Raw genomic sequence first — 72089 nt, 5'->3', positions numbered from 1 at the left:
ACGAATATAGATGCAAAAACCCTTACCAATACACTAGCAAATGGACTCCAACAGCACAATTTATTTATTTATTTTTCAAAAATATTTATTTATTTATTTATTTATCTCCCCTTCCCCCCAACCCTGGCTGTTTGTTCTCTGTGTCTATTTGTTGTATCTTCTTTGTCCGCTTCTGTTGTTGTCAGCGGCACGGGAATCTGCATTTCTTTTTGTTGTGTCATCTTGTTGTGTCGGTTCTCCATGTGTGCTCTGTGTGGGCAGCGCCATTCCTGGGCAGGCTGCACTTTCTTTCGCGCTGGGCAGCTCTCCTTATGGGGCTCACTCCTTGTGCATGGGCCTCCCCTACGTGGGGGACACCCCTGCGTGGCACGGCACTCCTTGCGTGCATCAGCACTGCGCATGGGCCAGCTCCACATGGGTCAAGGAGGCTGGGGTTTGAACCACAGACCTCCCATGTGGTAGACGGACACCCAAATCACTGGGCCAAGTCCACCGCCCCCAAAAGCACAATTTAAAGAACTATACACCATGGTCAAGTCAGATATATCCCAGGTATGCCAGGCTGGTTCAATATAACCTAAATAAATAAATATAACACTAAATTAACAGAATGAAGGGGAAAATACATGATAATTCAATGCAGAAAGGGTATTTGAAAAAATCCAGCATACTTTCTTGATAGGAACACATAGAAAAATATAAATAGGAGAAAACTTACTCAACATGATAAAGGGCATATATGCTAACATCGTACTCAATGGTGAAAGATTGAAAGCTTTCTCGTAAGATCTGGCACAAGATAAGCATACTTACTGACACAAGATAAGCATACTTAGAGTATACTATTATTCAACATTGTACTGAAAGTTCTAGTTAGAGCAATTAGGTAAGAAAAGAAATAAAAGGCATGAAAATTGGGAAGAAAAAGGTAAAACTTTCACTATTTGCAGATGACATGATCATATATACAGAAAGTCACAAAAATCTATACAAAGCTATCAGAGCTAATAAATTAATACCGCAAAGTGGCAGGGTACAAGATCAAAATGCTAAAGTCAGTTGTGTTTCTGTACAGAAATAATAAGCAATCTGAGGAAGAAATCAAGAGCAAAATTCCACTTACAATAGTAACTAAAAGAACCAAAAATCTAGGAATAAATTTAACCAAAAATGTAAAGGACTTTTACACAAAAAACTACAAAATTTGCTAAAATAAATCAAAGAATATCTTAAAAGTACAGGCATTTCATGGTTATGGATTGGAAGAATGAATATTAAGATGTCATTCTCCCCAAAACAATTTACAGATTTAATGCAATCTCAATCAAAATCCCAAAAGCCTTCTTTGCAAAACTGGAAAAGCCAGTCATCAACCGTATTTGGAATGGTAGGGGCCACAAATAGCCAAAATCAGTTTGAAAAAGAACCCAGTTGCATGGAATCTTGAATTTATGTGGAGGAAAGGACAATAGGAAAGCATGTACCTGTCTTGAATTAATTTGCTCATGGCTTTGAGGTTAAAAGAAATTCCAAATCAAGGTGATGCTTTCTTCCTGAAGGCATGGTCTGGGGCTGGCCCTTGGCCCTTGGTTCCTATGTCACAAGGCAATGCATATGGTAGTCTTTCCTGGGCTCTCAATTCTCTTTTGGGTTCCCTTGAATTTCAGCTTCTTGCTTCCAAGGCTTTCTCAGATTCTGAAATTTATTCTTCTTAAAAAAGACTCCATTAAGAGGATTAATACCCATCCTGATTGAGGTGGGCCACACTGTAAGTGAAATAACCTCATCAAAAAGTCCTTTTGATGGGTTCACACGCACATGAATGGGTTAGATATAAGAACATGTTTTTCTGGGGTACATACAGCTTCAAAACACCACACTTTCCCTCTAAATAATACATTTTCTATATATTTTTCCTGATTGAATAAGAATTTCCTTAACAGATGCTGAAAATACAATTGGAATTGAATAGATTTCCTTTCTTTCATCTATTAACATCGCCCCACTTTGCACCAATCCACAAACCTGAGTAATCACTTGTATTACAAGCTAATTCCCCATATAATCTAACCCTTCATATAAAATACAGCCCTCTCCCAAACACCTCCCTATTCCTCTCCCAAATTGGAGCTAGCTAGTCTACTTGTAACTCTGCTCCTGTTATTAATTATTTCATTTGCATGTAGCTTTTCTCATTACTTCACTAGCATGGAGAAAGTAAGCCATAAGCAGGAAGAATGCAGAATGTCTTTTGAACAGTCCAATCCTTACTTAAAATTTTCTGCCTCTTGTCTGGACTTCCACTATGTTCTGGAAAAATCTCATTTATTTGAAAAAAATATATTTGAAACAATTCAAAAGTAGAGGAAAGTTGAAAAAGTAGTACAAAAACAATACAGAGAACTCCAATATACCCCTTTTCCAGAGAAACAGAACCAGCAAGGTATATATGTAAATATTATGAAGTTATAGGAATTGGCTCATGCAACTGTGGGGTAGGCAAGTCTGAATTCTGTATGGAATGCCACAATTTGGAGATTCCAATGAATGTTTTAATGAATTACCCAATGAAAGCTGGTTGGCTGAAGTAGAAATAAAAATTCTTTCTGATTGTTCAAATCATCAGTTCTCCCTTTAAGGTCTTCAAATGATTATATAAGACTTCTCTCATTGCTGAAGGCACTCTCCTTTGTTGATTGTAGATGTAATCAGACATAGATGCAACCAAACAACTGAATATTTAAATCCAGGAAATAACCTCAGAGTAACAATCAGGCCTGTGTTTGCTTGAAGAGACCACTGGACACCATAACCTAGACAAGTTGACAAATAAACTTAACCATCACAATCCACCACTTGTCAGCTTGGAACACATACACGTCTCCTTCAACCATACTTAATCACTAAATTAAAATAATAGCAGTCAATTTCACTTTCCCATAACATAGTTCAACTGTCCTGCATACAACCAAAAATGCACTAACCCTTTACCCAGAAGAGGATGCAAGTACTTGGGTAATATTCACTTCTTAAACTTGATATCCTGTAAGTTAAATTCTATGAAATAAAGTTAATACAACTTAATTATGTGATAAGGGAATAAGATGGTGAAGTAAACAAGAATATTTACTTTATGTATTTATACAAGTATTCACAACAAACAAGGAATAAATACTTCATAACTATTATAGTATTCATTTCTGCAACTGGTCACATGGATGTAGCTCACATTTACAAATATCTTCTTCCACTGCCCATTCCATATCCCCTTTACCCTCAGCAAGTACCTCAACTGGTCATGGTTCTTTCCCTAATGGAGTGACCCAAATCTTCATTCCTGAAGGGTCTGGGCCATTAGTAGTCCTGCTTGGAAGGATTATTGCAATTTTCCATTTACTTTAATCACAGGGCATGGTAATACTAAAAGACACTCTAAAGGACCGCCTGCATTCCAGAAAAACATTTCTTTACTTCCACCTTGTAATATCAGTCCTGTTTCCTTTGATAATCTAGGCTCAATCACCCCAGCCAGTATAGTAATTCCCTTCTTTTTCTGTTAATTCAGAAGCATAATGAGTCCAAAGCAGCCAGGTAGCAGTCTTAACTTCCAGATGAATGGAATTATTGTTGAATCTCCTAGTGGAAGCACTTCTCCTTTGGAACTAAGACCTCTAGACCAGCAGAGATCAATATTGTGTGAACAGGAAGCAAATAATTTTCTAGGAGATTACTAGATATAATAGTAAGTGGAGCTATGCCCATTCCCAAGAAAAATGAACAACCAGGTGCACTGCTCAAAATTCTAACACTGAGAGAATTTCCTTTCACCACTGTCCTTCAATGTCCTGGAAAAGGGGCCATAGTACTGCAGTTATCCACCTTTGGTTGGTAGATGTATATCATACAGAAATATATGTAAACCAGGCCCAAGTTTTCTTTCCTCAGCCAAATGATTATAAGGAATTCCCCAAGAGGCCCTAGCTATGGGCTTGGAAAGAGAAGGTAATGTGGCAGGAGTGGAGGCCATGGGCATCTGGGCCACTTCCTCATATGACTTACTTATCGTTTCAGGTCCTACATAAGCCCAATATCATATATTCAACTTCCATTTGATGATGGAGTGCAGCTGTGCATGCCCAAATTTGTGGCTTGCTGGGTCAAGCAGTACCCAGTTCAGGATGGGAAACTCAGGTTTCATGGTAACATAGCAGCTCATGGTTAAGCGTTCAGAATCTACTAAGGCCCAGGAGCAGGCCAAAAGGAATTTCTCAGAAGAGAGGCATTATATGCAGAAGACGGCAGGGCTTTGCTCCTAAATCCCAAATGTCTGTAGTGTGATTCTCCTATAGGGCCCTGCCAAAGGCTCCAAACAGTATCTCTAATTGCCTCTGAAACTTCCTGAATATTTGCATCTGGCGGGTTATATGGTCTAATTGGCAGTACAGCTTGCACAGCAGCCTGGACCTGTTTAAGATGCTCTTTTTGTTCCAGTTACCAATCAATACGAGCAGCTTTTATTTTTTAAGATTTATTTTTTATTTATTTCTCTCCCCTTCCCCTCCCCTTCTCCACCCCCCCCGAGTTGTCTGCTATCTGTGTCCATTTGCTGTGTGTTCTTCTGTGTCCTAGCAGCACAAGTAGTCTGTATCTCTCTTTTTTTGTGTATTTTATATGTCTTATTTCCATTTATTTATTATTTATGCCCTGGAACAGCATAAAATGTATTTATTGTCTTTTTTCTTCTACTTTATTTTCTTTTAAATGTTACATTAAAAAAATATGAGGTCCCCATATAACCCCCACCCCACCCACCCCACCCGTCCCATATCAACAACCTCTTCCATCATCGTGGCACATTCACTGCACCTGGTGAATACATTCTGGAGCACCGCTGCACCACATGGACAGTGGTCCACATTGCAGTCCACTTGCTGTGTAAGCTTTCCATGTGTGCGGTGCAATTCCTGGGCAGGCTGCACTTTTTTCACACTGGGCGGCTTCCTTATGGGGCGCACTCCTTGCTCGTGAGGCTCCCCTATGCAGAGGACACCCCAGCGTGGCACGGCACTCCTTGCATGCATCAGCATTGTGCATGGGCCAGTTCATCACATGGGTGAGGAGGCCCTGGGGTTTGAACCTTGGACCTCCTATGTGGTAGGCGGCCACCCTATCGTTGGGCCAAATCCGCTTCCCTATGAGCAGTTTTTTGAGTCACTCTGTAAATGGGCCAGAGTAACATACCCAAATCCCAAATGAGGAATATATTGCCTCCAAAATCCAAAAGATGCCAACTAGGCATTATGCCTCTTTTCTGGTTGTAAGAGGAATTGTATGAAACAGCTTATCCTTCATCTTAGAAGTAATTTCTCAACATGCACCAAACTTCTCAAGGCCTAGAAATTTAACCAAGGTGGAAGACCCCTGCATTTTTGTTGGATTTATCTCCCACCCTCTTACATACACACATGCCTTAACAATAAGTCTAGAGAAGTTGCTCCTCCTTGATCATGGGGCCAAATCTCATAATGTCATCAATATAATAGGGAACTGTTACATCTTGTGGAAGGGAAAAGCAATCAAGTTCCCTGTGTAATACATTATGACATTGGGCTGGAGAGTTGATATATGCCTGAGGTAGGACAGTGAAAGTATATTACTGGACTTGCCAGCTGAAAACAAACAATTTCTGGTGGTCCTTACTAAGAGATACCAAAAAATACATTTACCAGATCAGTAGCTGCATCTCAGGTAACAGGGGATGTATTTTTTCCTTTTTCAAAAAATTTAAATTTTTTTTTTATTTTTAATTAAAGTTAATAAATCACAAGGAATGCTACACTATATAAAAAAAAACAAACAAGAAACATAAGAGGTTCCCATATACCCACTCCCCACCCCCACACCACATCATTTTTGTAAATTGTGTTTTTTTGAAAATATATACATCACACAAAAAATGTTACACTGAAAAATATAAGAGGTTCCTGTACACCCCTCAACCCCCACCCCACTCCTCCCACACCAACAACCTCCCTTATCATTGTGGCACACTCATCACACTTGGTGAATGCGTTTGGGGGCACTGCTGCACTACACAGACAATAGTTTACCCTATAGTTCGCACTCTCCCCCAGTCCATTCAGTGGGTCATGGCAGGATATATAAAGTTCAGGATCTGACCCTACAATATCATTAAGGACAAATCAAAATCCCAAAAATGCCCCCACATCACATCACTTCTTCCCTCTCCCTGCCCTCAACAACTACTGTGGCCACTTTCTCCACCTCAATGCTAAAATTTCTGCTATTACTCGTCATGATAGTTTTATAGTAGACTATCAGTAAGTCCACTCTAGTCCATATTTTATTCCTCCATTCTGTGGACCCTGGGGTGATGATGTCCCCTCCACCTCTAGATCAAGAGGGGGCTTAGATTCCACATAAATGATGGATACAATTCCTCTGCTGAAAGTTGTAGGCACTCTTGATTCCCTGGTGTGGTGGTTGACCACCGTCAACTCCCTGTTAGCTGACCTGGGTAAGACAAATGAACCAGAGAGTAGGAGTTGCCACTCTGCTGAGGCTCAGGGCCCAGCTGGCACATGGGCAGTCCAGAGATTCAAATCTCCTGAATATGGACCATCCATAGCACCAAACACAGGTTCAGTGAAAGTGACAGAAGAAGCATGTGTAGAAAAGTCACATCTGAGTCCAGTTCCATCATACTCAGGAGCTCAAATTTCAAAGTAGGGCCTTCTGACATGGCACAGAGCTCCAAATCCATTTGCCATGACTATATACCCTATAGATCTTAATAGCCTTCAGGAGAACCAGTACCTAGGGTTGTATCTTCTTTGGTTTTTTCTGGGGTCCTGCTGAGGTGTGCGTAAACACGACCTCTCTGATGACCGCCCAAATCTCTTTGGAAGATTCTTAGCCATATCAACTCATTTGTCTTTGCCATTTCCCCCTTTTATTCAAGGTCAATGAGCAGTTTTTAACACTTGATCCAACATGTAGGCTGAGATATTCTGCTGGTCTGAGTTGACCCTTTTATTCGAGGTCTCTTTCTAGTTGCTTTTCCAGGCAGTGATTAGTAGTAACCCCTCAGCAGTAGGGAGGCTCATCCCCAGGAGCCATGTCCCACATTGAGGGGAAGGTAGTGAATTTACATAATGAGTATGGCTTAGAGAGTGGCCACATATGAGCAACATGGAGGCTCTCAGGAAGTAACTCTACAGCTCTAGACCTAGTTCATATTTCAGGCACACAGTCTCCTAAGCATAATTATCAGTATCAAGGGCTCATTATTGCACCATCCTTTCTTGTTGATTGTTGCCTTTGCACTTGGGGGATTATTGTTGTTTCATTGGGGAATGTGACAGAGCTCCCCTGTGTGGTAACTTAGCATTCCCTCAGTTGACATTTGTAACTGTAACTACTATAAAAATATCCAACATATATCCTAACATATTTATGTTCCTTATATACATGTCCTGGAGAACTTCCCTCCACCCATGTGCCCCCCATCAATAACACCACACACCATAGTTCCTCCACTGCCATAGCTGAACCTCTCTGTCGTCCAAAACTTCTTCAACAATGAATCCTAATATATTGCCAAATTCAATTAAGAGGAAATTGAAATACAGTGATGGGTTTAAAGTTTAGAAATAGAATACACAGTAATTTAGGAATACTAAAAGTAAAAATAAATTGGTATATTAATAAAATGAAAAACATTATAAAGCTTTGTTTCTAATGTTTTGCCTTTCGTCACTGTAATAGGTGTTGCCCTGTATTACAGTGGCAAGGCATTTTCATTTCTTCCTCAGTGTCTACATCCCTTCTTTTTCTTTCTTCTAATTTTTAATTTTGTCTTCAAAAAAGTTTTGGATCACAGTAATTCACATCCACAATATAGGGGTCTCCCAGATATCCAACATAAAACCCTTTCCCCTTTCCCCAGCAATGATCTCTTTACATGCTCATGTTATATTTGCTGCAGCTGATGTACAAATTTTGAAACATAACTATCGAACATGGTTCCATTTTGGTTTACATTATTTATATTTTAGACTGTAAAAATTTCTAAATTTTTAGTTTCCTTATGTTTTATATTACAGTTTACATTATAGTTTATAGACTTTTATACACTTTAGATGTAAGTTGACATGTCCATCACTGCGTGATCTTGTGGAGCACTTCCATTGTCCCCCAGGTCCCGTCTTCCATCCATGCTATACCTCTCTCCCCCTCCCCTCAGGACACACCATGACACTCAATATTCACTACTTGAGGGACCAGATTTACGGATACTGAAAAAATGCTGAGGGTGTGGCATACTAGACTGCCCTAACTAATTGGGAGCCAGGGATCCTCTTGAGAGACACAATTCCCTCTCTTTGGGAACATCAGGTCTCCCCAGGATGTGGGTATACCTTCACACTCATTATATGGTTCTCCACCCAGTGATATAACAAACTATGACAAAATGACCACTCACATACTCCCTAGAAGCTTGCCCCTGTACCAGACATCCCCTTTAAGCACCTTAAACATGTGATCCTTCCTTATATTTTCTAAAGAGTTTTCTCAACACTGTAGTTTCAAACATACTTGATGTTCTCCCATATTCAATGGTTGCCCCCAGCCTTCCCCCCAATTTCTTGGGTTATCTGACACATCCACCCAACCCTAGATCCCCTCAAGCCCACAAAGTCCCACCTAAAGGTATCCCTATACACTCATCTTATCCCTTCCCTGTACAAATACTTACTTCCAGCTAGTCATAGACTTCACCCATGTAGGCATCAGCTTGCAAACTTCCTCACCCCCTGCCCAGATTCCTTTAAGCCTATCTTCCAGTCTTTAGCTCTCTGAGACAGCTTGGTTTGCTTGTTTCATATCAGAGAGGTCATGTATTATTTGTCCTTCAATGCCTGGCTTGCTTCACTCAACATAAGGACTTCAAGATTCATCCATGTTATAACATGTGTTTGTACTATATTCCTTCTTATAGCTGAGTAGTATTCCATTGTATGTATATATCACATTTTATTTATCCATCCATCTGTTGATGGGCATTTGGGTTGATTCCAACTTTTGGCAATAAGTGAACAATGCTGCTATGAACATTGCTGTCCTTATTTTCAGATCTTCTGGGTATATACCCAGCAGTGGAATTGCTGGGTCATATGTCAAATCTATAGCTAACTTTTTAAGAAACTGCCGAACGGTCCTCCAGAATGGCTGGATCCTTATGCATTCCCACCAGTAGTGGATGAGTGTTCCCTTTCCTCCAAATCCTCTACAACACTTGTAGTCTTCTGGTTTTTTTTTTTTTTTTTGATAGCTGCCAGTCTTATGGGAGTAAGATGGTATCTCACTGTAGTTTTGATTTGCATTTCTCTAATAGCTAGTGATTTTGAGCATTTTTTTCATGTGTTTTTTTTTTAGCCATTTGTATTTCTTCTTTGGAGAAGCGTCTGTTCAAATCTTTTCCCCATTTTTTAAATGGGTTGTTTGTCTTTTTATTTTCAAGATATAAGAGTTCTTTATATATGCAGGATACAAGTATCCTATCAGATACATGGTTAACAAATATTTTCTCCCATGTGTAGGCTCTCTTTTCACTTTCATGACAAACTCTTTTGAGGTGCAGAAGGCTTTAATTTTGAGGAAGTCCCATTTATCTATATGTTCTTTGGCTGCTCATGCTTTGGGTGTGAAGTTCATGAAGTCATTTCCTATTATAAAGTCCTGTAGATGCTTCCCTACATTGTTTCCCAAGGTCTTTATGGTCTTAGTTCTTATATCTTGGTCTTTGATCCATCTTGAGTTGATTTTTATATAAGATGTGAGTTGGTCATCCTCTTTCCTTCTTTGCACATTGATATCCAATTCTCTAGACACCATTTGTTGAAGAGGCCATTCTCTTCAAGATGAGTGGGCATGGTGGCCTTATTGAATATCAGATGACTGTATATATGAGAATCTATATGAGAACTATCAATTCACTTCCATTGGTCAGTGTGTCTATCTTTGTGCCAATACCATGCCATTTTCACTATTGTAGCTTTGTAATATATTTTGAAGTCTCGTAGTAGGATTCCTCCAGTTTAATTTTACTTTTTCAATATGTCTTTGGCTATTTAGGGCCTCTTTACTTTCCAAATAAATTTCATAGGTTTCCTAGTTCATTAAAGAGTGCTGTGTTGATTTTTATTGGGATTGCATTGAATCTGTAGATCAGTTTTTGTAGGATAGACATCTTAATAATATTTATTCTTCCTATCCATCAACAGGCAATATTCTTCCATTTGTTTGGGTCTTCTTTGATTTCCTTTAACAGTGTTGTGTAGTTTTCTGTGTATAAGTCTTTTACTCCTTTGGCTAATTTATTCCTAGGTATTTGATTTTTTAAGCTACTATTATAAATGGTATTTGTTTCTTGATTTCCTCCTCAGATTGTTCATCATTGGTGTACAGAAATGTTACTGATATTCTGCACTGATCTTATACCCTATAACTTTACTGAACTCGTTCATACATTCTAGAAGCTTTGTTGTAGACTTCTCAGGGCTTTCTATGTATAAGATCATGTCATCTGCAAATAGTGAAATTTTAACTTCTTCCTTTCCTATTCAGATTCATTTTATATCTCGGTCTTGCCTCAGTTCTCAAGCTAGTACTTCTAACACAATGTTAAATGGGAGGGGTGATAGTAGGCGTCCTTGTCTAGGAATATCTTAGAGGGAAAGATTATAGGATTTCAACATTGTAAATGATGTAAGCTGTGGGTTTTTCATATATACCCTTTATTATGTTCAGAAAATTTTCTTCTATCCCTATCTTTGGCAGTGTTTTTATCAAGAAAGGATGCTGTATTTTGTCAAATGCTTTTTCTGCATCTATAGGTATGATCATGTGATTTTTTTCCTTCAATTTGTTTATGTGGTGTATTACATTAATTGATTTTATTATGTTGAAACATCCTTGCATACCAGGAATGAAGTACATTGGTCATGGTGTATAATTTGTTTAATGTGTTGTTGAATACAATTAACAAGTATTTTGTTGAGGGTTTTAGCATCTAGGTTCATTAGAGACATTGGTCTGTAATTTTCCTTTCTTGTGGTGTCTTTGTTTGGCTTTGGTCTTAGGGTATCATAAAATAAATTAGACAATGTTCATTCTAATTTAATTTTTTGGAAGAGTTTAAGCAAAATTGATGTTATTTCTTTCTGGAATGTTTGGTAGCATTTACCTGTGAAGCCATCTGGCCCAGGGCTCTTCTTAGTTGAGAGATTTTTAATGACTGATTCTGTCTCTTTACTTGTGATTGGTTTGTTGAGATCATCAATTTCTTCTTTTGTCTATGTAGGCTGTTTATGTGTTTCTAGAATTTGTCCATTTCCTCCTTGTCTTTCTTGTTTGAATACAGTTTTCTAAATTATCATCTTATGATAGTCTTTATTTCAGTGGAGTCACTGGTGATATCATGCTTCTCATTTCTTACTTTGTGTATTTGCATTCTCTCTTTTTTTTTCTTTGTTAGTCTACCTAAGGGTTTGTGAATTTTATTGATCTTCTCAAAGAACCAGCTCTTTGTTTTGTTTATTTTTTCTAGTGTTTTCATGTTCTCTATTTCATTTATTTCTGCTCTGATCTTTGTTATTTCTTCTTCTTCCTTTGGGATTATTTTGTTGTTGTTTTACTAATTCCTCCAAGTGTGCCTTTAGTTTTTAAATTTTAGCTCTTTCGTCTTTTTTATGTATGAATTTATGGCTATAAATTTCCCTCTCATTACTGCTTTTACTACATCCCATAAGATTTGATATGTTGTGTTATCATTTTCATTCATTTCAAGGTAGTTATTGATTTTTTTTTGAGATTTCCTCCTTGACCCACTGTTTTTTTTAAGAGTGTGTTATTTAACTTCCATATCTTGTTGCCAAATATGGTTCTCTGGCCCTTGCAGATTTCCAGCTTTATTCCACTGTTGTCAGAGAAATTATTTCATATGATTTTTATCTCTCTGAATTCATTGAGTCTTCCTCTGTGGCCTGGCATGTGGTCTATCTTGGAGAATGTTCCATGTGCACTTGAAAAGAGTGTATACCCTGCAGTATTGGCATGTACTGTTCTGTGCGGCGGCTTGCTCGGTCGGTAGAGGTGGGGTCTGGCTGCGGACGAGGGGTCGGTCCAGCTCTGGACGAGGGGTCGGTCCTGCTTGGGACGAGGGGTCGGTCCCGCTTGGGATGAGGGGTCGGTCCGGCAGCAGACGAGGGATCGGTCTCACAAGGGGTTGCGCGGTTTGGCTGACGGGGTCGCCCGGCGAAGCCGGCGACGAAGGGGTCGCCCGGAGAAGCCGGCGATGAAGGGGTCGCCCGGAGAAGCAGGCGACGAACTGAGGACAAGGGAGGCCAGGCCCTTGTCGGGGGCTCTCAGGACTGGAGGGCGCACGGCAGAAGAACTACCGCGGAGACAAGGTAAACACGCAAGTCCACTTTATTGAGGGAGAGGCAACAGTTTTATAGGGGCTGGGGAAGGCTGATTGGTCGAAGCCACGCCCCGTTCTGATTGGTTGCCGGCGAAAGGTCAGTGGGCGGTACCGGACGGGGGAGGGGTGGTGGTTAGGGATTGGCTGTTGCTGTTGCTGGGGGAAGGGGCAGGGTTTAGGGATTGGTGGCTGCTGTTGCTGGGGTGGAGGGCAGACCCAAGCCTCCCGCTCACGCCCGGCCGCCGCTGCCGTCGGGGGGAAGGGAAAAGGGCGGGCTGGACTCCCCCGCCCACACCCAGCCGCCGCTGCTGTCGGGGGAGGGGAAAAGGGCAGACTGGATTTTTCCGCCTACGCCTGGCTGTTGCTGCTGTCGGGGGAGGGGAAAAGGGCAGACTGTTTTTTTCCGCCCTGTGCCTGCGCAGGGAGAAAGAAGGCATTGTGTGGCGCCATCCGGGAGGAGGGGCGGCCGCGGAAGCATGGCTGCCGAGAAGGGGAGACCCGAGGGCACTCTGCGCCCATGCCGAGCTTCCTTCAGGGGTGGCGGTGAGTTCGACCAGCCACCCTATTATGGGGGCAGCGGCTTGGCCTACCGCGGCCGCTCCCCTGCCAGGCCAGCAAACCACGCTTCAGCCCGAGGGGTGACCGCAGTTCTGTATATGTCTATTAGGTCCAGATCCTCTAATATATTGCTCAAAGTCTTTGTTTCTTTATCGATTCTTTTTTGAGATGTTCTGTCCAAAGGTAATAGTGATGTGTTAAAGGCCCCCACTGTAATTGTAGAGGCATCTATTCCTTCAATTAATATCTCCAGTATTTGCCTCACATATTTGGAGGCACCCTTGTTAGGGGAATAAATGTTTATGATTTTTATTTCTTTTTGAAAGATTATCCCTTTCACTAATATGTAGTGTCCAACTTTGTCTCTCACAACAGTTTTGCACTTAAAGTCTATTTTGTCTGATATTAATATCGGTACACCTGCCCTTTTTCAGTTATTGTTTTCCTGTAAGATTGTTTTCCATTCATTCACTTTCAATCTCCTTGAATCCCTGCATCTAAGATGAGTTTCTTGTAGACAGCATATACATGGGTCTTATTTCCTTATCCAATCTTCCAATCTGTGTGTCTTAACAGGTTAGTTTAATCCATTGACATTCACTGTTATTACTTTCAAGGAATTACTTATGTTAGCTATATTTTCTTTGGATTTGCATTTGTCTTGTGTTGTATGAAATTTTTTTCTCTTTTTGTAGTTTTAGTTGTGCTTACATTCTCCTCCAGCTCTGTCTCTCCTGTTTTTTTTTCTTTCCTTGTACAGAACTCCCTTTAGTATTTCTTGAAGGTCAGGTTTCTTGTTGGCATACTCTCTTAGTTTCTGTTTATCTGTGAATATTTTGAACTCTCCATCATTTTTGAATGCTAACTTTGCTAGATAGAGTATTCTTGTTTGGAAATTCTTTTCTTTTAGTACCTTGACTATGTCATACCACTGCCGTCTTGACTTCATGGTTTCAGATGAGAGTTCAGCACTTAATCTTATGGAGCCTGCCTTGTATGTGGTGCTTCTCTTTTTTCTTGCTGCCTTTAGTATTTTCTCTTTGTCTTGTGCATTGGATATTGTATATGTCTTGGGGTAGACCTGTTTGGATTTATGCTGTTCGGGATACATTGTGCTTCCTGGACATGTACATCCATCTCCCTCAGTAGGTTTGGGAATTTTCAGTCATTATTTCCCCCAACATCCCTTCTGTCCCTTTCCCTCCTCTTCTTCTTCTGGGATGTCTATAATGTGTATGTTTGTGCGTTTTGCATTGTCATTCATGACCCTAATTGCCTGCTGGACTTTTTTCTATCTTTTTATCTATTAATTCTACTATCTGTTTGATTTCAGATGTACTGTCTTTCACATCACTAATTCTTTCCTCTGCCTCTTCAACTCTGCTATTATTTGCTGAGAGTGTATTTTTGATTTCTTGGACTGTGCTATTGATCACCACCATTTCCGTGATCTTCTTGTACATGATCATAATTTCCTCTGTTTGTTGTCCAAGTGTTTTCTTAATATGCTTAATCTCTTCCTTCGCATCATTGAATTGGTTCATGATACATGTTTTGAGAGCTTTAATTACTTGTTCAATATTCCACTTCTCTTCCTGGTTTTTAATTTGCTCATTGTATTGGGCCATGTTTTCCTGATTATTGGTATGGTCTGTAGTTTTTTGTTGCTGTCTGGTCATCATTTTATCTTGATGGTTTTATTCTGTTGATTATCTTCTCATTCTAGTCTTAGGGTTTAATTACTTATTGTTTTTGCATGCATATTATGTCTTCTCTTTGTCACTTTTTCTCTTATTATTCTATTTCCTTGTTGTTGGCTAAGTTACCTTGAAGGAAAATATTACATCCAGAAAAAGCAAATGGGGTAAGAAAAGAAAAACATAATAGTAGTATTGATAGTGAATGTTAGCAGAAGAACCATGTGATATCTGGGAGAATGGATATAGAACTCATGGAAGCTGTGTATAGTTTTAACCATTAAAAAAGTGGAGTACCTATAATGAGATATTAAATTGAATATGGGGAGGAATATTCAATGAACTAAAAGGTCAGTGTGGTCAGAAGAGAGGGGAAAAGAAGAGAGGACAATAATACAAAGAGTTAATAAATGATAGAAAACAGGTTAGAAGTATTAGAGATAAAAAGTCAGAAATATTGGGGGCTAAACAGAGAGAGGTGGAATATAAGAGAAATAATAAATGATGGAGGAGAGAATGATGTAAAGGAAAGGGGATAGCATTGGTAACCAAAATCAGTACACACAGAAAAGGGAATATTGAGGATTAAGAAGCACAGCCAATAAGAAATTTTGCTTGCAGCACTAATATAAAAAAGGAAAAAAAAGTAGAAAGAAAGAGAGAAGAAATAATAACAGATCAAGAAAAAGAGAACGGAGAATAAAGAAAGAGAATAAAAGGGTGGAGGGGATAAAGAGGAAGAATAAAACAAGAAAACAAACAAACAAGAAAGACCAGACAAGGCCTCAGGCAAAGAATCCTCTTTGCAATTGAATAAACTGCTTAGGAGTCTGACCTTCCCCCTTTCTCCCTTCCTCACTTCCCTCTCTCCCAAGGCAGCAGAAAGGCTGCATGAGGGCTCCTGTAGGAAATTAAATGGGTCCCTGATGAACCAACTCACCTGAGAAAATAATGACTCTTAATTTGTTGAGAGAGCACCCACCTCTTGCCAGGAACCCTAAATATGCTCTTGGAAGCCTGTAAAGCACGTCCTACTGTCCCTCTCCCTTAGGTGTGCTACATGGCAGCTGGTTAATTTTCTGACTCCACCATTTCTCAGACCAAATTTCCTATCCCAGGGCATTTAGGTAAATTGTGTTCTTTCACCAGATTCACCTCTTCTCTCTTCCTAAGCTCTCTCCAATTCAGCTAATATGTTTCTCCATACTCAATAAAAGGGGGGAGCCAGAAAATTGAACCTGCACTTTTGACCCCTCTGCACCTCCCACCCAAACTTTCCACTCCCAGAGGATGTATTGATTTCTCCCTTTAAGGTTGCAGCAGTTTGATATGGTTCATGAATTCCAAATATAGGTATTGGATTATGTTTCTAACCTAGTCAGTACCTGGGAGTGATTAAATTATGATTAGAGCTTTGAAAGTGCCATGTCCATAGGGTGTTGAGTCCCCACTGCTTGGTGGGTGAGGACTCACAAATAAAAGGCATGGAAAAGGACAGAGTTGGAGTTTTTGATGCTGGAGTTTTGAGCTGGAGCCCGGGAAGTGAACACACAGGAGAAGAATACAGAGGAATAGAGACAGTTCCTTACACATGGCAGAAGCTCTGGGGAGAGAGACAGAGCTGCTCGTCTGATAGTCTATAACTGGCCTGTGGAATGAGCACAGCAGCTGAGCCTAAAAAGAAACATAGCCCTAGGAGAGAGGAAAACAGGAAGACTGATCTCTTGGCAGGCATCAACAGCCATCTTGAAATAGACTTGGGTGAAGTAAGTAACGTATATTTTATGGCCTGGTAACTGTAAGCTCCTACCCCAATTACCCCATGCAATTCAACAGATTTCTGGTATTTTGCATTAGCATCCCTTTGGCTGAGTAATACAAAGGTCTTCAAATGATTGAATGAGAACTCTTTCATTGCTGAAGGTAATCTTTGTTGTTTGTAGATGTAATCAGCCAGAGATGATATCAAATTACTGATGACTTAATCCATAAATACCCTCACAATAAAAAGCAGGCTTGTTCCTATTTGATCAACAACTAGAAGCCATAACTTTGCCAGGTTAACCTATGAAATTAACCATCACAACTCCCTACCCAGATACCCATATTTATCAACACTTAATTGCTTGCCACATCTGTTATATCATTCTGTCTATCTACCTACCTATCTATCTATCTATCTATTTATCTATCTATCTATCTATCTATCTATCTATCTATCTATCTATCTGTCTGTCTGTCTATCTATCTATCCATGATCTACCTTTATCTATCTATCTGTCCATCCATCCATTCATCTAATCTTTTTCTAAACATTTAAAAGTAAATTGCTCACATTACATTTCTTTAACAATTAATACTTTCATATGTATTTCTTAAGAATAAGGATAGACACTTATGTAACAGCATTAAGTACAGTTATCAAGGTAGAGATATTTAGCATTGATATAAAGCTTACAGTCTATATCAGGGGATCTTATCTTAACCTTTTTTGTTCCATGGTCCCCTTTGCCAGTCAAGCGAAAATCACAGACCCTTTACTAAGTCCACACTATACTGTGTATTATTTAATAAATATATCACACCCACACCAACATGTCCCCACAAGAATGTTTTCTTTTTAAAATTTCAATGAAGCTCATGGACCCCTTGTTAAGAATCCTTGGTCTATGTTATGATTTTTCCATTGTCCCAATAATATTCTTTTCAGCATTTTCTCCACTATTAAATCATGTGCAGGATCATTGATTGCATTTAATTGTCTTTGTCTCATTAGTCTTTCTATCTTTTATTAAATTGTGGTAATATATATATACAACTTTAATTTAACATCTCATCCACTGAAAAGCATACAATTCAGTGGAATTACTCATATACTCAGTATTTATTTGTCACCACCATACATTTCCAAAACTTCTTCAATACTACATACAGAAACCCTGCTCTGATTATGTCTTAACTCTCCATTCTCCCTCCTGCCCACCCCTGGTAACTTGTATTCTGCTTACTTTCTGTCTCTATAAATTTGCATATGATATTTATTTCCTATAGCTTCCATTTCTCAATGTTACTATTTGCCAGGAATATTTGTTCATCCTTTCACTTTCAACTTAATAGTGTGTTTGAATTTAACATGAGTATCTTGTAAACAACATATAGTTGGGCCATACTTTTTTTATTCATTCTGCCATTCTCTGCCTTTTGACTGGTGAATTAAACTCATTTACATTTAAAGTAGCCATTGATAATTCAGGACTTTCTTCTGCTATTTTGCTATTTGGTTTTCCTAAGTTTTATATCTTTTTTGCTCCTCAATTCTGTCATTACTGCCTACTTTTGTATTTCGTAACTCCATGACAGTTTGACTATGCAGTGATTCAATGTAGGTGTATTTTTAGTTTATCCTGTTTGTTGTTCATTGGGCTTCTTGCATGTGTATTCATGTCTTTTATTAAATTTAGAATGTTTTGTGCCATTATTTCTTTGAATAATCTTTCTGACCCTTCCTCCCTTCCTTCCTTCCTTCCTTCCTTCCTCCCTTCCTCCCTTCCTCTCTTCCTCTCTTTCTCTCTTTCCTTTCTTTTCCTTCTGGAACTCCCATAGTGTGTATACTGATTTGTTTCATACAGGTCTCTTAGGCAATCTTCATATTTCTTCATTCCTTTTACTTTCTGTTGCTCAGGGTGGATGAGCTCAATTTTCCCATCTTTAAATTAACAGAATATTCTGCCAGTTCAGCTCCAATCTGCAGTTGAACCCATATTGAGAATTTTTATTTCAGTTATTACAACCTTCAGTGCCAGTATTTCTATTTGGTTCCTTTTTGTTTTCTTATTTCTGTACACAAAATTATCTTTTTGTTCATTTATCATTTTTCTAATTTATTTAAGTTCATTGTCCATGGATTTCTTTAGCTTTTTGAGTGTATATATAAGATATTTTTTAAAAACATCTTTGTCTATTATATCCAAAGACTCAGCTTCTTTCTGATGGTCTCTGACACATTGTTTTGTTTCTTTGAATGAGCCATCATTTCTTGTTTCTTTTTATGCCTTGTAATGTTTTGTTTTACACTGGACATTTTTTTATTTTAATATGTCATCACTGGAATTTAGTCACTGAGATGTCTGTTCCTTAAGATTGTATCCAGCTAGTGTAATGTCAGAGATTTCCTTGAATGCTGGAAACTAAAAAAAAAAAAAAAAAAAACAAAGTGTGAAAAAAGAAAAAAACTTTCCCAGTCTTTGCAGATTGTCCTGTGGAGTTTGGCCTTTGGAGTTTGGCCAGCCTAACAATGAGTTTAAAGAACAGCCTGAAACTACTGTGTAGAGTCCACTTCAGTCTTTTCTGAGCATACTTCTTATCCTGAGCATGTGCTCATGGCCTTAGGAATTATCCTGTTTACATACATCTGAATGTCCTTTTCTCCTAGTAAATAGTCTTTTCCCCCCAGTTCTGTATGCTATATTGTATGTCTTTAAGATGGCTGTATATACCTCAGGTAGGTATGATTTAATTGTTTTCTTACAGCATTTTAGCTGCCCTGTAAGGCACTTCCACATGCAGGACAAGTTATGGAATGGCAAGTCACCAATAAGTTTCCTGGTTCAGTCCTTCATACTGCCACCCAACAGATGGGTACATACATATATGTACACTAGCATGTGCATAAGACTTAATCTGCTTGCTGTGGAACCATGGCTAAGGATGTACACAGGGAGTGATGCGTGTTGGCTATCTCCACATTGAGCTGGAAAGGGCAAAGGGGAAGGGGCAGCAAAAGTGTCTCAAGGTTTTTCTACCATTTTTTTTTCTTTTTTTCTTCCTACCATGTTTTAATTTGCCTTTTCCTTGATTTGGTGATTTCTCAGTTACTTCATCCTTTTAAACAAGTTTCTGGACTCCTGAAAAAGATGTTCTGCTGGTGGTTTATTGATTAAAACTTCTGTGGGTCACCTTCTCGGTGACTTCTTTTATCTTTTGATTGGAAGAATGTTTACATAATTTGGTTTTTGTAATTCAATAAGCCAAAGTTGGGGTTGACCTCTTATATTTTTCTAACTATGGTAAATCAGCATTGCATTAAATATTCTTACTTATCATCACATTATTGTTTTTATCTTTCATCAAGGTCTCACATAAAAGAAAATGTTTTTATAATCTTTATGAATATTTTCTACTTTATCAGATCTTATCACTATATATTAAAGATTCCATGATATAAATATGGAATTTTGCAAATTGCACTGTATTAATCTAGTATATTCAAATGCATATTTTTTAACAAATATGCTAAGCAGCACACTAAATGCTAGGGCAGATACAAGCAATAGGGCATGGTTCCTAAACTTCAGTAGCACACAATCTAGTGAGAAAGCAAGACATATAAACATATTTATGAAATAGTATAATAAGTCCTGCAGTAGTGACATGAAAAATGTAGTAGACAAGCACAGAGGAAGGAGTCCAGGATAACTTCATGGCGAAAGTTGTAACCCTGTGGTAAATTACTAAAATTTTAATAAAATCATAAAAATGTTATCTTCTGAATCGTAAAGGATCAAAGTGGTTGAATAGGTGAGTTTCAAAATACTTCTCCCAAGGATTCTCCCAGTCTCCCTTTGCTTCACCTCTAATTGTATGCTACCAAATGTTACTGTTCTGCTAAACATAGTTGAGGCCATGTAAAACATGTATGACTTTCTTTCCATCATTGATTTTTGACTGTCTCTTATCTTAGGAAACATGAGAGTAACAATGACAACATTAGACGAATTGCTGATATATCTTCTTTCAAGTAGGAAACCATGAACAATGGATTTAAAGATCCATTTGACATGCCAGAGCCACCTTTACGTCTAAGGATTAATCTCCAGTAGATTGACAGGCAATACAAATAACCCAAAATTTGCATTTGATATTTTATTCCACAAGCCTCTCCCCTTCCCTTTAAGAGTCATGAACATTCCATTCAGGGGAAGTCAGTTGCAGACTACTTTAAGAAGTTACCAAGCATATTTACAGGGGCCTATGAGATACCCCGACTTTTGACACTTGTCTCTGATGTGGCTATTGCCAAAAAATGTAGCAGAAAATCCCAGTGATCGGGCTTGGACAAAATATGTCACAACTTGTTTGTGGATAATAAGGATTTTTCTGGATAAAGGGAAGAAGACTTTTCTTATTAAATTCATTTGTAGTACCCAAATGCTTATCTTGGTACTTTTTATCTACAAAATTAGAAGCTTTTTTTAGGATAAAATTTTAAGATTATTCTATATAAATGCACCTGTCCCAGAATATCTCTTGTGCCTCAACCTGCTACCCCACATTTCTTGCTATATTCCCTCCAAATCAGAATACTGTAGTAAAAGACAGGGAAGGACCAATCTTCTATTACTGGAAACTTTCCAGCTTTGTGGATGAACCTGCTGGTAAGGGAAACAAAGCTTTAATTAATACTTTTGCAGTAATCCCCTCCCTCTTCTCTATATTGGTATTTATTTTGTTATCCCTCAATTTAGGGTAAGACAGCTCTGTGGCAACACTACTTTCTGTAAAATTCCCTTTCCTGTTTTCTCTCAGCCTTAGCCAACTTTAAGGCAGAAATTCTCCACTGCATTCTGGAAATCCACACCGACCCACTGTAGTATGGCCACAACCATCTCAAAGCCACTTAGGCACTTAGATGCTGTGAGAATCATTTATAATAAGGAAAAGTTTGATAAATAACATCATATTTCCTTCGTATTTTTGGCATGCCACCTTTTTTCTGGGACTAGATTAGTAATGGATGTTTATTTCTTCTCTAGCTTCAGTTGCTGCTATCCCAGCCAATCACAAAGGAGAAAGATTGTTCTAGTTTAAAAAGGCCTGAATGATACATTTTTTACAAAAGAGTCCCCAATGAATCGTACTACCCTGAATTCATAGATTTGTGCAGTCCTCTCTAAAACTGAGTGAGGGCTGGTCCAATAACTGCTTAGACCAATACAATATTATAACAGTGGTGCTGCATAAGCTCTGAACTAAGATCCTGTGAAATCTTACAACTTTTGGTTTCGATGTCTTGGAAACTAAGACAACAATGTTGTGAAGAAGTCTGGATAAAAGTTCATGTGGAGAGAGAGGTTCGGCCTCCCCAACTATTCTACTTCTCCTAATGAGTGCAGCTGAATGAGTGATTCCAGGTAAGACCAACAAAAGAATCACCTAACCAATTTATGGAATTGTGAGAAATAATAAATTGTTGTTTATTAAAAAAATAAGTACTGGGGTAATTTGTTATGCAGCAATAGATAACTGATATAACTAGTGTTTATAAAGGGTTCAGGTTCTGGGAGCTGCCTCCCTTACAAATTCATAGTCACAAAATTTCTTCATGGGCATACAGTTATAAGGAGAGGTGAAGCCAAATTTTTCATGTAAGCCTGCAAGGCAAGGTTTTACAATGATGAATGCTTTTTAGTTCCAGTTTATATTAGTATGTATGGTCTGAAAGTGCAGTAGAAGACATGGTCTGCTTTTTAAAAAGTAACTGGCAAAATGCCTAGGGAAGAAAGGAGAATATATAAAGCTTCTGAAATTTTAGGAAATTCTGTCCACATTTGATTATTTTATTTTCCAGTGGCAATGTCCCAACTGTGCTTCAGTGTCTCTGCATGTTACATCTGGGTTAAAATTGGAAGCCTTCCTAATTTCTCTCCTCTATCATTTTCTTATGAAATTTTGTGGGTTTTCCTGCCCAATTTATTACTGGCAAAGCTTCAGGTAAAATACTTCTGTGTTTACAGAGCTATTTGAACTATTTATCAACTGGAAATTAGTGAGAAGAGCCTCATTTTAGGAAAAAAACAACACTGAAATATGGACCTTACCATGAAGAGAGGCAAAATAGTGTAATGGCAAAGGACATAGTTTCTGAAATCAGATTGCTTGGTTTTGAACTCTAGGACTGGGAGTTACTAGTTGTGTGACCTTAAACAAATTACTTAACTGCCCAGTGCCTCAGCTTTCTTAACTGTCAATGGGGATTATAATAGTAGTACCTACTTCTCAGAGAAATTATAAAGGTAAATATAAGCTTGGCTTTTAATAGCTATAGATGTTTGGCTGTTAGTATTATTCTCATTATTATGAGACCAGAACTGGATATAATAGAAGAAAAGGGTTCTAGGTCCAGTTCTTTGACAAATTAAATGTTTAGCCTTGGGCAAATTACTAGTATCTGGGTCTCATTTTCTTCCTTTGTGAAATGAGGACTATAAGAAACTTTTCACCTCTAAAATGTAAGCAATCTAAGAAATGCACCACCAAGGGTAAGTTTTGCTCAGATCAAGACCGTTGAGGGTGAGAAATTTATCCTCTTGTCCAGAAAGTGCCAGAAAAGTCTTGAAGAAGAGTGGGATTTCATAAGTAATTCAAGACCTTGTTTTGTTTGGAAATGTGGTTCAATTGCAAATAGAGCTATTTCTCACCTGGTATCTGATGAATAAAGGATGGTAGGAATTGCAGATTAAATAAACATCCAGACAGGGAGGAACTTTCTACTGGTTTAGGAGAATTTTCTTGAGGACACCCCTAGATCAAGGAGGTCAGAACATGAAAATAGAGTGGAAGGAAGACCAGAACACCATGTTTGCCACTGAGCAGCAGGTAAGATGGGGAGAGAAGATATTTTAATAACAACTGAATCTTTGAGGAGGAGATGCTTGATTGTAGGCTGAGAAAGAATATTACTTTTCTTTCTACAAGTCTTCTCCCATCTATCCACATGCCCAAATATAGCTAGCAAAGTGAAATAGATTTTTGTATATAGCCTTTGTAGTCTTGGCCTACTCATAATCCAAGATCAGTTTAGCAATGTTGTTATAAAACTAATACCATTATTTTTCCTTTCCTGCTTTAAACCAACTTCTATTTCCACCCTACATCCAAACTCAGAGATCAGATTCCTCTCAAGTCTTAGCTATCTATCTATCTGTCTGTCTGTCTGTCTATCTATCTATCTATCTATCTATCTATACATCCATCATCTTTAGAGCTATTGCTGCAAACCAATCACCCTTTGTAGGAGCCCTCGTGCTTGGTGAGCCTCCCATATTTCACAAGGAAACAATCACACATACATGGAATTACACGCACACACACACACAGGAATATATACCCATAAATGATCTTAAAAGCCCTATTTTTACCCTAATATGGAGAACTATTAAAAGTCATATAGAATGCACACTAGTTTTGACCAAAAAAAAAAGTTAACACCTCTGAACAAGAAGAATTCCTTCCTTTCAGTACTCTTTTCTTCTATAGCCCAAAGAACCCCCAAAGCCCTTCTTTGGCTAAAGATGGCAAAAAGTACATGTGGTTTTCTCCCCTCTCTCAAGAAGCCCCATTAAAATAATAGCAAAAGTCTTGAAAAAGGGGTGAATCTATAACAATGAAAAAGTGGTAATTGGAATCAGCATTAGACAAGAGATTTCAAAATTTTCTGGAAGACAGAAAGAGAATAGAAAAATAATTCTAGATTAAGCTAAGAGGAGATAACCAAAGCCTAGACTAAATACAAAGGGATGGTTTACAGTAGATAAGAGAAAAGGTGTAATTGAATTGGAATAGTCCTGGAAAAGAATTTGATATGGGAGCTGGCAGGCATGACAGGTGCAAGTGTGAGAGTGGTAATAAAAGCAAGATATAGGAAATCTTTGCCTTCCCCAGTCCCTCTTAAAATTATGCATGCAATAAAGCACATAGCATGGTACTGTGCATTCCCCATCTCTCAAAGCATAAAGAAGTTGGGCTAAGTATATGAAATAAAACTATCTGGGATAAGTTTGGGCATCTTTTATGGATTAGGGAGTTCTGGAAGAGAGCCTACCCCATTCTGGCATGGGATATTGTGAAAAATTTATAGTTCCAAATTAGAATAAGAAGACAATGGAGTCCAGGAAGAATGTTTTCAAGAATGGTATGAATCTCCGTAAATATGGTGAAAAATACTTTTCTTCTTCTGTAGTAAAAATGTGAAGGGATCAGAAATTACACTCAATTTTTCTCAACTCTAAAGCAAAGAAAATGTGGCATGATTTTTAACAATTGGTGAAGGATAAAAACAAGAAGGAAATTATCTAATCTGTGATGTTAGTTTTAGAAACATTCCTTTTAGAATGGCACTGAGTCAAACATAAGAACCACAGTGAAGGCAATATGATTCTACCACATATATGGTTTGAAGTACACAATTTGTACCAAGTTGGTTGATTCAACCCATACATAGAGCATGAGAAAATTAATTATATTGAGAGAAGAGAATTAAATATTATTACTTTAGTGATGATAAAGAAAGGAATAAAGGAATACAGTTGACGAAGTTGGGAGATAGGAGGAGTAAGAAAAGGAAGTGTAAACATATACATCTTATGAAGTGGTAAAGTTTAGATACAGTTTAAAGTTGACTGAAAAATAAATAGCTGTTTAAGTTTATTAACAATTACAGTGATTTCCAAATGAGGAACTAAAATTTTGGTAAATTCTCAAAAACTAGAAGAGAAAAGGAAGAAAAAGGGAGATATAAATTTGCTAAACTCTCATCTATCAAAGCAAGAAGTCAATAACTAATGCCAGAAGTTTAAAAATTAAAATATACTCTCAAAATATAACAGTGTTTGGAATTTACCACCAAAATGGAAAACAACAACTAAAAATAGTTTCATCTGTGTGGAGCATCTACAGGTGAGGAGGAGTGGAAGAGAGGGTGGTTGTTTTACATAATAAGTCATTTGTATGTTTGATTTTTAATAACATGTATGAAAATGTAAGTATAAATAAATGATCACTGTTCCTCTTTAGAGGAATTCTACTTAGACCGTGTTTTAAATGCTTTAAATATTTTAATGCTCATCATCCTTACACATTCATACAACCCAGAGGCGCTCTCTAGGATAATGGAGCCCCGACCAATTGACAGGTCGTAAACATCTGCTAAGCAGGTATGTAATGCCTGAGTCCACACATACCCTCACTGTCCCTGCAGAGGAACTGGCCATTCCATGACAATAGCCCCAGGCCTGCGTCACAACATACTTGTATTAACCACGTTTTCTAGCGTCTGTAAACTAATGCTTTAACATCTGTAGGCGCCCCTAGGTTGCCAACCCTCGCCTATACATCTGCTACTCCTAAATAATTCTGACCCCCAACCTACTTACAAGTAAACAACTTCAAACCGGTGAGGGCATCCCTTTCAGATATAACCAACCAATTCCACACTGGAGTGCCTCCACTCCACCCTCACAGTCTTCCCAAAGAAAGCAAAATAAAGATACTCCCTCGGTCCCACTTACTCTCCCCCTGCCTGCTGGTAGCATGCTGTCCTCTCTCCCAAGGAACTGTAAATAAATCTTTCAAACTCTTCCTTTCTCTCTCTCTTAATCTGCATCTGGTCGTACCACATCACACACAAGGTGATATAAACCAAACAATACCAAAGAATACCCAGAGTCATTTTGTATAAACCCAAACCCTACTCAACAACCGCCACCACTGAAGCAAAGCCCCTGTGAATACTGCAATACCATAACATTTTGTGTTTCTTTTTAAGTTTCAATTTTATTTCTTTTTAATCATATAATGCATAATAAATATTTAAGTAAAACATAATAATGCAATTCATATAATATGGATACAGGTAAAGTCTTCTTCATCCACTACAATCAATGGAGAACTGCCTATCCCCTAAAACAAAAAAGAAGTAAAAAACCACTTCTGTCAGTATGATATGTATGTTTTTGTATGTTTTCTATATAAATAAAATATGAATACATAATGCTTTTTTACATAAATTGCAGTATGGCGTTTCAACTTAAGAACATATTGATTCTTTCTACCTAAGAAGAAATGTAGGTATGTTATATTGTAGATTATAAATGTTCTGTGATTTATTTAATCATCGTGTTATTAAATAGACAGTATTTAGATTGTTCTCAGGTTTTTTTTTAAAAATAAACAATGCTACAGTAGATATCATTGTACAAATTATTGTCACAAGGATAGAATGAAACTATATGAAAGTTCCTCTCCCCCAGGTTCTAATTTTCTGCCAAAATCTCTGCTCCCCATTCTTTTCTTTCCTTATAATGAATGTTCCTAAAACCCCTTTGTTTCACCATATTAACTTTGTGTGAGCGAAGCAAGTTTTGTTATGTAGAGTTTATGATCTTTAGTTCCCTTATGAGTAGTGTTGAGTAAGATTAAGAGGTCTCTGGCAGAAACTTCCAAACTATCATTTTTATGATTCATTTCTGTACTGAGACATTTACTCAGTATTATAGAATTATGATTTTATATCTCATAGGATAAGAATAAATTCACAAAAATGATTTTCTTGACAAATACTTAAAGGTAAAAATCAAGCTGCTAAATCTACCTTTTATGTTTGTTATCTTTGAGTTATTCTGCAACATGGACCATCAGGGAAATTTAGATATTCTAGCCATTGTGACTAAGAATTCGTCAGCATTTGGGTCCTAAAAAATATATTCTCAAGAACTCCAAAATAACCACAATCCTCCTTGAATTGCATCTTTCTGAGGAAGTCTCTTTTATAGAAATTTTATTTATGTTTACTGATTGCTTTTCAAGGAAATTCACATATAAAAAATGCATTCAGATGCCTAAATAGGCCATTAATTATTTGAGGAAAGGGCAGGTGTCATTAACAATTATTGGTGTCTTGAATGTACTTGTATATATTGTATAATTTAATACTCATTACAAATATTAAAAGTGAATATTACCTTCATTATAGAGAGGACATAGTGAAAGTATGGAAAGGAAAAAGGAATTTTCATATAGTTTCATATCGATATATCATATGACCTTGTTTGGTGACAACAACTGTGTTTTCAGTTCCCATCTTAAGTATGCCTTTCTTTCATGGTCTACTCTTTAGAAAGTCATTTTCTTCTTTCCCTATTTCCATTTTCTCCTCTATGATATAAAAATGGATTAAATTATCTTAGAGCTCTCTATATAAATCTTTTATTGAATACATGTTAAATAATATTAGTGCTAATATTAAGTGATATATTCTATGAACAATTATTAAAAGAAAGAATTAAAGTTCTCTACACTAATTCTAACATAATAACTATATAAGCAGTTTTCCAAAAATAGGTCTCCTATGACTTATAAACCTTCAAAAGACGTTAAATCACATTCAGTCATTAGGAAATATTTTCTAAGAGTCTACTACAGACCAAAGCGTTGGCTAAGCACAGTAGAGAACAAAACCAGATACAGGCCCTATCCTCTTGGAGCTGAAATCTAATACAGGAGAGAGACTGTGATAGGCTAAATAATTGCCCCCATAAAAATCCCCAGAACATGTTATTATCCTACCTTACATGGTATATCATTCAGGGTTCTCCAAAGAAACAGAATTAGTAGGATATGTCCATTTATATTGTGATGGTTAGACTATGGTGTCAACTCGGCTAGGTAATTGTGCCCAGTTGTTTGGTCAAGCAAGCACTGAGCTAACTGTAATACAAGGGCATTTTATGGACTTTAGTCACCATTGACTTTACTGCAGAGGTAAATCATATATAGCTGGTTATAATTACATCAATCATGGAGATTGCCATCAGCAATGGGTGAAGCTTAACCCAATCAGTTGAATCCCTTAAAAGAGGAAGTGAGTCCAGCATTGAGAGAGAAATTCCCAGCTCATTTTTGGACAGCTGACATCTCTCAGAACTCATCAAGAATTTCACTGGATTTTAAATGCAGCCCCTGGTTGCGGCCTGCCTGTGGAACCTGGACTTGTGAGTCCACATGGCTGCATGAGAGACTCATAGAATTGCATTGCATACAATTGACATATATCTCTTCTTGATCCTGTTTCTCTAGAGAACCCTGACTAATACATACATATATATATATATATATATACACATATATGTATACGATGTATAAATATGTATTAAGATATTTATTTCAAAGGATTCGCTTATGCAATGAAGAGGAATGGCAAGTCTGAAATCTGTAAGGTTGACAAGCAGCCTGGATACTCTCAGTCAGAAGTTGAAGTTTCAGTCTTGAGGCATATTTTCTTCTTCCTCATGGAAACCTCAGTTTTGCTCTTATGGCTTTTCAAATGATTGAATGAGACCCATCCAGAATACCAAAGATAACTTCCTTTACTTAAAGTCAACTGATTACATATAAACCAAATCTATAAAATATTGTGATTAGTGTTTAATTGAATAACTACCTGGGTATTTTGCTTAACCAAGTTGACATATAAAATCAACCATCACACACAGCAAAAGGGACTTTGCAGATATTATTAAGTTAAAGAACTTAAAATGGAGAGATTATCCTGGTTTATTTGTGTGGGTTCAATTTAATCACAAGTGTCCTTATAAGAGGGAAGGCAGAGGGAGTTAGTAAAATAGGAGAAGAAGAAAGCAATGTGAAAACTGAAGTAAGATGCTACACTGCTGGCTGTGAAGATGGAGGAAGGGGCATGAGCCAATGCACATTTCTCTAGAAATTGGAAAAGGCAAAGAAATAGATTCTCCCCTATAGCATCTGGAGGGACTGTGGCCCTAATGACCCATTGACGTTAGCCTAGTGAAAGTATTTTGGACTTCTGATCTCCAGAACTGTAAGAGAATAAGTGTATATTGTCTTAAGCCACCAGATTCCTGGTAAATTGTTACAGCAGCAGTGGGAAACTAATACAGAGGTTTTATTTAAATAAGTCCACAAATAGTAGAAATCTAGTAGGGATCTCCATTACCATTCAATATGCTGATCGGTGTCCATGGCACACTGCATGTTTGAGAGTCATAGAACCTCTTGATTTCCTGTGCTCTTTCTCTCCCCACTTAATAAAGTTAACAAGCTAAAATAATTGTTGAATTGGAGGTGGGTAAGACAACTATACTAAAATCTGGGAAAATATTAAAATTTGAGAAATATTTGGCACCTAGATTTTTCTATTCACAAGGATATTTACATTTCCCCTGGACTTTAAAGAAACCCGAACTGGAAATTGTTGGCATAGCATTTTGATTTTGATTTTGGGGAGAAATTTTTTTCTGAATTCCAATTAGTGAATCTGTACACCTCCAAAAATAGCTTATTCCTACATCAAAAGTTTGAGAAATTAATATACATTTATATGTTTTCAGTTAAAATTAAATAAAATGGATCCATATTGTTTATATTAAAATACTAGCTACCAACTTTGTTAAAGTTGTTTAAGTTCTCAGTTTCTCACCTGTTAAATTGTAGTAATATTAGTTAAGACTTAAATAATTGTTTGAAGATTAAATGATTAATAAATGTGAAATAATTAGAATAGTGCCCTATAACTCAATAAGAATTCATTATTTTATTGTTTTTTGTTGTCATCATGTGTTTTTGATTCCTCACTTTAAGTGACTTTTTATTTACCTAAATCAGTCCAGATTACTTTGGCAAAGCTTTCCCCTTAAGAGTCAAATATGATTGCATAAAGAATATTAAGAAGACACTGGCTGAACATAAAGAAGAATTTGAAATCAGTCAAAGAAAAGTAATAGATCTTATGGGAATGAAAGACACAACAGATGAGATTAAAATACATTAGAGGCTTACATTAGCAGATTATAAATGGCAGAATAGATAAGCAAATTTAGAAGACATAGCACCTGAACTTGAAAAGATAGAACAGAGAAAAGATTGGAAAAAATTGAACATGTTCTCAGGGAATTGAATGACAGCATGAAACACACAAATGTACATGTTATAGGTGTCCCAGAAAAAGAGAATGGAAAATGGGCAGAAAGAATATTTGAGGAAATAATGGCCAAAATTTGCCAAACTTTTATTAAAGACATATATATTAATATCCAAGAAGGAAAACATACTTACTCTAAACAAAATAAACCCTAATAGTTGTACTCTGGGTCATACTATTCAAATGTCAAATGGCAGAGATAACAAGAGAATTTTGAAAGCAGCAAAAGAAAAGCAATCCATTACATACAATCACTAAGATCCAATTTCTCATCAGAAACCATGGAGGTAAGAAGGCAGTGGTATGACATAGTTAAAATTCTGAAAGAAAAATCTATCACCCAAGACTTCTTTATCCAGCAAAACTATCCTTCATGAAATGAGGGTGAGTTTAACATTTCACAGGTAAACAGATACTGAGCATGTTCTTCACCAAGAGAAGAGCTTTACAAGTAAAACTAAAAGGAGTGCTGCAGTCTGAAAGGAAAAGACAGGAGAAAGAGGCTTGGAGAAGAATGTAGAAAGGAAGATTACTAGTAAGGGTAACTAAAAGGGCAAAAAGGCAGACAATAGTAAGATATAATATAAGGAAGACAAAGGATAAAATTGTAAATGATGCCTTTACAGTAATAATATTGAATATTAATGGATTGAATTTCCTAATAAAAAGACACAGATTGGCAGAATAAATGAAAACATATGAGCTGTCTACAAGAGAGACACCTTTGGCTCAAGGACAAAAATAGGTTGAAAGTGAAAGTTTAGAAAATGATATTCTATGCAAACAGTAACCAAAAAATGTTGGAGTTGCTACTCTAATACTGTTATAAGAGACAATGAAAGACATTATACATTAATAAAAAGGGCAATTCACCAGAAGAGATAACAATAATAAATATTTATGCCTCTAGTGAAAGTTCCTCAAAATATATGAGGCAAACATTTGCAAAACTGAAGGGAGAAGTAGATGTCACTACAATAATAGTTGAAGACTTCAATACATCATTCTCATCATTGGACAGAACATCTGGGCAGAAGATCATTAAGGAAACAAATAATTTGAATAATATGATAACTATACTAGAACTAACAGAGATATCTAGTACATTGCACCCCAAAATAGCAGGGTATACATTCTTCTCAAGTGCTCATAGATCTTTCTTTAGGATAGATCATTTATTGGATCACAAACTGGTCTCAATACATTTAAAAAGACTGAAATTATATAGAGCACTTTCACTGATCATAATGGAATGAGGATGAAAATCAATATCAGACTAAGAATGGGAAATTCACAAATATATGGAGGTTAAACAATACACTCTTCAACAAGCAATCAGTGAAAGATGAAATTAGAAGAGAAATCAGTAAACATCTTTAGATGAGTGAAAACAAGAGCACAGTATATCAAAACTTACGGGATGCAGTGAAAGCTGGCTGATGCGGAAATTTATAGCCTTAAATGCTTACATTAAAAAAGAAGACAGGGCTAAAATCAAAGGTCTAACTGCACACCTGGAGGAAATAGAGAAAGAGAAAACAAAATGTACCACAAAGCACTCAGAAGGAAAGAAATAACAAAGATTAGAGCTGAAATATATGAAATATATGAAATTGAGAACAAATGAACAAAATCAAAAGATCATCAAATTGACAAACCCTTATTTAGAATGACAAAGAAAAAAGAGAGAAAATGCAAATAAATAAAATCAGAAATGAAAGGCGGATGTTACTAATGATCCTACAGAAATAAGAAAAAGCATAGGGAAGATACATTAAACAATTGTATGCCTACAAATTAGGCAACTTAGTAGTAATGGGCAACTTCATGGAAACATACAAACCACTTCAACAGGGGAAGAAATAGAAGACCTCATTAAAACAATCATAGGTGAAGGGTTTGAACAAGTAATCAAAACTTCCCAACAAAGAAAAGCCCAGTACCAGAGGACTTCACTGGTGAATTCTACCATTTATTCTAAAAAGAACCAATCCTGCTTAAACTCTTTCAAAAAAAATTGAAGAGAAGGGAATATTACCTAATTGAGTCAATGAAACCAACATCAACCTAATATCAAAGCCAGATAAAGATGTGACAGGCAAAAATAGAGTCCAATCTCTCTAATGAATACAGTTGCAAAAATTCTCATAAAATACTTGCAAATCAAATCCAAGTATCCACTCTGATCAAGTGAATTTTATCCCAGGTATGCAAGGAGAGTTCAGCATAATAAAATCAATTAATGTTATACACCAAATTAACAAATCAAAAGAGAAAAATCACATGACAATCTCTATTGAAACCCAAAAGGCACTTGACAATATCCACCATCCTTTCTTGATAAAAGTACTTTGAGAAAGAGAAATAGAACAAAATTTCTTCAATGTAGTACAGGGCATAAATGATAAACCCTCAGCCATTTTCATACTCAATGGTGAAAGGTTGGAAGCTTTCTCTCTAAGATTTGGAATAAGACAAGGAAGCTCACAGCCACCATAGTTATTCAATAATGCAGTATAAGCTTTATTTAGAGTAATTAGGCAAGAAAAAGAAATAAAAGGAATTCAAATTGGAAAGGAAGAACTAAAACTTTCACAATTTGCAGATGACATGATCTTATATTCAGAAAACTCTGAAAAATCAACATTGAAACTACTAGAGCTAAGAAATGTATTCAGCAAAGTGTTGGAATACAAGATGAACAAACAAAAATCAGTAATGTTTCTACACACTGGAAATGAACAATCTGAGGAGGGTTTTAGGAAACAAATTCCATTTACAATAGCAAGTAAAATAATCAAATATCTAGGTGTAAATTTAACCAGGAATGTAAATTATCTGTACTCAGAAAACTGCAAAATATTGCTAAAAGAAATTAAAGAAGACCAAAACAAATGGAAGGACATTCCATGTTCATGGATTGAAGACAAAATATCATTAAGATGTCAATGCTACCCAAAATGATTTACAGATTCAATGCAATCCCAATCAAAATTACAATAGCCTACTTTGCAGAATTGAAAATGTCAAGTACCATATTTATTTGGAAGGGAAAGAGGCCCTGTGTAACCAAAAATTTCTTTTTTAAAAAGTCAGTGGACTCACACTTCCTGGTGTAAAAAGCACATTACAAAGCTACAGTGATCAAAACAGAATGACAGTGGCATAAAGATGGACATGTATGTCAATGAAATAAAATTGAGAGGTCAGAAATAGATTCTCACCCTTATGGTCAATTAATTTCTGGCAAGGTGGTCAAACCCACTTGACTGGGACAGAGCAGTCTCTTCAACAAATGGTGTTGGGAGAACTGGATATCCATATCACAAAGAATGAAATAGCATCCTTATCTCATACCTTAAACAAAAATTAACTCAAAATGCATCAAATAGCTAAATATAAAATCCAGGGCCATAAATCTCCTAGAAGAAAATGTAGGAAAGCATCTTCAAGATCTTGTTTTAGGTGGTAGATTCTTAGATATTACACCCAAAGCACAGACAATGAAAGAATAAATAGATAAATGTGACCTTCTCAAAATGAAACACTTTTGTACATTAAAGGAAATTGTCAAGGAGCTGAAAATGCAGCCTACTCAGTGGGAGAAAATATTTGGAAACCACATATCTGATAGGGTTTGAGATTCATTGTATACGAAGAGATGCTATACCTCAACAATAAAAAGACAAATGATGCAGTTTTAAGAATGGCCGAAAGACATGAATCGATGTTTCCAAAGAGGAAATACAAGTAGCCTAAAAGCATATGAAAACTTGTTCAACATCACTAACCATTAGGGAAATACAAATCAAAATGACAATGAGATATCATTTCAAACCTATTAGAATGGCGATTATTTTAAAAAACAGAAGACTACAAGTGTTGGAGAGAATGTGAAGAAATAGGAACTCTTATTCCATGTTGATGAAAGAGTAGAATGGTGAAACTATCATGGAAGAGCGTTCGGTGTATGGGAGAATGCCAGGTATACGTTTGAAGCTATAATGTTGAGAAAACTCTTTAGATAATATAATAAGGAAGGATTACATGTTTAAGGTGCTTGGGGTGGGCATCTGATACAGGGGCAAGCTTCTAGGGAGTTTCTGAGTACTCTTTTTGTCATAGTGTGTTATATCATTGGGTGGAACCCCATACAATGAGTGTGAGGATTTACCCATATCCTGCGGAGACCAGATGTTCCCAAATAGAGGGAATTGTGTCTATCAAGTGTGTTTAATGGTGCAAAAATAAGAATGTTTTTCCATGAATCAGAACAATGATTTCAAGATGTTAAAAAAGAGAGCGGTATTTGGACTAAAATGCACCTAAAGTAAACTACAGGCTGTATTACATAGTAATATATAAACATTTATCATTAATTGTTAAAAAAAAAGGAAATTATCATGACAGAAAGCAGACACAAAGTACTGCATTTTGTTTGACTCCATTTATATAAATTGTAAACACAAGTAAATTTACAAAAATGGAAATAGATTAACAGATATGTAAGGCAGAAGATGGATAGAGGGATTGAAATGTAACTGCTAGGAGGTGGGTGTGAGTTCTTTTCAGACTAATGAAAATGCTCCACTATTGGTTGTGGTAGTGAATGCTCATCTCTGTGATTATACCAAAACCACTGAATGTATATTTTGGATTGTTTGAATATTATATGAAAATATCTCAATAAAATAGCTTAAAATTGGCAAAAGACTTGAATAGACATTTCTCCAAAAAAGATATGCAAATAGCCAAAAAAGCACAGGAAATGTGAAGTGTGAAGTGAGATAGGGGTCCTCTTTCTTTTCTTTAACTATAGCTATCCAGTTCTCTACACATCATTTGTTGAATAGACTTTTCTGGCCTAGCTGGATGGGCTTGACAGTCTTGTCAAAAATCACTCAGCCAATGATGTGTGGGTTTATTTCTGACTTCTCAGTTCGTTTCATTTGTCAATATGCATATATTTATGCCACGACCATGCTGCTTTACCACTGTAGCTAAGTAATACAATTTAAAATCAAGAAGCAAAATTCCTCCAACTTTGTTCTTTTTAAAGACATTTTTGGCTATCTGAAGTGCTTACCCTTCCAAATAAATTTGATAATCAGTTTTTCCACTTCTGCAAAAAAGGCTGTTGGAATTTTTATTGGAATTGAATTGAATCTGAAAATCAGTTTTGGTAGAATTGACATATTTGTGATATATAGTCTTCCAATCCATGAACACAGAAAGTCCTTCCATTTATTTAGATCTTCTTTGGTTTCTTTTAGCAATGTTTTGTAGTTTTCTGAATACAGTTATTTTATGTCCTTGGTTAAGTCTATTCCCAATTGTTTGATTATTTTATTTGCTATTATAAATGGAATTTTTTTCTGATTTCCTCCTCAGATTGTTCATCAGTAGTATATAGAAACACTACAGATTTGGGGGTATTAATCTTGTATCCTGCCACTTTTCTGGACTCGTCTATCCATTCTAGTAGCTTTATTGTGGATTTTCAAAGATTTTCTATATATAAGATTATCATCAGTGAATAGTGAATGTTTTACTTCTTATTTTCCTATTGTGGTGTCTTTCATTTCTTTTTCTTGCCTAATTGCTCTACTAGAACTTATAGCGCAATATCAAATAACACCGATGACAATGGGCATCCTTGTCTTACTCCCAATCTCAGGAGGACAGCTTGCATTCTGTCACTATTGAGTACAATGTTAGCTGTGGGTTTTTCATATATTCATTTATGCACTCTACTATGTTGAGAAAGCTTCCTTCTATCCCTATCTTTTGGAGTGTTTTTATCAAGAAAGGATGTGGTATTTGTCAAATTTTTTTTCTGAATCAATCTAGAAGATCACATGATTTTTCTTCTACAATTTATTAATATGTTTTTTGACCAGGGGGCAAAGATTATTCAGTTAGGAAAGAACAGTCTCTTTAACAAATGGTGTGGGGAAAACTGGACCCCCTTTTGGAATAAATAGGATGACTGGTACATCATACCACATACAAAAATCAACTAAAAGTGGACCAAAGGCCTACATATAATAGCTAGAACTCCAGGAGGAAAACACAGGGGAACATCTTTAAGACCTTGTGTTAGGCAATGGTTTCTTATACTTTATACCCAAAGCACAAATAACAGAAGAAAAAAATAAAAGGGACGTCATCAAAATTAAAAAAAAAAATTTTGTTCCCCATAGGGCTTTATCATGAAATTAAAAGGACAACCTATACAATGGGAGAAAATATTTGGAAACCACATATCTGATAAAGGTTTAATATCTGGAAGATATAAAGATATACATCAACTTAAGAACAAAAAGGCAAACAACCCAATTTAAAAATGGATGAAAGACTTGAATAGACATCTTTCCAAAGAAGACATACAAATGGCCAGAAAGTACATGAAAAGTTGCTCTTCATAAGTAGCCTTAGGGAAATGCAAATTAAAACCACAATGTGACAACATTTCACACCCATTAGAATTGGTACCATTAAAAACATGGAAAATATTATAATAGGTTTTGAAGAGGATGTGGAAAATTGAAATACTAATTCATTGCTGGTGGCAATGTAAAACGGTGCATCACCTGTGGAAAACAGTTTAGTGATTGTTTCAGAAAGTTAAGGATAGAATTAACATATGACCAGCAATCCCACTATTAGGTATATACCCAAAAGCATTGAAAGCAGAGACGTAAACAGGTATTTGTAAACCAATGTTTCTTAGTGGCATAATTCACAATTGCCAAAAGATAGAAGCAATCCAAGTGCCCATCAATAGATGAATGGATAATCAAATTGTGTTATATACATACAAAGGAATGTAATCATCAGTTAAAAGGAAAAAAGTTCTGATATATGTGATGACATAGATGAACATTTAAGTCACCTTATTGAGTGAAATAAGTCAGACACATAAGAACAGACATTGTATTATCTCACTGATATGAAGTAATTAGAATAAGCAAACTCATAAAGTCACAATATACAATATAAGTTGCCAGGGGATGGGTTGAGTATAGGGAATAGGACATTAAGGCTTAAAATGTCCAGAATTCTATTTGGAATGATAGAAATGCTTTGGCTATGGAATGGTGGTGATGGTAGCACAATATTGTGAACATATTAAAGTCACTGAAATACATAGTTGAGTATGGTTAAAAGGGGGGAATATTAAGTTTTATGCATGGAAATAGAATACAAAATTTCATGGTACTTCACTACAAAAACAGTGAACCTTACATTAAGCCATGCACTATTGTTAATATTATAATTATAAAAACATGCTATCAACAATTAAAACGAATATTCAACACCAATGCAAGGTGTTGATAACTGGATGGAACGTGAGAGAGTCTGGGCTATGATGTGGACCATTGACTATGGGGTGCAGTGATGCTCAGAGATGAACTTACCAGGTGCAATGGATGTATCACGATGATGGGAGAGAGTGTTGCTGTGGGGGGAGTGGGGGGCGGGGGCGGTGGGGTTGAATGGGACCTCATATATTTTTTTTAATGTAATTAAAAATAATAATAATAAATAAATATTTAAAAAAATAGGGTAGTATATGGTAATCCTGTATTTTGTGCATGATTATTCTGTATACCCACTTTACTAATGAAAAAAAGTTCAAATTGGGAAAACACTTGAAATTCATTTTTTTCACAGAGAAAGGACAAATAACATATCTATATTATATAGATATAACATATCTATATTTCCTCAAATCAACAAGATAAAGACCAATAATCTAATAAAATGAGTAAGGGATATGACCAGATAGTTCAGAGAAAAGGAAATAAAAATAACATTTAAATAAACCAAAAGATATTTAACCTCATTTATGACAAGAGAAATACAAACTAAAACTATGCATGTATACACTCACACACACCCATATTTACCCTTCAGTTTGATAAAAATCAAAACTTAAAACTAACTGTGACTGCAAGGTTATGTTAAATAGGTCTTCTTATATAGCGTTGTTAGGAGTTAAATAGACAGAAATTCTACACAAAGCAATTTGTCAATACCTGTCAAAATTAAAAGTGAATCTACTGTTTGATGCAACAATTTCACTTCTAAGAACTTGAAAGTATGAAAAATTAATATTCTTGCAGAATGTTTCAAAGGTTAAAATATTGGAAACAACCCATATGTCTTTCAGTAAGGATTGTTTAAATAAAGGTATATTTAATCAATGAAATTCATTGTAATTTTTACCTTCCAGCTGCCCAGAAAAGTTTATGCAACGACATGAATTTGTATTAAAATGGAATACACATGTACTTGCACACATGTGCATGCATGCTTGCATGTGCACACATACACAATGCCTCTGGATAGATGACAAGGCACTGGTGTTACGTGTTGCTGCCATTAAGGGAGGAAATGGGCCACTGAGAAGGAGTTGGGAGAAAGATATTTCACAGCCTTTCCTCAAAGTGTGTTTGAGAGAATAGAAAGGATCCTGAAAAAATCTGGAAATGGGGATAAAGGGGAGTGCATGTTTTATTCCAATTACTCACCCTGAGTATTCACACACTGTATTTGTATGAGAGTTGAAGGATCTGGGAGTTGAGCTTGCAGAAGAAAACCTGGGGTAAGTTTGATAACTAATTGTTGATACACCATTAAGAAATGTAGATCTGCTCCTTTCTATTTTAATCTGTAAATTACAACTAATGGGTGGAAGCTACAAGATGTCTAAAAGATGATTCAGTATAAAGGATTTCTGATCCTTAGAATTCTCCAAAGGCGATATGTGTTTAGAATGTGCAAGCTCCCCATCACAGGGTCTGTTAAAAGAAAAATTAGACAATGGGAATGTTACAAAGAAAATAAAAACGTCAGGTGAGAGATTGAACTAAACTAGCAATTCTCAATCTTTTCTCCACTCACAACAAATAACATTCACATGTGTAACATATTTCCAAAGGCATAACCAAACTTATGTGACTATCCCTGGCAGTAATCTACCTTCTTCTCTTCCACTAAAGATAGTATGTCAGAATCTATATGTTAAGGAGAGTAGCATTATTATGAGAACAGCCTTGAATTACTTCCACTCACAGATTTAGTTATGAATATAGACAGAAATAGATATAGAGATATGGCAGAGACACAAATACCATCATTATAATAGGAGAAAAACTAAGCGATTCAAATAGTTTTGGAAACAGATTACCTATGACAAGAAATTACAAAACCTTAGGGTGTATGAACCCTATAGCTAAAGAAAGAAAGGAAAAGGGTCTATACTTTTTCTGTTCAGTATATGATTCACAGACCGGGAGCACTGGCCTCACCTGGCAGCTTGTTAGACATGCAGACTCAAGCTCCACTCTACATCTGCTGAATCAGAAACTTCATTTTAACTATATCCCCACACAGTAAGCACATTAAAGTTTAAGAAGCACTGGACTAGATATATGTTGAGTTACTTCCATCCCAGAGATTTGGGGAACCTAGGTAAAAAGACAGAATGAGGTATGACATTTCATCTACAATAAAATCTACCCTCATATTCCTGTTCCTCATGCCTACAAAATTTCAGATGCCTTGCTATCCTACAAGCATAGCCATGCTGCCAAAGGAGACAAGCAATTATCTGGAGTACATTGCTACTCAACATTAGGCTGGCAAAAGATTGTTTCCACACAAACCCGCAATTCATAATGCATGCATCTGCTCTAACTTTCAAGATTCTGGGCATTAGTTGCTATAGTTTTGAGTTTACATTTTCATCTTTATACCATCCTTATCCCTGTGAATTTTGGCACACACATAAAGATCTGTTAGTAAAAGAAACAATAAAAATAAACTGGTTCTTGGGACAACCAGCAAGATGGCAGCAGAGTAAGGAGCTCCAAGAATCACCTCATGCTACTAGGAAGTTAGTAATCACCCAGAGCTATCTGAAGCACCTGTTTGGGGACTCCAGGAGACCAGAAGAGCATCCTGCAACATCCTTGAAAGAATGGAAGAAGGACACTGCCCATCTGCAGAGAAGATTCATAAGTAGAGCACTCCACACCCGGGAAGTCAGTGCCCATCTTCCACTGGCAGCACAAGCCACCTTGGGAGCTATTCTGTGGCTGGAACTGGAAATTCCTTTTCTCAAAAACAGGGGAGGAAGAGACAGTTGGGCACCAACTTCAGCTACTGATTAATAAATTGGGCTGACTAAATTAAAACCCTAACAATAGGTAAAATTTGAACCTGTCTAAGTCAGAAAGAAGATGGTCACCACCATTTTAACACCACCTCTGGCAGGAGGGGAGGTAGGGTGGACTGAAAATCAAAGTGCTGGCAGGGACCGGCTTCTTTCTATCTAAGTCAGATTCCAGCTCAAGCCTAAGCTGCAGCCCAACCTCTGACAGGGAGGAATCTGAGGGGACCTGTTCCAACCTGTCCAGGAAAATACAGTTCATGCTGCAGAGGCCAGTGATCACCCTACTCTGGCAGCGCAAGTCGCCTCAGGAGCTATTCTGTGTCTTGAATTAGAAGCTCCATTTCCCAAACACAGGGGAGAAAGCAATGGTTAGTCACCAACTTCAGCTACTGATTAGTAAATTCAGCTGGATAAAGTATAACTCTAAGAACAGCTAAAGTTTGATCCTGTCCAAGTTATAATGAGGTCAGTAGCTGCCATTTTTACTCCACCTCTGGCATGAGAGGAAGCCAGATTGGTTGAAAATAAGCAACAGGCTTATTTTCACTGAGATCAGCTCCTTTCCACCTAGATAGGACTGCAACTTGAGCCAAGACTTCAGCCCCACCTCTGACAGGGAGCAAGCTGGCAGGTGCTGTACCAGCCTCTCTGGGTAACTGCAGGTACATCTGGATGGCACAGACTGAATAGTTGGAAGTCTACCAGGGCAACTGCGGTCATTTTGGACCAGCACAGCATAGATTGCTGCCCACACCTGCAGTTCCATCCCCACCCCAGACTTCATCAATCTCTCCAGGCAACTACAGTCTAGGCCAGTACTACTTGTATTACTACTTACAGTTGTGGCTCTGTCCCTACCCCTGGCAAAGGAGAAAGTTTGGAAAAGTTTCATCTGTCCCTGGGGCAATGTGGGAAGCTTGAGCCTCTACAGCTTACAGCACCAACTGCATACTTAGCTTCTACCATACAACCAGCAAGGGAGAAAGGGAAAGAAAGCCTAACTTAAAGAGAGAAACTGCACCCAGAGTAAATACATCTAGTAAGCCAGATGCCAAGATACTAACAAAAACTATAATCCATACCAAGAAACAGGAAGATATGGCCCAGTTAAAGGAACAAAATAAGCATCCAGATGACATAAAAGAGTTGGGACAACAAATCATAGATGTTCAAACAAATCTCCTTAATAAATTCAATGAGATGGCTAAACAGATTAAGGATATTAAAACAACATTGGATGGGCAGAAAGAATTTGAAAGCATACATAGAAAAATAGCAAATCTTTTGGGAATGTAAGGTGCAATAAATGAAATAAAAATACACTGGAATCATTATAATAGCAATTTGAGGATGCAGAAGAAAGGATGGGTGAGCTTGAAGACATGGCCTGCCTCTGAAAGTGAACATACAAAAGAACAGATGAAGAAAAGATTGGAAAAAATTGAACAAGGTCTCTGGGAAATAAATGACAGCAAGAGATGTGCAAACATTTGTGTTAAGAGTGTTCCAGAAGGAGAAGAGAAAGGAAAAGGGGCAGAAGGAATATTTGAAGAAAAAATGATAGAAAATTTCTGAACCCTATTGAAGGAAATAGATATTCATGTCCAAGAAGCACAATGTACTCCCATCCAAATAAATCTGGATAGAACAACTCCAAGACACATACTAATCAGAATGTCAAATGCCAGAGACAGAGAGAATTCTGAGAACGGCAAGAGAAAAACAATGCACAACATATAAGAGAGACAAAATAAAATTAAGTGCCAATTTCTCATCAGAAACCATGGAGGCAAGAAGGCAGTGGTGCGATATATTTAAGATACTGCAAGAGAAAAACTTTCAGCCATGAATCTTACATCTGGCAAGATTGTCTTTCAAAAATGAGGGAGAGTTTAGAATAGTCACAGATAAACAGAAATGGAGACTTTATAACAAAGAGACTGTCCTTGCAGGAAATACTAAAGGGTATGCTTCAGTCCAAAAAGACAGAAGAGAAAGGATTGGAAGAGAGTCTAGAAATGAACATTATATCAGTAAAAGTAATTATAAGTGTCAAAAGAGTGGTGAAAATAAAATATGATAGATAAAACCCAAAGGTCAAAATGGGTGAAATAAGAAGTGCCTTTACAGTAATAACATTGAATATTAATGGATTGAACTCCCCAATCAAAAGACACAGACTGACAGAATGGATAAGAAAACATGAACCATCTATATGCTGTCTGCAAAAGACTCACTTCAGACCCAAGGATACCAATAATTTGAAAGTGAAAGGCTCGAGAAAGGTAGTCCATACATGCAATAACCAAAAAAAATCCAGAATAGCTATACTAATAAGAGATGAAACAGACTTTAAAAGATACTAGTAATATACAATCTGAGGAAGAAGTCAGGAAAAAAATTCCACTTAAAACAGTGACTAAAAGAATCAAATATTTAAGAATAAATTTAACCAAGGAAGTAAAAGACTTATATTTAGAAAACTATGATGCATTGTTAAAAGAAATTTAGAAAAGGTCTAAATAATTGGAAGAATATTCCATGCTCACGGACTGGAAGACTAAATATCATTAAGATGTTAATTCTACCCAAATTGAGATACAGACTCAATGCAATCCTGATAAAATTTCCAACAGCATTAAAGAAATTAAATGGAAAAAACAATTATCAAATTTACTTGGAAGGGTAACGAGTCCCTAATAGCCAGAAACATCTTAAAAAGTGGAGATGGAGGACTCACATGTGAGTTTTAAACCATATTACCTGGCTACAGTGGCAAAACAGCATGGTACTGGCATAAAGACAGGGACATAGACCAATGGAACTGAATTGATGGTTCAGAAACAGACCCTCGAATCTATGGCCAAGTGATCTTTTTCAAACCTGTCAAACCCACCCAGCTTGGGAAAACATTACATTCAACAAATGCTGCTGGAAGAACAAGATATCAATAGCCAAAAGAAAGAAAGAGGAACCCTATCTTACACCTAATAGAAAAATTAACTCAAAATGAATCAAAGACCTCAATATAAAAGCAAGAACCATAAAGCTTCTAGAAGAAAATACAGGAAAATACCTTCAAGACTAGTGGTAGGTGGTGGATTCTTAAAGGAGATAAGAGAGGGACTTAGATGGACTACTAATGCTTACTGTATATGGAAGTTTTAATTAACTTTATTGTAAAAGTGTGGAAATGTATAGAATTGATGGTTGCACATTACAGTGAGTAACAGCTGGTTTATACATGGGATTGTGACTGGAAAGGATAGTCTAGGAATGTAAATTTCAATTTAAAGAGAGCTAGAGAATAATCTAGGGACTGAATAATACAGTACACCCGGAGATGGATGAGAATTGTGGTTGATGGTTCAGATGCAAATGTGTCCTTTGTGAGCTAGAGCAGATGTACCTCAGTATTCCAGAGTTACAGAAATATGGAGAAGCATGGGGAAAATACAACTGGAGTGACCTATGGACTGTAGTTAACAGCAGTACGTTAATATTCCTGCATCTATGCCAAAGATACACTGTGTTAATTAATAGTGGGGGAGTATGGAAAAAGTGTTCCAAATGTATGCTATGGACAATGGTTAGTGGTAACAGTCTGATGATATTACCTCATAAACTGTAATAAATTTTCCACCATGGTGTGGAGTGTTGATGGAGGGATGTTGTATAGGAATTCTGCACATGTGCATGATTATTTTGTAAGTTCACAACTTCTGCAATTAAAATATATTTTAAAAAATAATAATAGGGTGATTTGGTGAAAATACACCAAATGTAAGATATGGACTATAGTTACTAGTAATTTTTTAAAAATTTTATTTCTCTCCTCTTCTCCCCCACCCCAGTTGTCTGTTCTGTGTCTATTCGCTGCGTGTTCTTCTTTGTCCGCTTCTGTTGTCAGCAGCACGGGAATCTGTGTTTCTTTTTGTTGCGCCATCTTGTTGTGTCAGCTCTCCGTGTGTGTGGCACCATTCTTGGGCAGGCTGAACTTTCTTTCACACTGGGCGGCTCTCCTTATGGGGCACACTCCTTGAGTGTGGGGCTCCCCTATGCGGGAACACCCCTGTGGCACGGCACTCCTTGCGCACATCAGCACTGCGCATGGTCCAGCTGCACATGGGTCAAGGAGGCCCGGGGTTTGAACCGCGGACCTCCCATGTGGTAAACAGACACCCTAACCACTGGGCCAAGTCCGCTTCCCATTATTAGCAATTTTTTTATGACATTCTTTCATAATTTGTAACAAATATCTCACAACAATGCAAGGTATTGGTGATGGGTTGACATATGGGCCCCCTGTATGACATTATACATGTTTGTTTTCTAAGCTCACAACTTTTACTATACACTTATTGTTTATGTATGTTTATGTATGAATGATATAAAAACAACAATAATAATATGGTAGATTGGGAAAAATACACCAAATATAAGATACTTTTGTTAGTAGTAATATTTTGAGGATGTTCTTTCATTGTTTGTTTAAAATGTTTCACCACAATGCAAGGTATTGGTGATAGGGTGAAATATAAGAGCCCTGCATGATGTTATGCATGTTTGTTTTGTAAGTTCACAACTTTTATTATAGAGCTATTGTTCATGTTTTTTTATATTTGAGTGATATACTTCAAAAATCTTTTAAATGAAAAAAAAAAACCTGGTACTCAACTGGAAAAGCAAAGTTCTTTGAATCTTTGCATTTTGCTAGTATGTTATAAATTGAATCTTATCCCCACAAAGACATGTTCAAATCCTAATTCCTGGTCCTGCGGATGTGAACTCATTTATAAAGAGAATCTTTAAAAATGATACAAGTTAAGGTGAGGCCAAACTGAATCAGGGTGGGCCTATGTCCTCATAAGCAGAGAAAATTTGGATACGAGAGGAAAGGACAAATGAGGGATGGCTATGTGACAGAGGTAGAAATTAGGTTATGAACTGTTATCAAGGCACCACAAGAATGCCTGACTTCAGAGAAGACATGATCTTGCCAACACCTTGATTTTGGACTTTGAGCTTCCAAAATTGTGAGAAAATAAATTCCTGTTGTTTACATCAACTAGCTTGTGCTGTGGTACAACAGATCTGGCAAACTAAGACACTGTCAGAAAAAGAATTTTTTTTTAAAGTATCTCATATGGTATAGCAGTTTTTTTTTTATTGACTTTGTAATAATATTACATTAAAAATATATATGTGAGGTCCCATTCAACCCCACCCCCCCACCCCCCCTCTCCCCCCCCCCCCCCAACAACACTCGTTCCCATCATCATGACACATCTATTGGATTTGGTAAGTACATCTTTGGGCACCTCTGCACCTCATAGACAATGGTTCACATCATGGCCCATACTCTCCTCCATTCCATCCAGTGGGCCCTGTGAGGATTTACAATGTCCGGTGATTACCTCTGAAGCACCATCCAGGGCAGCTCCATGTCCCAAAGACGCCTCCACCTCTCATCTCTTCCTGCCTTTCCCCATACCCATCGTCCACCATGTCCACTTTTCCCAATCCAAAGCCACCTCTTCTATGTGGACATTGGATTGGTTGTGTCCATTGCACCTCTATGTCAAGAGGAGGCTCAGATTCCACATGGATGCTGGATGCAATCCTCCCATTTTCATTTGTAATCACTCTAGGCTCCATGGTGCAGTTTTTAATATATTATTTCATGTCTACAGTGTGACACCCTGTATCAAATTTGTAGTAAGGTACTACTTATGCATGCACGTCATACTGACGATTTTCATCTTGCAGTCAGGAACTGATATGGAAATGACTTTCTCTACTACAGGTTCCTTGATGAACAGAAAATGAGAGGAACTTTTTCTTTGTGAGAAGATTGGGTCACTATTGCAAGAAGCCTACTAAAAACTAATAAACCTAATAATGTACTGAATCTCATTTCCCTCATGCCTCTCTGCTTTTCTGTTTATTTTTAAAGGGAAGTTTTCAGATGCCTTTGAAAATAAACCCAAGTCTAAATTAGTAAACATGATTCTTCAATTTTTCTCTGGCTATTGTCTTCTCTATGGTCCTTCATTGTTTTGTTTTAAAGCCAACACCTCTCAGTTTCTGGCTGATGCTCAGAGGGCAAGACGTCATCTTAATAATAGTCACAAGTGCCCAAGAGCCATTTCTCATTAGATGATTGTAGACCCTTTCATAATCAGTACTTCCCCAGGAAAAACTAAAATGAAAAAAAAAAGGCTGAAAAACTTGGCAGTATAATGGCAGGGAGAAATGGGAAATTGAATAATTCAGGGCACAACTGACCATAGTAAGACTTAAGTGAGATATATTATGTGAGCTATGAAACAATATTACATTTTGCTCTTGAAGTGCATATTTCTCAAAAGGTCTGACAAAAATATATCATTCTGAGTCTTACAATTATCTAAAGTAACAATTTTATAGTAGGATGGAAGTTAATCTCTTCAGAGAGCAGTGTCCATTCATTGTATGGGAATTTTCTTTTAGGGCTAAGGCAGTTATCATCTCCAAACAATGACTAACTGATGAATACATTTGCATTAATCCTTCCTATTTATCAATCAGAGCATTTATCAAACTGCTTCTATGTGCGTATCCCTGCATTAAGAGATTTAGAGGAAACAAAAGACATGAGAAACATGATTCCTTAATGTGAAGTAGTTTCAATCTGATGTTATTGGGAGGCTTTGTGAAAACTGGGTCTTTAATGATACAATTTCTTCCATTTCTAAAGTCAAACTATTTCTATAGTAGAATACCGGTAGAGTATAGTAGAATACCAGTAGAATAGAGTCCACTCTAATCCTTATTTTATTCCACCATCCTGCAGACCCTGGAGTGGCCATGTCCATTCCACCTCTAAATCGAGAGGGGGCTTGTATCCCACATGGCTGATGGATGCTATCCTCCTGCTTGTAGTTGCACTCTCTCAGTTCCCCAGTGTGGTGGCTGACCATCCTCACCTCCCTGTTAGCCAACCTGGGCAAGTCCAAAGAACTGGAGAGCAGGTGTTGCAACACTGCTGAGGCCCAGGGCCCAGCTGGCACATGGACAGTCCAGAGACCCAAGTCTCCCAAACATACACCAACCTCAGAGAGGGAAGAAGAGGTGTGTTATGGGGGCATTTTTGGGCCTTGGAATTGTCCTGAATGATACTGCAGGGATAGATGCAAGACATTATATATCCTGCCATAACCCACTGAATGGACTGGGGGAGAGTGTGAACTGCAATGTAAACTGTGGTCCATGTGGTGTGGCAGTGCTCCAGAATGTATTCATCAAATGCAATGAATGTGCCACACTGATGAGGGAGGTTGTTGATGGGGGGAGAGGTGGGGTGTATGGGAGCCTCTTATATTTTGTGATGTATCACTTTGTGTGATTTATGTATCTTTAAAGAAAAAGACAATATAATTTTTCATTTTCAAAAAAAAACCTGGGGTCTTTAAAACCACTGAGATTTGCTACGGGATGTAGCATGCAAATGCCCCCAAGAGACTGGACCCATGGAGCAGCTCTAGGCTGAAGAGACAAGCCATATGCCTGATAGTCCACAGCTGACCTTGGGGAGAAAGAGGAGGAGCTGAGACTGAGAGAGTAGGCCTGTAAAGAGAAAAGCTCTATGCCTGGTTGCCCAGGTCCTGGAGACAGTAGATTCTGGAGGGGAAGGCAGGTACCTCAGCAGAGCTCAGCCACCATCTTCACCATGTGGTAGCACATCAGGATCACCAGTAGCTGACTTTGGTGAGAAAGCATCTCAGATGGTGCTTTGATTTGGACATTTCACAACCTTGGAACTGTAAGCTTTTGCCCTAAATAAAATTCCAATTATAAAAGCCAACCGATTTCTGGTTCTTTGCATTGGTAGCCCTGTGGTAAACTAAGACAGGGATCATCTATGAAATGGGATTTCATGTGTGCCAAAAAGTTGTATGCCCAAAAATATATATTCTGCATCCACTATCATGTGCCTGAAATCCCACTAACCAACTATTCATTCTAGTAAGTATAGATCTATGTAACCAGTTACAATGAAAATCACCTAGGGAAAAAAACACATTGAGCAGTATTGACATTGTTCAAATTCACCAGCATCTTCTCTTTAGTCATCTCTTGAAAGGAAGAAGTTGAGAATATTATGATACTGAGTGTCTCAAGGAATCTGTAGTAAGGAAAGGAACATGTGTTGATTCATGGTTCAAAATATACCTACATCAAATTCTACTGACTTGGGAAGTACTAGGAAGGGAGAGTCAATGTCTACCCCTCACCACCTAGAACATGTAGTTTGTGGATCATTAATGTTTTTTGGTTTTAGGAGGCACCTGGAACTGAACCTGGGACCCCCCATGTGGGAAGCAGGTGCTCAACTGCTTAAGCCACATCCACACCCCATCACTATTTTTTTAAAGATTTATTTATTTATCTATTTTATTTTATTTTAATTTTCCCTCCCCCTCTCCCCCTGTCCTGATGTTTGTGTTGTCTGTATCCTTTTGCTGTAGGATCTTCTGTATCTATTTCTCTTTTTGGTCTTCTTTTCTCATTTTTTCTCCTCTAGGATTCACTGGGACTCAATTCTGGGTACCTCTCATGGGGAGAGAGGTTCCCTGTTAGCTGTAACACCCCAGAGTCTGGTTTCTGCTGTGCTTCATCTTGACTCTTCTCTTTGTCTCTCTTTTGTTGTGTCATCATCTTGCCATGTGACTCACATGCACTGGCACTGGCTCACCACACAGGCATTCTTGCCACATGAACACTCAGCTCATCATGCAGGCACTAGATCACCACGTGGGCACTGGCTCACTGTGCAGGCATGCTTTCTCTTCTTTTTCACCTAGAGGCCCCAGGGATTGAACCCAGGCCCTCCCTTATGGTAGGCAGAAGCCCTATCACTTGAGCCACATCTGCTTCCCCCATCACTAATGTTTGTCATGGGTCTGGGGAGGATGAATTCAGATACCAATAACATCACAGAAGAGCAACTGAGGATGTGTGATAATGCAGCAAAAATGGACACCTATGACAACTATCAACAGACAATTTAAATTATATGTATTGAATAAGATGAGATTCTGCAGTAAATAATGGGATAATATAATAGTAGGATTTGTCAGATAAATGTTTTTCTTTTTCACTTAAAAGAAATCTGAACCTAAGAAGGAGAGAGCTGGAACAGCTGCTCTACATTGTCATCAGAGAAAAAGGCTCCTTTCCTTCTTCCCTGCCAATGTAGCTCATGGCTCCCATCTTTTACTGTGCTTGATGGTCCAAAATGGCTTTTGGAGCTCCAGACATTAGATCCACATCCCTGGGCAGCTGCAGGCAAACACAGGACTGATAAAGAACATCCCTCCTGCTGAGTTAATTTCCTATAAGAACAATTCCTACAAGTCCCACATGGGGCATTCATTGGCCAGAAATTGGTCTCAAGCTCACACCTAGATGGGAAGAATATTAGGACATGCAACCATCTATCCTGGGAGGCAATGTGCTTATCTATAAATAGAGATTCTGCTATATGGAGAAGAGCAGGGATAATAGATACTGGAAGGAAATATACAACTCCTGCATATTAAATTAATTTACATCTATATGCATATCCACATCTTCAAGTGAACAAATTCAGAACAAGTCTTTTAACCCAGATTCTTTTCATACAGCCTCCTGTGGTAGAGTCAGCAACTATAACCATAACTATCACTCAAGCAGGTTTTTATAAATCTTGGGGCTAAATAGCATCCAGAGCACATATTCTCAATCAACATATTAGCACCTGATATTTATATAGTTCTTCACAGTTCATGAATGTCTTTCTCATTTGACCAAACACACTTTTCAGAGGTATTATTCCTTTTTTCAGATGAGTAAATTGAGGCTGAGAAGGGTTATGGCAGCTGCTTGTGGTAATTCAACTTGGACATGAACTCAAACTTCTACATTTGTTTTGTGCTTTTTTCAGCCCATGGCAGCAGCTTTTATGTGGCTGCTGGACTCTGATAATTTTACAGGAGAGTAACTGAGCTTCCTTTCATAATCAAGAACTCTCAGCCAAGAGAAAATTATTCTACATTTGAAAAATAATTATTTCCGTAACAAATCAGTTGGAGGTAATGCCAGGGAATTCACCCTGCCAACTCCTACTTTTACTTTTTTTTCTACATGTGCAATAACCTTGAATAGTCAATGTGGATGTTTAAATAAACAAAGAGTAATGGCTCTTTTCATGTATATAGTTGTAAAAGAAGCAGCCATACTACTATTGCAACATAGTGCTGATTGATCCCAAAGACCATTTATACTCAACCACTACAGGTCACCTTCACCCAAACCCTGTCTGTAATCCCCTGCTCTGGCTCTTCTCCAGTGAAGGCATCTTTTCCTGCCTTCAGGGCATAGTTCAGAAGTTGCCTCCTATACCAGGCCTTCCTGGCTCCCTGTCCCTCATGCATCTGTGCTGCCTCAGGTTTCCAGAGGTAAAGAGTATTGTCTCCAGCTGTAGACCTGGACCTGCTTGACTCACCTGCCAGATTGGGAAGGGCCACACTCTACTGACTGGTTCTCAGTGTGGTCCCTGAATCAACAACAACAGAATCATCAGAGAAAATATAAAAAATGCAAATTCTTGCCCTCCACCCCTCAGACCTACTGAATCAGAAACTGAGGTGGGGCCCAGCTATATTTGTTAACAAGCCCTCTAAAGGATTCTGATGCATGGTGAGTTTGAGAACCACTCATTTCCTCTCTTTGAATCTCTTTTTTGTCACTGTGTCTGAGTGGCTGCCATGAACTCTTTTTCTGACTCTGTTTAAACACAGTGAACACATAGGCATGGCTAAGAGAGAACCAAATACCACTGCCGGGTGTTCCTATGTTTATTAGAGTTTTGAAATGTGTTAACCTTACTTACTGGACTGGTTGTCAGAAAGGAAAAAGACTCTGTCGGGTTATATCAGCCAGAATAAATTGCCAGCTGACACTCTTTGCATGTGGTAGTCACAAATACTGTAAATCATTGACTGGCATTTAGCGACAGCTTTCCTGCCCCACCTCACTGCAGACAACATCTTGTTAGTGAGTCATGGGGATGCTAATGATATATTTACTGCATTTTCTAAGTAATCTGACAATTCTGAGCTATTTTTCTTTTTTTGTGTGAAATACCATAAAAAAGACTTGCAGCATTTTATTTCTTTTTTTCTATTATTCTCTCTTGTTGTTTTTAGAAAGTTCTTTCTAAAAAATATAGATATATAATAACAAGAAATTTTGTTTCCAGAACAGAATGGATTGTGCATTGGGTTATATCTGTGTGTGTGTGTGTGTTTCCCCCAGTCATTTTGGTACACATGGGAAATAATCCTGTCTGTAAAGTCATCTTTAAAGGGCTGCCTCAAGGAATCTCAGCCTTGTTGGCAAAATTGAATTTTTCTGCCCTGGATGGCATTGTTGTTTTTCTAATTTGACTATAGTTCATTCAGGACTAGAAAATTGGTCAGCAGAACTATTGATTCCCTTGCCCCGAAATCTTTGTGCCTAAAGCTGAACTTGCACCTCAGATTTATACTTGCTATTCAGAGGATACAAGCTTTGGCTTTTTAATTCTTCTGAAAATGGTGGTTTGGCTGTTACTTTCTTCTTTCAATGGGTCAGTGCTACTGCAGAATGGTGCAGGCCAAGGAGAAAGAAAAGAGAAGGGGATTTTTATCTAAGCGCCTGTTGGTATTTTATTTGAAAGTCAGACACATGCTGAAATGCCTGGCTCTACCCATCTCTAAGAGGTTTGTGTAGGAAGTAGGAAAAGGTGCCGGCATGGCAGTCCTCAGAGGACATGCATTTTGCTGACTATGCAGCTAACAACCTGTGTGACCTTGGGCAAGTCACCATATCGCTCTGGTCTTGCCTTTACATCTATACTATGAGGAGTTTGGGTGATATAGCTTTTAGAATGTTCTTTGAAGCCTAAATAATACTTCTGGAATCTAACTTTATATTGTTTATATATAAAAATAGTTGATAAGAGCAAATTCTGTTTTATCAATAGCCCCTTCACTCACCAAGCAGGATCAGGAACAAAGGGATGAATGCCCTTCGATTTTTCTATCCATGAGGCACCTTAGTGTTTCTTTAGGGAGCAGGAAGTACACATCTCTACTTACAACCTATTCAGCCAATCCTTGCAAGGCATAGTTTCTGATATGCTTGATATTGGTTTCTGCATTCTTCCTAGCAGACATTCCCACGATGACATTTTCTTTAGTTAACATTCCAAAACTAGATTAGCTCCTTGGAAGGATGGGGAAATTTCATGTTTATTAGGTGACATCAGAAATTCTCACATATGACCTCTTTCTTTTGTCATCTTCTCTCAACAAATGTGCTTGTCTGAATCACTACAATACAGAACCTCCTCACTCCAATTCTCAAAATAAGTGACCACTTAGAAAATTGACAATCGAGATGTCCAAATACTCCTGTTTTGGGTAATGGCCCTTTCTTGCAGTCTTGCAGTGGTTCTTAAATCAGCCTTCCTTTGCAGATCTATGGGGCCTCCAGAGCCACCTCTGAGATGCCAACCAATGAGAATTCTGGATTCACCACTGTATACATTAGAGTTCTCCAGAGAAACATAATCTACACATATATATATATACACACACACACACACATATATCTATATAGATATAGATATATAGATATAGATATAGATATAGATATAGATATAGATATAGATATAGATATAGAGAGAGGAATTATAGGAATTGGCTGACGACGATCAAGGGAATTGGCAAGTCTGAATTTGGTAGGGCAGCCCGCAAGCTGGAAACTCTTATGAAGGTGAAGTTGAATTCCCCAGGAGAAACTGACTGGCTAAAGAATAGACAGAAATTCTTCTTTTTGACTTCTGAAATCCTCAGTTCAGCTGAAGATCCTTAGTTAAGCTTACTAATGATGTAAATCTATCTATGAAATATGCTCATAGTAACAATCAAGCCAGTAATTGCTTAACTGAGCAACCGGGCATCATAACTTTGTCAAGGTGACATGTGAAATTAACCATCACACTTACGGTTAATCACATAGACCAACTCCATTGTTTTCTAGCCCCAATTTTATGTAATTTAATTCTGGAATACTTTGAAATAATTATTTTTGGAGGGTGAGGGTGAAGGTTTACTGCTTTAAAACTTATAGTAAAAAATATGGAAAGCCATTGCTTCACTGAATCTCTCTGGATCTCTCTGGATCTGCCCATATTGTCAAGTTCCTCCTTTCAAAAGCCTTTTGCTCAGCACCATTCACTCACTTCGCAAAAATATCTTGGATATGACTGTGTTAAGTGTTGGGGATTTAGAGATTAAATACACCATCCTTATCTTGACCTCCTTCCCCCTACAAGACAGAGCTAGAGAAAAAGACTTTCCTTTGGGAATGTAATCCCAGGGAGCAGGATAACAGGACAGAGTTTGTGAAATAAGGAAGGGAGAAAGCAAACATAAGGATGCATTAGCAAGTTGGTCATCCACTCCTGATGCTCCAGTCTTCTAGGACCTGAGATGCTTTGTAAAAATGTATCTCCAAACTGTTCTGTAAGAGGACAAAAGGGAGATGCATTGATGAAGGAGAGCCCCATGAGTGTTAATTTTCCCACATTTCCAATTTGAATATATGTAAGTGTAGAGTGGCTTCATTTCCAATGCCAGAACAACTCGGGCAGGAAGCAATAGACGTGCAGAGTGGGCAGAGTTTGTGTGTGATGATACTGGTAGAAACCAGCCTGAGCCTTGTAACCAGAATATTGACTGGAATAAAGTAGGGCAGGGAGATATGAAATGTGCATGGAAGGTGTCTGACGCAGTTGCTCTTCTCCAGAAGCTCATAAGCAGGGGAACCAAACAGAGTAAGAGCTAACATTTAATCCTTACTACAGCCCTAGGGGACAGTAGTTTCATTTTTCCCATGCTGCAGATGAAGAAATGAGATCACATAACTTTGCTGGATCAATTTTCTAGTAGGTAGAGGAATGCAAGCCCAGGCCATCTTGTTCCAGGGCACATATTCTTTTTTTTTTTTTTCGTACAGAACAATCTTGCATACCATACAGGATTCCCATAAATCACCCACCCCCACCCCTAACTTACATTTTTGTAGGCAGATTTGTTAGAGATGATAAAAGAATATTGTCACAATATTACTGCTTTCTATACTCCATAGCTTATATTTGGTGTATTTTTCCCATAAACCATCCTATTGTTAAGACAATGCATTCATATTGTATATTAGTTATAGTCCATGAGAAAACAGTCTCATATTTGTTAACCACCTACAGTTAACCACCTACATCATTCACCATGGGGTATACTGTGTTATATGCTCCCCTGTCTTGTACAATTCATTCAATGTGTACAGCCAGGGGCTCTCAGCTTCATCATAGAGTTGTGCTGTCATCAGCTGAATCTGTTTCAGAATGTTTACATTACTCCAAAAGGAAAAATCCCATACCCCCTTATATTCCCTCACTATTGACCCTTAGGTTTGATAAAGCACCACCTTTGCCATTGCAGTAAAAATATTACAATATTACTGTTGACTATAGTCTATATGTTATAGTAGTTGTGTTTTACCATTTGAAATCAAACTGATAGAAGAATTGATAGATAAAATGATTGAAAAAATCCAGCAGGGACTTATGGATTTGAATGACAACACAAAATGCACAAACATACTCAATGAAGGAATCCCAGAAGGAGAAGAGAATGAAAAGGGGACAGAAGAGGTGTTGGAGGAAATAATGGCTGAAAATTTCCCAAACCTTTTGAGGGAGATGCATGTACATGTCCAGGAAGCCCAGCACACCCCAAACAGTATAAATCCCAAAAGGCCTACTCCAAGATATATACTTGTCAAATTATCCAATGCTCAAGACAAAGAGAAAATACTGAAGGCAATGAAAAGAAAGAGAACCATCACATACAAGGGAAGCTCAATAAGATTAAGTGCTAATTTCTCATCTGAAACCATGGAGGCAAGAAGGCAATGCTATTACATAGCCAAGGTACTAAAAGAAAAAATAATTCCAGTCAAGAATACGCTATCAAGCAAAGCTAGCATTCAAAAATGATGGAGAGTTCAAAATATTCACAGATAAACAGAAACTAAGAAAATATGCCAATAAGAAACCTGCCCATCAGGAAATATGAAAGGAAGTTCTGCAGGTTGAAGGAAAAAAAACAGGAAAAATAGAGTTGTAGGAGAGTATAAGAACAACTAAAAAGACAAAAAGAAATAAAATAACTTATGACATACATAAATCCAAAGAAAATATGGCTAATGTATGTAATTCCTTGAGAGTAATAACAATAAATGTTAATGGCTTAAACTCACAGGTCAAGAAAAGAAATTGGCAGAATGGATAGGGAATTATGACCCATCTATATGCTGTCTACAAGAAACCCACCTTAGACCCAGGGATTAAAGGAGGTTGATAGTGAATGCCTGGAAAACAATTTTACAAGAAAACAATAACCAAAAATGGGCAAGAGTAGCTACACTAATATCAAATAAAATAGACTTTAAATGTAAAGCAATTGTGACAGACAAAGATGGATGCTATATATTAGTAAAACGGGTAATCTTTAAAGAAGAAAGAACAATCATAAACATTTATGAACCTAACCAGGGTGCCTAAAATACATGAGGCAAACACTGGAAAAACTAAGTGGAGGAATAGATGCCTCTGCAATTATAGTGGGGGACTTTAATACACCATTGTCATCATTAGACAGAATATCTCGACAGAGAATCAATAAACAAACAGGGCTTTGAATATATATTAGAGGATCTGGACCTAATAGATATATAGAAAACCATATACCCAAATACAGAAGGATATACATTCTTCTCAAGGGCACAGTGATCATTCTCCAAGATAGATTATATGCTAGGCCATAGAGAAAAACACAATGAATTCAGAAAGATTGAAATCATACAAAATAATTTCTTGGACCACAATTGAATGAAGCTATAAATCTGCAATGGCAAGAGAACCAGATTAGTCACAAAGATATGGAAGTTAAGCAACACTCTCTTAGACAAAAATTGGGTCAAGGAGGAAATCGCAAAAAACATCAGTAACTACCTTGAAACTATTGAAAATGGCAACACAACATATCAAAACTTATGGGATGCAGCAAATGCTGTAGTGAGGCAGAAATTCATAGCCATAAATTCACATACCAAAAAAGAAGAAACAGCTAAAATCAAAGATCTAACTGCACACTTGGAGGAAGTAGTAAAAAATCAACAAACTAACTCCAAAGGAAGAAGAAAGAAAGAAATAACAAAGATCAGAGCAGAACTAAATGAAATAGAAAATAAGAAAGCACTAGAAAAAATAAAGAGCTGGTTCTGTGAGAAGAACAATAAAATTCACAAACCTTTAGCTAGACTAACAAAGAAAAAAAGAAGGAAGACGCAGCTACACGAAATTAGAAATGAAAAAGGGGATATCACCAAAGAACCCACAGAAAAAAAAGACTATCACAAGAGGATACTTTGAAAAACTATATGCCTACAAGAAGGATCATTTACTTGAAATGGGCAAATTCCTAGAAGTGCATAAGCAGCCTACATTGACAGAAGTAGAAATCAATAATATCAACAAACCAATCATAAGTAAAGAGATAGAATTAATCATTAAAAACCTAACAACTAAGAAGAGCCCAGTGTCAGAGCGCTGAACAGTTGAATTCAACCAAACTAGAAATAACTAACACCAGTCTTGCTTAAACTCTTCCCAAAAAATTGAAATACAAGGAACATTGTTTAACTCAAACCAACATTACCCTAATACCAAATTCAAACAAAGACACCACAGGAAAGGAAAATTACAGACCAATCTCTCTAATGAACCTAGATACTAAAATCCTCAACAAAATACTTGCTAATAACATTCAACAACAACACATCAAATGAATTATATACCATGACCAAGTGGGTTTCATCCCTGGTATGCAAGGATGGTTCAAAATAAGAAAATCAATCAATATAATACACCACATAAAGAGTGAAAGAAAAAAATCACATAATATATCTATAGATGCAGAAAAATCTTCCAACGAAATACAGCACCCTTTCCTGATAAATACACTACAAAAGATAGGAATAGTAGGAAATTTTCTGAACATGATAAAGGGTATATATGAAAAACCCACAGCTATCACCATATACAATGATGAAATCCTAAAATCTTTCCCTCTAAGATCACGAACAAGACAAGGATGCCCACTATCACCCCTCCTATTAATTTTGTGTTAGAAGTACCTGCTTAAGAACTGAGGTAAGAAACAGATATAAAAGGCATACCAATTGGAAAGGAAGAATACAAAAGTGAGCTCTTTGCAGTCAACAGGATCCTATATATAGAAAGCCCTGAGAAATCTAAAACAAAGCTTCTGGAACTTATAAATGAGTTCAGTAAAGATCAATGCACAAAAGTTAATAGCATTTCTGTACACCAATAGTGAGCAATCTGAGGAGGCAATCAAGAAATAAATACCATTTATAATAGTAAATTTTAAAAAATCAAATGCCTAGTGATAATTTAACTAAAGGTGTAAAAACTTATACACAGAAAACTATACAACACTGCTAAAAGAAATCAAAGAAAACTTAAATAAATGGAAGAATATTCCCTGTTCATGGGTAGGAAAACTAAATATCATTAAGAGGTCAGTCCTACCCAAACTGATCTACAGATTTAATGCAATCCCAATAAAAACCAACACAGCAGTTTTTAATGAACTGGAGAAACTAACTATGAAATTTTATTGGAAAGGAAAGAGGCCCTGAACAGCCAAAGACATACTGAAGAAGAAAAATTTAATTGGTGGAATCACTCTACCTGACTTTAAAACACACTACAAAGCTATAGTGGTCAAAATGGCATCGTATTGGCACTAGGATACACATACTGACCAGTGGAACCAAATTGAGAGCTCTGATCTAGATCCTCACATATACAATCATCTGATATTCGACAAGGCCACCAAGCCCACTCACCTGGGAGAGAATGACCTCTTCAAAAATGGTGCTTGGAGAACTGGATATCCATATTCAAAAGAATGAGAGAGGAATACCATCTCACACCTTATACAAAAATCAACTCAAGATGGATAAAAGATCTCAATATAAGAGCCAAGACCATAAAGACGTTGGAGGACAATGTAGGGTAGCATCTACAGAACCTTGTAATAGGAAATGACTTCATGATCTTTACAGTCAAAGCACGAGCAGCAAAAGAAAAAATAAATAGGACTTCCTCAAAATTAAAAACTTTTGCACCTCAAAGGAGTTTGTGAAGAAACTGAAAAGACAGCCTACCCAATGGGAGACAATATTTGGTAACCATATATCTGATAGGAGCCTAATATCCAGCATATAAAGAAAACCTGTGTCTCAAAAATAAAAAGGCAAACAACCCATTTAAAAAATGGGCAAGAGATCTAAACAGATACTTCTCCACAGAAGAAATACAAATGGCTAAAAGGCACATGAAAATATGCTCAACATCACTAGTTATTAGGGAAATGCAAATCAATACCACAATGAGATACTATCTTACACCCGTTAGACTGGTAACTATTAAAAAACAAACAAACAGAGGACTACAAGTGTTGGAGAGGATGTGGAGGAATTGGAACCCTAATCCACTGCTGACGGGAATGTAGAAGGATCCAGCCATTCTGGAGGACAATTTGGCAGTTCATCAAAATCTAGGTTCAGATTTGCCATATGACCCAGAAATTCCACTCCTGGGTATATACCCAGATGAATTGACAACAAGGACACGAACTGATAAATGTACACCAATGTTCATAGCAGCATTATTCATTATTGCCAAAAGTTGGAATCAACCCAAATGTCCATCAACAGATGAGTGGATAAATAAAATGTGGTATATGCATACAATGGAATACTACTCGCCTGTAAGAAGGAATACAGTGCTAACACACGGGAAAACATGGATAAAGTTGAGGACCTTATGCTAAATGAAACAATCCAGGCATTGAAGGACAAACACTACATGACCTCTCTCATTTAAATTAAGCAAATCAAGCTGTCCCAGAGAGCTAGGGAATGGAAGATAAGCTTACATGAAAGTGGGGGAGAGAGGAAGTTTTGTGAGCCAAAGCCCACATCGGTGAAATCTATGATAAAGTGGAGGTAAGTAGTTGTGCATTGAAGGGATAAGATGGAGGTATAGGGATAGTATTGGGTTGGGTTTGCAGGATTGAGGGGGCTAGGGTTGGGAGGATGGGTCAGATGGTCCATGGAATTGGGGGTGAGGTGCAGTGGAGCAAGTGAATATTTGCAGATATGTGGTTGAAACTATAATGTTTAGAAAATTCTTTAGAAAATATAATAAGGAAAGGTTACTCACTTAAAGTGTTTGATGAGGGACAGTTGGCACAGTGTGCACCTGTAGCAGGCTTCTAGGGAGTGTATGAGTGCTCATCTTGTCATAGTGTGTTATATCTGTGGGTGGAGAGCCATGAAATGAGCAGAAGGGTGTTGTACCCCCATCCTGGGGAGGTCTGATATTCTCAAACGGAGGGTAGGTTGTCTCTCAATAACAAGGGTGGCTCCTAGTGGGGGAGGATAGACTATTGTGTCAAGCCTCCAGCATTGTTACAAGTATCTACGAATCTTGTCCTTCAAGCAGTGAAGCTTGGTTGTCATTGTGGGCCCCAAAGGGATGGATGGGAAGAATAGAATTGATAGAAGTGGAGGTAACTGGGGGCAATGGAAATGTTCTGCATGATTGTTCAATGATGGATACAGGCCGTGTTAAATTTCACCAACAATTTATAAAAGTGAGTAGTCTAAAATGTAAACCATAATGTAAACCATAATGTAACCATGGTTAGTAGCTAAATTTCAATATTTATACATCAGTTGTAGCAAATGTAACATCCACCTGCAAAAAGATCATTGCTGAGGAAGGGGGAAAAATGGGAGGATATTTGATATATGGGAGTCACCTACATTCTACATTTGACTTTACTGTGCCCTGAAACTTTTTTGAAGACATAAAAAAAGAGGTGTAAGACACTAAGGAAGAAATGGAAGAGATGGCCTTGCCACTGTACATACAGAGCAACAGCTATTAGAGTTGTGAAAGGCAAAATATCAAAAAAAGAAAACCTTTTATGATATTTTTCATTTTTTAATACACCAATTTATTTTTTTACTTTATTTTAGTTTTTCTAAATTATTATGTATTTTATTTCTAATCTTTAAACTGATCATTACTATTTCATTTTCCTATTAGTTGAATTTGGCAATATATTAGGCTTCATTTTTGAAGAAGTTTTGGCTCACAGAAGGGTTCAACTATGGCAAGGGGAATGCACTGGTGTGAGGTGTCATTGATGGGGAATGCATGGGTGGGAGGGAGTTCTCCAGGGCATTTATATAGGGTATATAGATATGTTTGGATGTTCACTGGATATTGACATAGTGGGTAGAGTTTCACATGAAAACTGAGGGAGTGCTGAGTTCCCATCCTGAGGAGCTCTGTAGCATTCCCCAATGGAACAGTAACAATCCCCCAAGTGCAAGGGCAAAGAACAGTGAAGAAGGATGTTCCAATAATGGGCCCTCAATACTGATGACTATGCTTATGGGCCTGTGTGCTTGAAATTTCAACTTTGCCTAGAGGTGCAGGGTGCTGAAGTGTTACCTCCTGAGAGCCTCCATGTTGCACAGATATGGCCACTCTCTAAGCCAAACTCAGCATATAAATGCATTGCCTTTCCCCCAGTGTGGAACATGACTCCTGGGGATGAGCCTTCTCGGCACTGAGGAATTATTACCAAGCATCAGCTGGCAATGCAACTAGAAAAAGACCTTGAAAAATAGGGGGAAATGGTAAAGGCATATGATTTCATATGGCTAAGAGACTTCAAAATGAGTTGGGAGGTCATCAGAGGGATCACAGTTGCACACGTCTCAGCAGGATCTCAGAGACAGCTAAAGTAGTTACAACCCCAGGGAGTGGTGCTCCTGAGGGCTACGGAGACACCCAGGACCTACAGTCATTGCAGGTGGCTCCGGAGTTCAGTGCCTTGCCAATGGGCCCTACCTTGGAATTTGTGCTCCTGAGTGTGATGGGGTTGGACTCAGATGTTACTTCTCTACACATGCCTCTTCTGTCACATTTACTGAACCTGTGGTTGGCACTGGGGGTGGTATAAGCCCAGGATACTTGAATCTCTGGACTGCCCATGGGCCAGCTGGGCCCTGAGCCTCAGAAGAGTTGCAACACCTACCTACTCTCCAGTTTGTTTATCTTACCCAGGTCAGCTAACAAGGAAGTGAGGATGGTCAACCACCACACCAAGGAACTGAGAGAGTCTACAACTGCAAGCAGGAGAACCCCATCCATCAGCCACGTGGGATCTAAGCCCCCTCTCGATTTAGAGGTAGAGTGGGCATGGCCATCCCTGGGTCCTCAGATTGGAGGAATAAAGCATGGATTAGAGTGGACTTACTGGTATTCTACTATAGAATTATTGTGACTCTAGAAATGGAAGAAATTAAATCATTGATGTGGAGACCAGAGCCATGGGAGTTGCTGAAGGCAGGGAGAGGGAAAAAGACCAATTATACACCACTTTTTTGTGGTCTACAATTTTTGTAATGCAGTTTTCAATTCAGTTATCAAGTATTTTTCTGAGGATTTTTGCTTCTATATTCATTACGGAATATAATCTGTAATTTTCTTTATTTGTTGTATCTTTATCTGGCTTTGGAATAAGGGTGATATTGGCTTCATAAAATGAGTTTGCTAACATTCCTTCCTGTTCAAATTTTTGGAAGCATTTCAGCAAGATTGGTATTTTATCTTCTTTGTATGATTTGTAGAATTCACCTGTGAAGCAATCTGGCCCTAGACTTTCATTTTTGGGAGTTTTTTTTTTTTTTTAATGACTATTCAATTGCTTTATTCGTGATTGGTTTGTTGAAGTCTTCTATTTTTCCTAGGGACAGTGTAGGTTTTCTGAGTGTTTCTAGGAATTTGTCCTTTTCATCTACACTGTCTAGTTTGTTTGTTTACAGTTGTTAATAGTATCCTTTTATGATCTATTTTATTTCTGTAGTGTCAGTGGAAATGATCCCCCTCTCATTTCTGCTTTTATATATTTGCATCTTCTCTCTTTTTTTTGTCAGTCTAGCTATGGTTTTGTCTATTTTGTTGATCTTCTTGTAGAGCCATCTTTTGGTTTTGTTGGTTCTCTCTATAGTTTTTTTAAAATTTCAATTTCATTTATTTCTGCTCCAATCTTTATTTCTTTCCTTCTGATTGCCTTTGGATTAGTTTGTCAATATTTTTCTAATTCCTCCAGGTGTGAAGTTAGGTCTTTGATTTTAGCTCTTCTTTTTAATCTAAACACTGAGGGTTATAAATTTACCTCTCATCACTGCCATCACTGAACCCCATAGCTTTTGATATGTTGTGTTCTCATTTTCTTTAATTTCAAGATATTTACTGATTTCTCCTGCAATTTCTTCTTTTACCTAACTGATTATTTAAGGGTGTCTTCTTTAATCTTTACGTATTTGTGAATTTTCCCTTTTTCTGATTCTTTTTTTCAATATAATAATTTTTATTTATAGAGAAGTTTTAGATTGCATCAAAAAAGTTACATCAAAATTATAGGGAGTCTCATATACCCCCATCCCACGCCAGTCCCTTCCACATTTTCCCCTATTAATAACATCTTACATCATTGTTGTACATTTGTTATACATGATGAACAAATATTGAAACATTGTTACTGTGGTCTATAGTTTACATTTAGTTTATACTTTTGTCTGTATATTTTTATAGGATTTGACAAAATATATAATGGCCTTTATCTATCACTGCAATACCATGCAGAACAATTTCAATGTCCTAAAATTACCCTATGTTCCATCTTTTCTCTCCTCTCCTTCCCTACAGAACCTTTGCTAACCACTATATATATCGATGCTACTAGTTCTTCCATTACAAAAATAAAAATTAATCTACTTTGGTCCATGGTTCTAGTCCCCTCGGTGTTTATTCATTCCACAGTCTTGAGGATTATGGGATGGTGATGCATCTGCTTCAGATTGAGAAGGGAGTTAGATCTTATGCACCAAACAGAAGGAAATGTTTTAATTGCAGTTGTATACTCTTTGTTTTTTGGGATGAGGGTTGCCCATTATCATTATTTTGTTAGTTGTTCTGGGTGAGTATGATGAGCTAACTGGAGAGTGAGTATGGGCTGCAACTCTGCTGAGAATCAGGGCTCAACTGGCATGTGAACAGACCACAGATTCATGTCTCTGGGACATATATTTAATGGGTATAGAACTAATCCTAAGTTCACATATAAGGGATAGAGGAATCATATGGAGGGAAATTATAAATGAGTCTAACTGTTAAATTGGGGAAATAGATTATCATTTATTGCAAGGTAAGGCCCACCAAAGGGTTGCTGATTTCATGGGGTTGTGTGCCTTGCCTAGTGTCCAGATGCCTCTAGAGTCCTCAAGAACACCCCTGTTTCAGTTTTGTTTAGTGTTGCAGTTAGTGAGATCTGCCTGAGAGGCACCTAAGTCTAACCTCTGAAACTGCCCTCCCAACACACTTTGAAATCTCGTAGCCATAGAAACTCTTTTGTATTTAATGTCCCCCCCTTTTGTCTAAGGTATTTTTCAAAGCATCATTGGTTGGTGTTTGGTTTTAATCCTTCAGTGCCAAGGAGGCTTCTTCCCAGGAGTCATGTTTCACACTGGGGAAAAGGTAGTGCATTTATTTACTGAGTGTGTCTTAAGAGAGGCCACATTTGAGTAACAAGGAGATTTTTAGGAGTTAACTCTTAGGCAATAGTTATTAGGCTAACTTTCAATTACACAAGAATAAGGTTCACAAGCATAAGCATAAATTTTGTAGGTTTGGCATATAGATCTGTTTTTCGTTTTATTAAACCTTGCCTATGTACTCCAGAGATTCTTGCCCCTCTATCTGAGAACATAGCAGGACTCCCCAGAATGGGAATTTTATATTTTGTTCTTTATTGTGTGGGTCTCCACCCAATGAGTGAGTGATACATTGAACACCTGTGTATTCCATAGATCCATACCCCAGGTGTACCCTTTCCAACACATCCCCTCATCACTGACATCTTGTATCAGTGACCTTTCCCTGCCATAGATACTAAAAACAAAATCCCACAATTGTATTCTCAACCACAATCTGCATCCTCCCCAGAATTTACCTATTCCTTTTTCTAGCCCTCCCCCCAGCTCCATGGATGTGCCAATTCATCTCTCCTACTCCACTTACATATTCCAGCACCACCAACCTCACTCATACCACTGCACCCCCATCTCCCCTGGTCACCTTCAAGCCACCACCCTCCACCTTATCATAGATTCTTCACAGATTGAACATCATCTTACCACTCTTTACTCTTTTAATAACTCCTGGTAACCTATCTTCCAAACTCTACCTGCTCAATATCCTTAATTCATAATAGTTAGATCATTTGGTATATATCCTTTAGTGATTGTTTCTGCCTGTTTTTGATTTCCAGCTTCAACCCATTATGATCAGAGAAAGTGCTTTATGTAATTTCAGTTTTTTAAAATGTAATGAGCCCTGCTTTATGACTCAACCTATAGTCTATCCTGGAGAAGGATCCCCAAGCACTTGAGAAGAATTTATATCCTGCTGTTTTGGAGTGTATGGCTTGATAAATGTCTGTTAAGTCTAATTAATTTATATTATTCCAGCTCTCTGTTTTCTTATTTATCCTCTGTCTAGATATTCTATCCAATGCCAAAAGTGGTGTATTGAAGTCTCCAAGTATTTTTGTAGGGACATCTATTTTTCACTTCAGTTTGGCAAGTGTGTGCCTCATGTAATTGGGGTACCCAGCTTAAGTTACTATTTGTGTTGAATATCCTTTTCCAACCTTTCACTTTCAGCCTTATTTTGTCCTTGTCTCTAAGGTGAGTCTCTTGTAGATAGCATATAGATGGCTTATATTTTTTATCCATTTTGTCAATGTCTTTTGATTTGGGAGTTTAATTCATTAATGTCCAATGTTATTACTCTGAAGGCATTACTTACTTTGTCCATTTTATCCTTTGGCTTTCCATTGTCATATCTTGCTATTACTTCTTTACCCTTTCAGCTACCATTACTAATAAGCTTCATTTCTACACTCTTCTCCAAGTCTCTCACCCTTGTTTTGTTTTGTTTTTTTTCCTTTCAGGTTGCAGCACTTCTTTTATTATCTCTTGTAAATCTGATCGTTTGCTTACAAACTCTCTCAATTTTTGTTTGTCTCTGAAGACTTTAAATTCACCCTCATTTCTGAAGGACAGTTTTGCTGGACAAAGAATCTTGGCAGGCAATTTCACTTTCAGTACCTTAAATATACCATGCCATTCCCTTCTCACATCCATGGTTTTGGATGAGAGATCAGCATTTAGTATTATTAAGCTTCCCTTGTATGTGATGCATTGGTTTCTTTTGCTCCTTTTAGAATCTTCTTTTTATATCTTGGATTTGACATTCTGAATAATAGTTGTCTCATGGTAGGTCTATTCAGATTTATTTGGTTTGGAGTGTGTTGTCCTTCTTCAATATCAATATTTATTGATATTTATTGATTATTCAATATCAATATTTAAAGATAATATCTTTAAAAAGGGTTGGAAAATTTTTGGAAATTATTTCCTCAAATATTCTTTCTTCCCCTTTTCCATTCTTTTCTCCATATGGGGCACCTATAACATGCATGTTTGTACATTTTACATTGTCATTCAATTCCCTGAGACACTATTCAATATTTCCCTTCTTTTCTATTTCTGTTCTTCTGTCTTTTCCAGTTCAGATGCTCTGTCTTCTAATTCATTAATTCTGTCCTCAGTCAATTCAAATCTGCTGTTATTTGCCTCTAATGTATTTTAATCTCATCCATTGTGTCTTTCATTCCCATTAGATGTTACTTTTTTTTGCAAGCTTTCAAATTGTTCTATAGATTTATGCAGTGTCTTCTCAATAGCCTTTGTCTCTTTAGCCATATTTTTCTTCAAATCCTGAAATTGATTTAGGAGATTTGTGTGAACATCATTGATCCTTAAATCCTGTGTCTCTTCAGGATTTTTTATTTGTTCCCTTGGCTGGGTTATATCTTCTTCTTTCTTAATATGGCTTGTAATTTTTGGCTGATGTCTAAGCTTCTGATTATATTGGTGAATTTACTCTGATGATCACTTTCTCTCTTTTGCCTAGTGGCTTTGTTCTTTGGCTCATCTTTGATTTTTGGTTCAACTTATTCTAAATATTTCAAATTGCTCAGCTTACATTATGACAACAAGGCCAGAGATCCATTAATGGTGCCCAGACCAGACCCATGGGTGCCTAGAACAGGAGAAGCACCAAAAATCTTTTTTCTTTTTGCAGTGTCCCAGCCTTCCAGAAGACAGCACTCTTCTGAGAGGATCTTCCAATGTAGGTGTCTCTTTCAACCTCCACTTGCTGGGCTGGCTAGAGTTGAGATTCAAAGCAGGCTTTGCTGGCCAAACTCACTGAAGAGAAAACACATGAGTTTTACCATGGTTATTTACCTTGGTATTGAGATGGGTGTCATTCCCAGTTGTGCAGGTGAGTAACTCACAGTTTCCATTTCAGCCTTCTTGTCTCTCTGCCCCTCTTCCTCCTAGATAATGCACATCATTCTCACGGTCTACAAATCCCCAAAGCAGCTCTTTTGGACAGCTTTTTTGTTTTTCTTCCATTGCTTTTGTATTAAGAGTTGAGCCCTGCCAACCTACACTGAGTCTATCTTCCCAGAAGTTCCCCCAGGGCACATGATCTTAATCACTGTCCTATGCCATCTCAAAAATTAAAAATAAATCATAATATATATATTTTAAAGATTTTATTTATTTTTAAAATTTATTTATCCACCCCCCTTGCCACTTGCTTGCTGTCTGCTCTTTGCATCCATTTGCTGTGCATTCTTCTGTGTCTGCTTATCTCCCTTTGTTGTGTCAGCTTGCTGCACCAGCTTTTTGTGGGTTCAGGCCGTCAGCTCTCTGCAGGCACAGGCCATTAGCTCTCTGTGGGTGTGGACCAGCTTGCCTTCACAAGGAGACCCTGGGACATGAACCCAGGGCCTCCCATATGGTAGATGGAGCCTGATCAATTGAACCACATCCACTTCCCTCATAATCTATTTTTTAAAATTTTTATTTTATTTATTCATGGACTAGTACTCAAAAATGTTTTACCATATAAAGGAAGAAGAAAATGTACGTGGTCAAGTATATTGAGTAATGCTGTCCCATATTTTCCTTTCTACAGTTTGTCACAGCCTTTTTGAACATTTCAAACTTATTTGTCTCAGGTAATATTCTTAATTTGAAGTAGAGGCGTTTACATAAAAAAAAATAACTAACATCCCACACAACTACATACTTCTTAAACAGATTTTGAGAAACATATCCAAAGGGGAAAACAGTTTTACCCAGATGTTAGGAGACCACTTAGGAGGAACACCAAACTCAGAACTGGGGAGTCAGGAAGGATTTCTTGAAAGAAATGTCACTTGAGTTGGGTCTTGAATGAACAGCAAGTTGTGAGCTGGGGAGGTATATATACCAGGCAGAATGGGAAGACAATGCAACATTGTCCCAGGCAGGGGAAGCAGCTTTTTACTTGTTGCACTTCATCCTTCATCCTTAATTGTATCTCAGTTTTTCAAGGCCCTATCTGCTGCTCCTGACAAATCATTTCTCATTCCTCAGAAAATATACTACTTATTGTACTTGCTTGGAAATTCAATAATGTATTCCAACTTCCCTTACATTTTCATTTGCTGATAACTTAAATATGTCTGTTTCTCCACAGTTTGCATATTAAACTAAACTGTATAAAGTTCTTAAAGGCATTTGAAAAAGTTTTGAGTTGTGCAGTGGACAGAATCTAAATTGGGCCCCCATCATCCTGCATTCTGGTTTTTTTGTCCTTGTATAATACCCTCGACTAGAGTGTGGGCAGGATCTGTGACTTATTGTAACAAATACAATATGGCAAACGTGATAGGCTGTCACTCCCATGCTTATGTTATATTATATAAGAAATCATCTTGCTAGCAGACTTACTCTAGGAACTTCTTTAATGACTTGAAGTAAGCAGCTATGTTGACTAAGACTAGTTTGCAACAAACTACAAATGGCCTGTAGGAGCTGAGAGTGGCTTCTAAGAGTTAAGGGTGGCCTCCACCTGAAAGCCAGCAAGAAGGCAGTACTCTCAGTCTTACAATTGGAAGGAAATAAATTCTGCCAGCAACCTGAATTAACTTATAAGCAAATTCTTCCCCAGTTGAGCCTCTATATGAAAACACAGCCTGGCTGACAATCAAGAAGTCTCGTGAAATCCTAAGCAGAGGACTCAATTAAGCTATGCTCAGGCTCTTGACCAATAAAAACTGTAGAAAAATAAATCCATGTTGCTTTCAGCTTCTAAGTTTGTAGTAATTTATTATGCAGCAATAAATAACCAATACAAACAGTTATTATCTAACTCTAGTCCAATAACAAAAATAAACTTTAATGGGGAGCAAATTACTCATCACAAAGAGATTATCTATAGGGATATTATGTAGGACTTTTTTAGTTGAGAGTGGCAGAAGTTCCATTTCAAACTAGTCTGGGCATAAATGGAATTTATTTCCTTATACATATAGAGATATCATTTGAACAACCAGGTCCAGATCTTGTACATGCTTAACTGATGCTCTCTGAAATTAATCTCTCTCAGTCTCTTAAATTTGATTGCATCTTGGTCTACTTCTCTTTCAGGTTGGTTCTCTGCCTTGTAGTGACAAGAGGGAGACTAGCAGCTCTTGGCTGCCCTGAGGAAAAAACTATATTCCAACAAATACTACAGGATTGGTTCTGTTGGAATTACCTGGGACACATTCCCATCCCTGAACCAATCACTACAGCCAGGGAGGTGGCGTATGTTGACTGAGTCAGGGCCTGTGTCAATTGCCCATGCCTGTAATTCACAAGAACTGTGTTAGAAAGGGGATGATTCCTAAAAGGAACATCAGACTCCTGTTACCAGATGCTGGGGAGGAAACGGATGTTGGAAGGACCCATGCAAAATATATCCACTATAATATAAATAAAAAAAGGAGCAGAAGCCAAGGCATCTGCTGAAGGAGGCTGTAAACTGGTTTTTTGGAAGAGCTTACTCAAATTCTCTTGGAATATCTCCCCAGAAGAAAACATAAACTGAGTTTTGAATTACTGCAGTTCAAGGTGCCCACGTGAATCCTTTCAGGCTTTATCCTTAAGAGGGAACTCCAGGAGGTCAAACTACCAGCAGCTGCATTTCTTTGTCCTAGGGCTTTCTCTGGCTACCAGTGATTCCTTACTAACCAGCAGGAATCCAAAGTAATGGGGAATTAATGCCCCCAACACAACCCTCAGTATCTCTAAACAAAAGACAGCAGCAATTGGTGTATAATCTAGCTACCTCAGTGTGGGGGTAGAGCCATGGAAGTAACTCTTCTACACTGAATCCTAGAATTTCCTACTGCACCCTTTGCCAACTTCCCTTCCTTTTCTCACTACCCCATTCTCTTACCAGTTTTTTCCTGTAAATCCCTTTCCAAGTAAACCACTTGCACTTGAATCCTTGTCTCATTTTCTGCTTCTAAGGGAAACCAATCTAAGATACAGATACTTGGTAGAAGAATAAAAAATGAGAGAGAGATTGGCCAAGAAACATGACTCAAAACCAAATGGAGTCTTTATTTTTGTAGAAAAGGAGAGCAAATATAATTCTCCAAGTACTGTGTACAATTCTTAGATGCATAACTTCAGATACAAAGAAAACGGGATCTGAGTACCATGTGGACTATTAATCTCTACTTTGGGGAGCATGATTGGTCACTAAACGGTCCACTGTCTTTGCTTTGATTTACTAATGTCTCACTAATGGTGCCCAGTGGGACATCTGGGACCCCTTCTTTATCTGTGGTGACTCTTGGTTTCTTACATATTGCCAGTTTTGGTTGAGAATTTCTATGTTCTTAGCTTGGTTCTCCTTCTGAATAAATTCCTGTACATATACCATTTGGGAGAAGGAATGTGATTCACAGTGGAAGAAAGAAGACTGTAGAATGACCGACCTACTCTCTGACTAACAAGTAGTGCTCTGTAGCATATTCACATTCTATGAAAACAGTTGAGGGGCTCAAAGCACATATTAAATATCAGTGATACATATTTTTTACTTATTTAAAAATTATCCAAAGTAAGAGTGGTAGGGGGATGTATGGGAGCTCTGTATGGTGATGTGCATATTTGTTTTCTAAGTCTACAACTTTTACAATAAACTTATTGTTTATGTATGTGCATGTGTATGATATACTTCAATAAAATGTTATTTAAAAAGCAGTGATGACAGAAAAACATGCATATTTAGATGTATTTACCAAATATTAACCAATTGAAGACCATCAGTATACACCCTCCTCTTTTGTCACTCAAAATAAAGCTTCTCCTACTTGAAATGTAGTAGATGGCCACTGAATATTTGTTGAAAGATGGAATTTTTAGGCCTGCATCAAAACTTCATATAATATGTCATTGGAAAAGCTTTATTCTTCCCCAGGTGTGTGTGTGTGTGTGTGTGTACATGTGTTTTTAATTCATTGATGCACCCACCTCTCCACAGTATTGCACAAACAAGTACATCACCTTGCACATGTCCACAATAGTCAGTGAAATGATATGGGACCTCAATCATATCTGCTCAGCCCTTGCCCTAGTGTGTAAATGGAAATGTTGGAGAGAATGATGATCTTTCTTAACTTTCAGGCTTATGATAATAAGACATATCCTTCTGGATTGACTACATTAAGAATTTTTAGTTTGATGACAAGAACTAAAAATTTGCATTTTTAAAAAAGTGACTTTCAGTAAATAGAAAGTTAGTAAATGGTAGTTGGAAAGGGATTATTTTTAAATCACCTTCAGCCAAAATCTGTCACATCAGGGGATTCTCTCCTTTAAACTTTCTGTTTGTGGTTTATGCAGTAGGTCACAAATCACAGTGCTCTTGCCCTGAATGGTCATTGTGCTATTGAATGAAGAGTTTCAGAAAATGTAAGAACTGCTAAATCACTGACTCATTATATGTTGAGCGGTCTGTATACTCAGATCACAATGTGTGGGGATAGGTGCTGTGCACACACAAAAACAAACTCCCAATGCACTGGAATTGGC

The sequence above is a fragment of the Dasypus novemcinctus genome, chromosome X (assembly GCF_030445035.2).
Source record: "Dasypus novemcinctus isolate mDasNov1 chromosome X, mDasNov1.1.hap2, whole genome shotgun sequence".
Lineage (NCBI taxonomy): Eukaryota > Metazoa > Chordata > Mammalia > Cingulata > Dasypodidae > Dasypus > Dasypus novemcinctus.
The sequence above is the reverse complement of the archived record's forward strand: the minus strand, read 5'-3'. Positions refer to the sequence as shown.